This window comes from Rhopalosiphum maidis, chromosome 4 (genome assembly GCF_003676215.2).
Source record: "Rhopalosiphum maidis isolate BTI-1 chromosome 4, ASM367621v3, whole genome shotgun sequence".
Classification (NCBI taxonomy): Eukaryota; Metazoa; Arthropoda; class Insecta; order Hemiptera; family Aphididae; genus Rhopalosiphum; species Rhopalosiphum maidis.
The window spans coordinates 10,016,346-10,088,434 of record NC_040880.1 but is presented as its reverse complement, the minus strand read 5'-3'; the positions used below and the strand labels follow the sequence as shown (position 1 = coordinate 10,088,434).

Genomic DNA, 72,089 nt, shown 5'->3' with positions numbered 1-72,089 from the left:
TTCTATTCATGCATTATATTTCAGAAAAATGTTAAAATATGCATAATAATTTGAAGTGTTCCAAGTATGCAAAAATATGTCAAATTTTATTTTGCATACTAACACATAAGATTAAGATTTAAATGTGTGTCTTACCTAGCTACATTTTAGTTTAATATATAAAAATATGCAAATGCATACAATTCCAGGCCCTAATTTATAATAAATCATACATTTTTAGTATAAAGGTATATCGTAAGTATATATTATAATATTTTAAATTAAGCGTTGTAGTATTTATAAAGATTAAAGAATAATTATTAATATTATTATGACAAATAATAATACGTATTGTACTACAAAATATTTGAATTACATGTTTGCAGTGTTTTATTGTTGAAATGGTTCCAATTTTTTAATACTGCGGTAAATTATCAAGGAAATTACTATTGTAAAATTTTGAAATGTTTTTATATAACATGTAATAAAAATAATTCTTTGAATTATGAATAATGATTTTGGAAAACTGTTAATCAAATTTATTTTATATATTTGGATTTTTAAGGCTATAATATTTATGATAATCTACTATAAATATTTCGTTTAACCACAGCTTATATTTGAGTTACATAAAGTTTCTATTTTCTAATAAATACCTGATAACGATCATTACGTCTTAATATTAGGTATCGAATATAAATCATGAATAAATCTAATAAAAATAGTTTTAATCATAAAAATATAATATTCGTTGCCTCATTGGGTCCCAACGAAATTTCTCGTACACAATTTGTGTCCCATTGATAAAAGTGGGGTACACGAATGTCACGAATTGTCGAATTGTATCCCAACTGTGTTATGAAGTTTTACACAAGTTGTGTGCTGATAAATTCAAAACGATATTTTACACAAGAATAAAATACGCATAACATGTTTAAAAATGGTATAATTTAAATTTTTGTTTAATATGTAATATTATTAAAATTATTTGTGTAGTTATTTTTAATTTTAATTTATATTAGTTAGACAAACTTTTGTGTAACCCGAAAAAAATCTGAAGGACACAACTCGTTTGCAGCCCTAAATAGTGTATTATGAAAAAATTGTATATTTAAATTGAATATCTAATAATAATGTGTGTATAGGTATCTACTACATGGCATTAAGTCCACCTTCAATAATATCAATTTTGAATATGTAAACTATAAATAAACAAATATAATAATTATACATAGTAAATAAATGTGGAGTGACTATAGAACATCGTATTCAGGGGTGGTCACAGATCAAACGGATGTGATATAACCCTACACCCCGTGGCCCATGACCTTTTTTCAATATTTATAATATTATTTAATATAGTGAATAGTGATTCACTAAGCGCATGCTCACTTCTATTTTTAATTAATATTGAATTTATTGAAATTTAGATTTTTAGAATTTTTAAGTGTAAATACCTAAAAACTATATTTTCAAATAGGTACTTAGATTTGATAACCATTTAAAGAGTATCATATGGTGATGATTTTTTTTAAATTTTTATTTACTCAGTCATCATTCGAACTACTGGTTTTTAGTATTTGAGTTATTTAACGTTAACCACTAAAGATAAAAGATCTATCGTCCATGATAATGGGTTTGAGAGAATATATAAATAATGGAAAGTTCTTGTTCCTTTAAATATTCAAATGAATACAATTTATTTCATTATATTATGTTTTGTTATTGATTTTAAACTTCTATCGATAATAGTAGTAGGTATACACGACAGGTACTATATTAGTTGTATACCAGTAATGTATGCTAAACGTAAATATTATGTAATAAAAAAATATTTTTTAACTATATTGAATGATTTTTTCATTCAATGTTATTATTTATTTTTTTATCTAATTGATTTATTATTATACAATTATTGTATGCATTATGTATATTGTATAGATTCAAGATTTAACTAATCAAGTGATATTAAAAAAAGTTAATAAATAAAAAATGTATTTTAATACCTATGTAAATATATTATTTTGCGTATGCGTTTTCCGAAATTGTCAATATATTACATCAATAGTTAGTAAAGGTTAGGTCAAATAGGCTGAATTTATTTAACTACGTTTCAATTACTGCTTTTAAAATTGTATTTAAAAAAAAAAACTTATTTGTAGGAAAATATGAAATAATAATTAGGTACTACAATCATAATACATTATAGACAAATAATGCTCAATGTTCATCATAATACAATATGTTAGCTTTTATTTTATTATTATTATTAAGATTTTATTAAATGCATATGCAATATACTAAATATAATGTATATACTTTTCTTGTTAAAATCACAAATTTTTTTAGTCATGTTGTTTATTTTTATGTTTCTATTAATATTATAGTCAAAATTTAAAAATATCAATTATAAACCATTTAATTTTAAACAATTACATACATTTATTGCTGAATATCATAGTTAAATATTAATTATTTTTAATAATTTATTACAATTTTCATGGTTTATTAGTTGAATAATTAGTGTATATTTTTACCGACTATGTAATCACAAAACTTAATACATTATAAATACTTAATATTCAATTATTTTTTAGTACAAGTATTTTTTAAATGAACCATTAAATATGTAATTATGCAGATTAAGTAAAATTTATTAATATTATGTTCACATTACACGCGTATTGCATATTTAGTACCCAACCTATATATGATTAGAAATTAAATAAAGACGATTTTAATTTCAAAATATTTCTAAGACCTAATTAATATGTAATTGTAATTATTTCTTTAAACGTGTTTACTGTTAAAGTTTATTATGTATTTGTTTAAGTAACTCGTGAATTAATTTTCCATTTTATAAATTCTAAAAATATTTAATTATTCTTATTTGCAAATAATAATTTTACTGGTTACGGAAAAAGGACACAGATGATATAAGATAATAAATTTAAACCAATAATCAATTTTTTTTAAATTGATACGAGCACTTTCGAAAAATAAATTTGTGCGCAGAATCAAAACAATATGGAGGTAAAATTAGGCTTCGCCAGTTTCAGCATTTTAGTTTAACACCATTTTTATGTTATATATTAAATGCAGTGTCTACACATAAATATATATATATAAAAATTGTAAAGATCTTATAAACTTATTGGGAGGATATATAGTTCCAAAACCATCTCCTTTGATAACCTGTTTGAGCAAGTTATTAGTTTATTATTAGGTATATTTAAGTAATTTTCAAATATTGTGCTTTTAAAAATATTTGTTATATTGATATTTTAGATTTTTTAAATATTTATAGTTAATATATAATATAAATACACACCAACCGTAATTTATAACAGAATTTTAACCTTTTATAACTTTTTTTTTTTTAACCAAGTGGATTTCTTTTATGTCTAATGTACGTAACATTCGTCAGTAATCCCTATCGGTAGAATATTAAAAATGATAAATGGCTATAGGTGTATAAATCTTTTGGAGTGGAATTCAACATATAAATTTGTTTAAAGAACATTTTCATTTTTATTAAATTTAAAAAAAATAATAAAACTATATTTTATTTGATATTTTTCCTAATATGCATGCAGTATATTATTATTTTATTCATATAATGACTCGTTAAATATTTAAATCACATAATTCAAATTATATAAAATTAATATGTTAAATTTCAAATACTTTTAGAAAATTTCTTTAAGTTTGATTTTTCTATTTTACTACTTTTAAATGGTATTTAACATATTGTTTAAAATAAAAAATAATGTATTTTACTTTTATTATTATAGTATATCATTAGATTCCATCCTGTTAGGATTTGAACTAGATATGTTGGCGCCTTTTTGTTTGCCAAGTTGTTCATGTTTTTGTTTTATATCCGACCTTGCTAGAATAAAATAATATATATTATACGTTTCATTGTTAGTTACTGTTTATCACATTCACATTCGTAATTTTTTCAACTCTAAGTTTGTTATATTTTTCTGAGTTGTATCGACCAATCCCTTCTATCATCCTACTTATTGTTTGCTAATTATTTCATAATAGTTGGCTTATAAGTTTTTTAATAAATTAGGTTTTTAGTATTATTTTACTGATTTTTTTTTTAGTATCCCAAATGAAGCTGAATACTTCAAATATCTTCGAGTATCTATATTTTATTAATATTATTTAAAAGATGTATGTATTCATATAATATTATAATGTATAGAATTTAATTAAAATATATAAAGGTATACTTAGTGTGAATGTGTAATAGACTTTAAATTATAATTAAATGGTATAGGTATTTGTAATAATAGTTATTTAGTATTTTTAAATTTGTCATTAATTAAAGGTGAATTATTAATGGGAATAGTTTTGTTTTCTCTATTAAGAATATTTATGTGATTAGTATTAAACTAGATATAAGCCCTTCTCGCTCATAAAATATCTATATATATTATATACGTGTAAGCACATAAAACAATTATAAAAGTAAATTTGGATACAAATTGGAGATGGGCTCTTTTCAAAATTCTCAATTAAATTAGCTATTGTATTTTTATAAATTAAACATTTATTATATGAGTACATATGTTATTGACATGTTATTATTAGTGATTGATCGTTGATTACCCTATCAACTCGTTCTATCTACAACTGATTGGATATTTCAGCTAGTTTTTGTATTTAAAAATTATCATTTAATAATTTTCACTGCAGTTTCCAGATTTCTTTAAACATAAGGAAAAACTACCATTATTAGCGAAAAAGTTATAAAGCATATTATTATATGGTAACACATTTTTGCAATGTATTTTGATGGTTTTTTAAATATTCTAAAAAATAATAATTCTAACTATTTTGCCGATTAGCTAATTGATAATATATTTTTTTAAATGCTTTTTTTTTATTACAAATTTTGACTCGCTAGGCATATGTTGTTAATTTTTAAGGTTTTAATTATATTTGATTTCTTTTGAATATTTAATTAAGAATTAATAACTTTAATAATAATTATTATTATACTTAAAACTGCACACTGCTTCGATTTGTAACGTAATTATTATAGATTTTAGTGATTACTCGATAATAACCATTTTGAAAATAAAAAGTGTCTGTTCCATGTTTCGAACTAAAATACATTCTTATATTATAAATGTTTTAGTATGTATTTATACATGTCAAATATTTTATTGAACGAAACTTATTATTTCGAAATCTATTAGTTTTTATAATATTTTTTTATACTATTTCCAGTCAAAATTAAACTATTTTTTTTCAATTTTTCTATTTTTTTTTCAATGACAACATACATTTTTAATTTCATTTTTCGAAGAAAAATATTTTTGGAGTATTTCAATAAATAAAAATCGAAATTCGGATAAGTGGCTTATGAGATAAGTATTTTAAGTTTTCAGTTTTGGTTAACGGATAGATGAGCTACAGAGATACCCCACAAAAGATTGGTCTACTATAGTATTTAAACCATTCTTTCAAACTTCGATTTTTATGTATTAAAATACTACAAAAAATATTCTGTTTCAGTATATGAAATTATATTGGTAACAGATATGTTGTCATTCAAAAAAGTAAAATATTTAAAAATTATAACGATACAAAGAGTAATAAATAATCTTTTTTTTTATCAAAAACGTCAATAGATTTTGGAATAATGAGTGTTGTTCGATAAAACAATCATCTAGTAAAATGATACTTATATTATATTTATAGAATATATATCAAAGAGAGTCATATAAGAGTTTTTGCACAAATATAGGAAATCTTTAGACAAAATTAAAAATAAAAACCTTTTTCTTTAACACGATGTCATATTTTATATAATATTGCTATACCTTTATAGACTCTTAGTACCTATACTTACACTTATACCTATATGTATTATACAATATTATTATGTGAAGCCCGTAGCGCCGACGGCGTTCCTATATACGTACATTTAAAGCTTTCTCAGGGGGGAAGAAGGGGGGCACCAGTTCGATTGGCCTAGAAAAATGCACCCTCCCCTCAACCAACAAACAACCGCACCCATTCCGACACTCAAACGCCGATGCGCCCATGGTGCAGCGGTCCCTGCGCGTTTCTGCGATCGAAGCGAAGCCCTTGTCCCGGCAAGCCATTTAATACACCGCCTACGACATTGGTTTGCTGCCGACTGGGGAAATACAGCGCCGCAATCGTTGGTCCCACTGCGTGACCGTCCGGCGGATCCTGCGTGATCCGGCTTTCCTTTGCGTCGAGACCGCAACACTACTGCAGTCCCTGAGACACGGTGGACACGCGACGAGTCTAGTATACATTTCCGGCAACGGTGACCGAGGTATTCCTTTACTTATATCTATACTTGCAGAAAGGTACGTTAATCTGATTCGTGTTATTACTATTATTATTATAATTTATAATCTTAAACCGTGAGCCGTGACTATATTATATTATATAGAAATTCTGTCGATAAAATGATTATTTTGGTTTTCATTTCACTTTGAGCTGTGTATTCTTTTGAATTATCGCTTATCGATCTCATCGCGAATGTTCTTTATTTTTGTCTTACTCACATTTCTGATGAGTGATTGATTATTACTGATTAGTTATTATGTATAGCTATACGCTTTGTTGTCATTTCAATCTTCGGACTCTGTTTCGTTTAACTCTTATCCCGAATATATTATTTTTAGTTAGCAACTTTTTCAAACTTTACAAGTATAATTTAGGTTTAGTTGCAACGTTATCGTTAATATTGTTTTACATAATCTTTCAAATGTTATTAATTATTTTTAGAAGTTAATAATTTCGATTTTTGGTAATATATTATAAAATATTTAATTTAGTAGGCAACAAATAGGTATATTAGCTAATTATATATTTACTTAGGCGACTACAAAATGCCCCAAGATTAAATTAATAACAGATAATACCTAATCAAAAGTAAATTTTAAAATTTTTTGACTTTACCTATAGTTATTAATTTGCTTACTCTATTATAACAAACTGCCAATATAAAAGGTATTAATATTTTAGTCGTATTTAAATATCCAATGTTGGCATACTTAGAAATACTTAGTATAGATGTTTAAAGAAACAAATTAGGTATATACACTGAGCACCTTTTTAAAATAAACTACTAAAATATTGAAATTACAAAAATATTAAGTGTGAAAACTTTCTAACCATTATACAAAATACCTAGCTACTATATAAGTATATTCATAATCATAATAAGTTAAAACAATATATATTTAAGTAAACTATAAATAACTTTTTTTAATTTTTAAATAATAATATAATTTTATCATCAACATTTTTTTTTTTTAAATTAAATGAAATTATATGGGTAGTGAATACTAATTATTCTGTAATATCGTATAAATATTAGGTATGATCTAAATAGATTATTTGTCTGAATTTTACATAATATCGGCCTACTTTTCGTTTTTTTTTGTACTGCCTGTACTATATAGTATAATATATATTGGTATTAAAGACCTAAAAGCCCATAAATTAATTACAGTTAGAGATAATATAATTAATGAAAATTACGTACTTGAAAACATTATTTTTTAACTTAATTTGTTTCATCAATAATTGTAAAGAAGTAAATTATTTACATAAATATAATTTGAAATTTAAAAAACTTAGATTTGAGTTAATGATAGAGAAAATTAGCAACTTTTCATTTTAATTCCAATAATATTTAATAAATATAATGCTTCGAAGTTAAAATGTTTACTTGATTTAATTCTTAAAATATTTATTGTGTTTTTCTCGCTGTTGATACTTTACTTTCCCAGTCGTTTTATACCTACATCATTACAACTATACATTTATCTTTTGTCATATTTCTTTGTTCTCTATTATATATATTCAGTGCGTAGAATTAAACATGAAAAGATACTGTTCTGTTGTAATAATGATATGTTCATATCAATGTCAAAAATGCAATAGTAAAATATATGCCTTACATGTTCAATTGAAAATTGAAAAGAACATTGTTTTATGTATTGAGGTGAATTATGTTTAAATATGTAGCTTAGAATACAATTTTATCAATAAATTATGTTTAACGGAAATTTATAAAACATTTCTTATTATAATCCAAGTCCAAAGTAAAGCCGGTTTACTTTTATCGAGAAATTCATTCCATTGTAATCTAAAATCTTCCTCAATAAATAATACATTTTTAACAATGATAGTGAAATATTATTAACATTGGAGATACTTGTGGTATTATTTTATTTTAATTTAATATATTTTATACATGTTTAGTTTTTATGATTAGCATAATTACTTAACTTGGTTAGTTAGGCTTAGGTAAATATAACAGAATAATTAGAATTGTAATTAATGTTTGAGATAGGTTACACAACTTTAACCATGGATACATATTTAATGTTAAAATTAATTACCATTTTTATTGTATAATTAATTTATGATAAAATATAAGCTTTAAGTTAACCTCATAAAGTAATATACAACCGAAAACAAATGATTTATACATAACTTTATAACTATATAGATGGTGTCCCGCGAGGATTTATTATAATATAAAGTGATGTAATAATGAAAATTATATTATTTTGCTATTTAAAATTAATATCCACTAATTTTAACGAGATATTTTGTTCCTATAGTTTACTGCAGACTTTACCGTACAAGATGTTTTTATGTATTACAGGAATATTTATTTATTTATTTATTTTATATTCTATCACTAAAGCATAATATGTAATTAATAGTTAAGTTTCCTAGGATCAATATTAAATAAATTATTATATCTAATCACCTAATAATTATTTATTATCAAGAAATTTAAAATAAATATAAATTTAATGAAAATTATAAATTTTCTATAGGTATTGTTATCAATAGTAAAACTTATTAATAAATAAATATATTAAATTGCTTGTATTTATATAATTTTTTTTAAATATTTATAACAGTGGCTAGAGTAACATATTTTATTATCTACTTATTTTTCATTCTGTAATTGAGATATCAAGGTGAGTAATGTTATGTTATGTTTATATCCTTATTTTTTTTGATATAAGAATTGTTGCATTAAATTTTATTCTTTTTTTTATCAATATCCATATTTGCATAGAGATACGTATTGGGTCCATTTTATCTAGATGATATAATTAGGGCCCATTTAGTAATAGTAATGGGTCACATGCGTCATGCATATCATTTATTTCTATAGCACTAATAAAGTTATCTACTTATTTCTTACTTTACATCGTAATGACTACGACATAAATTTAAAATTACTACTTTCTGAAAGTAAAAACCACTGTTTACTTGTAAGTCATTTTCTATTAAAGAAGATAATATACACAATCTACATTTTTATTGAAATTAAAAAAAAAAAAATTTAAATAAATATAAATAGGTTTTAATTTTAAAACAGTGATAATTATAACGGCAAACGCAAATTATTGTGTATACTATACCTATTACTACCTATAATATCTATCAGCCAGCGAGTGAGTGTATCTATATAGTGTATGTAATTATATTAATGTACTATATCTGTTTTTGATGAACACTCTACACACGTTTATATAGGTTTATAAATGTCTACTTAGAGTTATTCACCAAAATTGAAAAGATTTACTTTCAAAATTATTACTAATAAAGATCGTAGTTTTTCTATATACGTATTTTTTTAAATATTTTCTAAGGATACTATAGCTGATATTTATTATACTTATTAATTGGAATTGTTAAAAATAATATACGCTATTGAATTTAAGTGAAAGAGGTATCTGATAGAGGGCCCAGGTCTTTAATTTTAAGAGAAATTACTGGACTTTTCCCAGTCTTTCGGCGAATCAATATGCGCCTGTTTGAAGAAGTTATTATATAGTATGATTAGTATGTAAAACATATTTTATTATTTTAACTAGTATTAAATTAACCATACAGTGTATAACAGTATAACATGGAATAAAAGAAACCTCGATACAAAAAAAAGGAAATTTTGATATTCTACTTTTTTATTACTTCCACAGATTATTTTCTATTTTATTAAAATCAATAACAACTAATAAGTTGGATAGGTCACTACCTAGTAAAATTACTAGTAACTTGAGAAATTGGCTTATTTACCTACATAAACAGTAAATGTGATAAATATGTATTATATTATAAATAATTTAGTCACTAATATAGATATTATTTAGCGGTTTATTCATTAAACTAGTATATCACATAAAAACTAATTTATATCTCCAATATTGTAATTTATAATTAACATTGTTGTTTCTTACGTCAAGTATGGTAGCATATAACATGAATAATAATTAATCAGATATCCAATTTAATGAAAATTATTTATGCGCTCAAATAGAAATATATAGGATAGTAAGGTATATACGTATAAATATATTATTAATATACCTGGTTTTTTTTTATATCAATAATGATAAAATTAAAACAGTTTAATTTAACATACTAGATTGAATTATTAAACAGACTTGATTAATTGCAATTATAGATTAAAATTCCAGCCACAGATAGATACGGTTAAGAACATTATTTGTGTTCTTACTTTGGTTTTTTTATACAAAACGGAATATTAGCATTTTTAAATTATAACATTTTACATACTCATATAACTTACATGGAAATTTAAGTATCGTAAGAAAAAATAAAACATATAACTTTCTTAAATTTCAGTATGATAATTGGTTAATTCACTCTTAGTTATTTGTAAATATATATTACATTTTCAATCACGGATAGGTAAGACTTCTTAAAATTGTTAGTATAATTAAAAATTATAATAATACTATATATAAAAAAAAAAAATCGGCATTTAAAAGTTAACATTCCATAAGCTATAATAGTTTAATACGAAAACAATTTGTTTTAATGACTATTTTACAATAAACATACAGAAATGATTTTAAATTAGAAGTACAACAATTTTGTTGTATGTATGGCAAATGCTATATTATAATTTATAGTTATAAATTAGTAATATGGCCCGAATTTTCACTATTTTATCACTTATTTATCTAAATTAACATAATATAAAAACAAAATACTAAATTTAAACATAGATTAAAGATATTAAAAAATAATTTAAAGCAAATATTATGAAACGATATTTCTTGATATAATATTTTTAACTTCCTAATTTACACTAAAAGCTCGTACAATATATACATGTACCTACGTATATGCATCAACAATTAATAAAATTATCTGCAAATATAAAAATATTCTTTAAAAATTTAAAAACATCGAAAAATTCGAAATAAAAGTTTTACCTTTAAAGTATTTACTATATGAAATAAATTATATACTTGAAATGCATCGTCTTGGATCATCCAAAAAATAATGCATTTTGCATTAAAATGCTGAATCAAATTATTCAATTACTTAATGTACCTATGTAAAAACTAAAGAGCTTGAATTAGTTGAACTGCTGAAAACAAAATATACTTAGTAGTACTAAGTATATTTGGTATAAATATGTGGTTGATATATGTTGGATCAACTATTATTGTATAAATAATATGTACATGTAAATATTAAAAAATTATAGTGAAATTTAAAAAACGTAATTATTGGTATAGCTTAAAATTCAGTTAAAACTTATAACTTATAAGTTTAATAGTCTTACTAAATACTTATATTATGGCATATTGAAATTTAAGTATGTTAAATATTTGATATTTAATTTTAAGACTCTTTATTTTTAACGACAAACCGAACCTGAGCAGATTTTTTTTTTTAGTTTACTAAGCTCAAAATGAAACGAACCATATTTAGCTATATTGGTTATTGTTATTATATAGTTTTTATTGTTCGTACCTAATTTAAGATTTAAAAAAAACAATTGTTTTTAAGTTATTTTAGTGATAAAATTTATGTAGAAAATTGTTCACAAGAAAATAATATAGGAATCGTAAAAATGTATATTATTATACACTAGCATCATATCATTATTTGAATATATATATATATTAACTACAAAAAAGTCAACTATATTAAAATTAATGTTTTTATAATACCTAACTTACAATTTTAGAAAATCATAAATATAAATTTAGTAGTTTGAAGAAGAAATCTGTATTTTTATTTGAAGTATTTTTAATATGTTTTTATTATTTTATTAAAATATACGTGTCTGTATAAATTAATTATGGTGGTAGTATAATATTATATTTTTGAATGTTCAGTTAGATATTTTATACGTCTAGTTATGTATAGAGACTAATTAAAGAAATTAAATTTAAATTGCTTAAGACAAATAAAAATAAAAACTAGATATTTAAATAATAATAATTATTATTAATAAACATTGATATAAAAATTGTTTAGGAAGTCGTGGGCTTTTTGGGTGAAAATATTTACGTTGGACCTATACAATTGTTTAGCATTATAGTTATCAATTCATATAGGACACAAAAAATATGTCGTTAATCACAATTTTATTAACGTTACTTTTTTATCTGTTGCAGGCATAATTTAGCATATCTAATGAAACATTGAACGCGTAGTAATTAAAAAATGGGTAACCCATCAGATCACGTCGAAACTCCACTTACCGGTGGATATCTGCTGATTGTATTAGCCGAACCCAGGAGTGCTGAACACAAATTAGCTATATTGAAAAAACTCACAAAAGGTAAAACGAAAAATAAATAATAAAAAAATATATACATAAATAAATATACTCTAGACAGGTTAATAATATGGGTTTATTTCGAGAGATAAAATCATGTTGGGGTGGTGTATGTCTGGGTATCATATCTATTTTAAAAAGTTCCGTCACCAATACTCTTGAATGACATCAGTTAAAATTAAAATAAACAGGATTATACGTACGCTGAAGTTAAAAAATCGATGAAATAAAACTAACATTAAAAATGATGCCGAAAACGTATGTATATAAAATAAATAATCCTATACAGTATACATTATTTACTATTCAAAACAAATAATAAGTAATAATAATAATATACTTACAATATATAATAATTAACTCACAGAAATTATCGCTTAATCTTTACAAATCTTTACAAATTCTTTGCGTTTATTCAAATATTTGTGTCATAAAATTGTTTAATTCAAAATTATAGTTTGTAGTACTTTGACAGGAGATTTTTATTATTATTCAGTCTGAAGTAAAAATATGACTACTCAGGTCTTGTAGGTATTTTAATAGAACTGTAACATGTGTTTCAATGTTGCCGCAATCTGTTTAAATATAAACTGAATCCGCTCACGACCCCTTCATTTGGTAGTAATTTTAAACGAGAATATGTATAGTAGAGGACAAAATGTGCATGTCAAATGAAGACGTTGTGTGTTAAAATAAAATCTTATAATTATAATATATATGTTATATACGATACACTATATATGTTGTCATACAATTAACATGCTGTGCCTATATAATACGTTTATTGTAGGTACATATAAATATAACATATATATGATGAAATATTAAATTTTCAAAATTATATTGATTTATGTTTTTTTTTTTTTTATAAAAGGAGATATATTTTTATTTACATTCATATAGGTAGGTTAATATTAATACCATGCGTTTTCTCAATAATTTCGTTAAAACATTAAAATAGTGTTTAGAAAAGTAATAATAAAGGTAACGAAGTGGCCATTAATAAGTATTTTTTAGTTTAAAATATTATAATTTATGCGATAACTAAAGTATTTTAAAGACAATTATTTAATATTTACTTATTTTATTATATTTAAAGTAAAAGTTTCATTATGTATCAGCACATTTGTAGCACAGTAGATAATGAAATAAAAAATCTTATCTATACCATATTATTAAAACTTTTTCCAGTGTATATACAATATAGTGTATAGTGTTTATTTACAATAAAATAAAAGTAAAAACAGTAAATAATGCAAACCGACTTTTATAATGTTATATTACAATTCACTATTCATAAGTAATTACATATTATGTATAACTGTATAAGGCGAGCAAAGCTAGATAATTGAATAGCCATATTCTAATCCTGTCCAAAGTTTGCTGTGTTTTATTTTATTTTTAAAATTGTATATTTATTATATAACTTATTTTAACTAAATACAAACACTAAATTATGAACTTATGCATATTACAATATAATTGTATATAGTGTATTCATAGCTAAAATAAACTTAGTAAAAGAGTTTCTATTTTTATTATACTATACAGTACATATTATAGTGTGTATATATATTATAACATAGAAGCAACAAAAAATAACAAAAATAATCAATACCTACTATTTGATATAGGTAAAAATTAGACGTTTAATACATAACAAAACGTATTTATATTCAACTAACACCTTGGAAACGTTGACGTCACGAAGAAATGTTCAAATGACAAATTATTGTTTTATATTCTTTAACTTTCAAGAAATAAATTACAATATATTATTGTAATATTATGTCCATATTTATTTTTTTATATTTAATATTTTAGATTGTATTGATTTTCTTACATCTGCGTAGTTTATCAGACTTATCTAACATGCACCTTTATCTTTAAGCGTATGGTAGATCCTTTTATTTTTTAAACATATGAGTAAACCTATTTTTATTTACCTATTTTTTTTCTTGATAGAATTAATTATTGTTGACTGTTTGTTATTTGCAGTCGACTGTAAACTTATAATTCTAGAAAGGATGTTTTTATGGGCATTATTAAAATTGCGTGCACAATTCGAGTAAAATATCCTCCAAATGTAATCTATTGTTAAAAAAGTAGTTAAAAAAAAGTAATAATAAAATGATAAAAAAAATTCATTTCATTTTTTCATTCTAAAACATTATTATTGTTTATTAATAAATATATTACTCAATAAAACAAATTAAAATTAATTTTGTGATAAAAGTTAAAAGTTATTTTATTAAAACTCAGGAAATTTAAAAATGGTGTTTAAACCTTTGATGTTTTGTGTCCTATATAATACAAATAAGTATTGATCTCAAAGGAAGGAGGATTTACGACAATTTGATTCGTTGTGGTACCTAACTAACAATATTATTTTAGTTAAAATCTATAATTAATCTATAATATGTGAAAAATTAACGTAATCAACATTTTAAAATAGTAAAGTTAAATTAATTCGTAAATGTCTAACTGGAGCTAGAAATATTGACAATTGTTAAATATTTATTATTATAAAATTAAACAACACTGATCTTTAGCAGTAATTTGTATTTTTTTTTATATAGTAATTTTATATTATTCATTAAAACGTTTGAACTTTTTAATTGTTGTGAAACAGTTTGAGGTTTGAAATTTGTGTACAAGCTGTTACTTGTAATGTATTATTATATATATTACTATCGATAAAAATTGTTAAAACATGAATTCATAAATTCTTTATATGAGTTTATACAATTTTCAAAACGTTTTATAAATTTTTTATAAAGTCGAACTTAAATGCGTTTTTAAAATGCAATAATGTATTACTGCTTTCAAAATTCTTAGTGTAAAATATAAATAAATAGTAGTACGCCCAATGTCTATACTTCTTTTTTGTTATTTATTTATGTTTTGAATTAAATTTTCTATTTTAAGAATTTATTAGTTGGAAATTTTAAATTATCTTGGTTTATGAATTAAAAATTTTTCAATGTAGATATTTTCTTAAAAAATCAGTGTGTTTTTTTAAGTATAATTATCTATATAATATTTAAAATATTTTATTAAGATTAAAATTCGTGTTATAGGATAATACGATTGGTGTTAATACATTTAACTAATTTTCCCATCTTTATAATAATTGTATATTTGTATATATTTTAATTTTATTATTAAATTAGTTGCGGATGACTTGAAAATATTATACTACGTGTATATATGTATACAAAGTGTGCACCAGCTTGGCAAGAACACCCTAATTAATTTCTTTATTTAAATTATGACCTTAGAAGTTTTTAAGTATATACTTTTTTAGACTATATTTTCAAGTTCTTGACATTTTAGGCCATTTAAAGATTTTACTGAATGCAAACAACTTTTTTTCAAATATAAATATATTTTAATATTCTGAATATATCGAAATGGATCTAGGACAATTCGCCATGGCCATATCAATGTGGTTGTTTCGCCATAGACATGGACATTAAATATTTTCCAATAATATAATAGTAAAGGTTAAGAAATAATACATTTTTAGTATTTTCATCATATTCATAATTTTCAAATAATATAATTATAAAAGTAATCAATAACCATGGTAGTATAATATAAACTATACCTTTTAAATATGAAATTTAGTCTCTACTGTCATATTGTTGTACTAGATATTATAACTGTAGTCATTTATCTCTGTATGAATTCATGATTTACAAAAAGTTCTATTACGGCAAGATTAAAATTGTATTGTATTATTAAAATTAATATTATCATAAACAAACATAAAACCATTAAACACAAATATTTCACGACCACGAGTCGACATTACTTGAGGTTTCGTTATGTTACCTATTGACTTACTAATATACTGTGAGTTGTGTCGCAAGATGAGAACTGATTAAAACGTTATTGCCACAATATTGTAACTGCGATCATCGTCGATGGATCATAGACTATGAGTAGGCATAGGTTTAAAACCTAAAATTCAATAATATCAATAATAATATAACATAACATTATACAAGGTGAATTTTAAGTTATTTGAGTTTAGGTGTATACAATTTTTGACCGCGGAAAAATGTCGTCCCTATGATGAAACGGCTCATGATAAAATGCCCTTCCGGCGTAATGGTTACAACTGTTTGTCCCATTTGGTATCTTAATTATTAAGCTTTATGTATCTTTTATGGATAATAGACTAACTATGGTAATAAGTTTAAAGACGTGGTGATTTTAAAGTTAAACTAATCAATATTAATATTTTAGCATTTTATAGTTTGTAAAATGTAAATATTTGCTAAGAAATAAGAACGCTACTAATAAAAGATGAATACATTTTATACCGATATAATATATATATTAAGTATTTACAAAACTTTTTCTGTTAGATTCATCGAGTATTGTTTTTATCTATCGATAGTCAATCCAAAGTAATTGATTACAAATTTGGTTTTGGTCAAGCATTCTATCGGATAAGAAAAAATACAATTTCTTTGATTCGCCAATCAATCACTAATGACATGAAACATTAAAATGCAATTATTTTACTGCTAGTTTAATAACGGTGGAGATCATTTTTTTTTTTAATTGTTTTTACACAAGAATATTTTGTAAATAACTATACTATGCATCAATATTTAATATATAATTTATTTACCATAGTGACATAGTGTTCTTTATCCAATTAATTTTTGTTCATAACGTGCAGAATTTATTTATAACGAATTGTATTACCTAATTTAAAATCGATAAAATATATCCAGTTAAGATACTTATAAATTCCGTGGTGACAATGTAGATGGTAGTTTATTATCTAACCTAAAATGTTTGGTAGTCAATGGAGTGAAATTAATTCTATTTTGAATATTTAAACTTAAAGATTAATGTACTATAATATGTTTTGGCATAATTTCATAATTTTTAGAAAAAGTTTTAAACCAAAACTTGCCGAATTTTATTTTATTTTAATTATACATTATTCATTACAGTACGAAGATAAATAAAAATTATATACCAGTAAAAGCTCCATGATAATAATAAAAGTTAAAGAAAAACCATCAAATAATTTTAATTGCTTCGAATTTCTTGTTTTTTTTTTTTTGTTGAATATGAAATATATGTATAAATTTTAGATATAACAGCAAAAATAATCGAGATATCGAAAAATTCAAGACATTAAGTTTTTATCTAATTTTATATAAAAATAAAATATTTAATAGATAATTTTTTTTAAAAAAATTGACATAAAAGTTTTTTTTTATTATTTCTGCCTTTCAACATTTCTTCTATATTGGATGATACAGAAAAAGTGTTATCTTTCATACATGTAGTAGTTTTAGCAAAATGTCTTAATGTCTTAAATTGTGTTTAGCTTGTCAATTATTGTAACCACAGTAACTTTCTCCTAATTATGTGGTTTGTCATCACTCTTGCTTGGATTTTCGATGGTTTTTGAAAAAAATTGTTATCTCTCCATGTTCTTACTGTAATAAAAATAATACTAATGTACTTTAAACAATGAAAAACGTTATTTAGTGTAATGATAGCTTCAAGGATATTTCAATGTAGTTTGAGATAAAGAAAATTTCTTAATAACTATGTTTGCCATAACAAGAATATTTTATTCTAAAATATATTTGTAAACTATACTATGTCATAAAAATGACGAATTTTAAATAATTAACTGAACAAGTTATAAATTGAGTTAGAATTTTCTATAAACTTAAGAGCCTTGATATGTAAGCTCTCCTTGTTTCTTCTTTCGTACATTGCGCTTGCGCGTACCAATTAATTTACATTCAGCAGAACCAACCTTGTGTTATTAGCTTAAATATTACAAGTAGTCAGTAATTTTACCTATAATTGAATTTAAAATTAAGAACATTATTTGCGTTCTTACTTTGACTTTTTTACAGTCAAGTATTAGAATTTTTAAAATATAACATTTACAATTGTATATACTCTTAGCTTGCGTACAAATTTAAATACCGTAAATGCTTACACATAGACAATGTTCTTAACTTGAAGTTTCGTATCAATTTCCTCATGAATATTAATTAAAGTTAACAACACAAAGTTGATTCTGTTGAACGTAAATTTGTCATGTTACGTAAAAACACAAATATTGTGCTGACATTTTCTTGACGAAATTGTATATCAGTTATAAACGCGAAAGCATAAATATTAAACATACCTAAACAATTTTATTTTTTTTAACCATTTTTAGAATATTGATGATTTTTATACGGCTTCTGTGCACAATATATTGAAATATTAGATTGGTTAATAAATACCAATTTAAGTAAAATGTTTATCTTATATTTATATAACGTGTCTTACCCAATACAAAAAGATAAAACTAGCATAAATTTCGACTTGAATACAAATATAACTAAACACATAGGTAGTTTTAAATAGTATCAAAATAACATTTGTATAAACTCAATAATATAGGTAATAATATTTAGCATAATATATAATCATTTATTCATAAATTATTATCATCCATACTGTACCATTAAATATTTCTCAAAAATAGTTTCTATTAATTTAATTATAAGAAATACAAATTGAATGCAATTATATTTTAAATTTTAAATAAAAACACATTTATTGTACTAAATATGTATTAATCTTTATAATAATTAAGTTAGTCTAACTAGTAACTACCTATACAATAAACATAAATAAAATAGTTTTAATTTATATGACGTACCTAAATGAATTTATGTAATAATCAACCATTAGACCGTTTTGTTAGCTGATTTTTATTTCATAATTCGGTCAATTATTTGGCTAGGGGGGGTATTTATACAATAATTTCAACGGTGTAATATTTTTTATTTATTTCAAGTCAATAATATAAGTACCTACTTTAAGTTTTGTAAAATATTTATTTTTATTTTTAAATGTCAGCTGTGATTTCACGTTTGTTAAAAAAAAAATAAAAATTTCTCATTCCTTTGTATAAGCAGCAAATGTGTATAAGATTAACCGAGTCTAACAAATAATAAAAAGAAACTATACTGTAATGACCATCTAATTTATGTTAAGGCATCATCTTGTCTTAACAATATTATCACATATTATGTATCACGCGTTTTAAAATAACTATAGGTTGTTTAAATTGGTACGTTTCTGTAATAGACCGATATCCTAAATACCTATTATTACCATATTATGGTCACATTATTACATAATGACTGCTTATAGAACCTTGCGTGTAGTAGTACTTTATATAGGTACCCCGATTTGTATATAACAGTTTCGTGATAAAAGCCAATTATTTTATAAATACTGTTTTCGTAAATGTTATATATTATAATAAGGACCATTAAATTGCAACAGAGTGAAAATCTTCTAATTCTAAGCATTAATAAATTCAACAATTTTGCGAGAAAAATTTTTCTGTTAGTTTTTTCTGAGTGGAGATAGAGTAGGTCAGGTATTGATTGGGCTGCAGGACTCAGCGATGACGTTGCCGAAGAGCCGGGCGTGGCTTATCTGACTACAACCCTCCCACCCACCAAACACACACATACACAAACACACACACACTCACACACTATAGGTTTAACGGTATCAGCTGGTGTCCATTAGCATTACGCAATATCCGTACAAATGTCAGGTCAAGTGATCGACGAGTACTTAAAAAAAGATAGAGCAAAGATGAAAAATAAAAATCAAGCCCTTTTAGGTTTTTCATTTTACTACACAGTTATGTCCTTTGTGAATATTATGTACACATTATGACACTATGTGATACATTCCACAACTTGCACTTCGTAGACACTATAATGACAGACATAAGTACAGTCGGTCATAGAAGCTGAGCTCGTTAAACTTGTCGGCTATCCATTTACTTAACCCATACATATAGGTGCATAAAAAAATTTAATGATGAACATTTTTATTATATTTTAAATGTTATAAGTATGTAATATTTTAACGTGAATTTTACGAACTATGCTTTAAGTATATTATAAACTAATTAGTCAATACCCATTACCTACTAACTGTATAGCTATAGCTGTATAGGTACTGGTGTTAGTCTTAAATTTCCTTAATACTGTTTTGTTTTTATAGTGAAATGTTTAATTATTTTTATATAGTTAATAGTTTACTATATGTCTAAGTGGGTGCCTAGTCATCATAATTTTTAGTAGAAAGTATTGGTAAGACAATAGATTTTTACATAAATTATCATAAATTATTATTTATATTTAAATATAACTAAATATTATAGTTATTTTGTTATGTTAGTAATTGAAATTATGAAAACATTTATTATAAAAATAAATTAATAGCAATAGCCCTTGATCAATATTAATTATTAAATAAGGAAATGTGCAAAAAGTTATGGATTATTTATGATACATTTTTATTTTAATTACATATAATAAGTTATCCAACATTAAATTAAATCTGTTTATATTTAAATAACATAATGATGTAAGTAATATCTTACTAGAAAAAGGAAATAATTTTAATTTTTAATTAATTGATTTGTTTATTTTTATATAATTTAAGAAATTATTTTCTTTTTCAAGACTATAATATGAACTCTTAATGCTATTTAAAAAAAATGATCTATTGTATGAAACGTTTTACGTCAGCAGTTAAAATGTATTACTTTTAAATTTAAAAAAATATTTTAATACATTTAGTTTATAAAATGTTTGGGTGTTGGTGATTTTATTATCTATATATTTTATTTTATCCTTAAAAAACCTTCATGTATTAGAGTTATTAAAATTAGATTTTAATTTGAATCTTTGAATATATTATAAAATACATAGTGCAATGGAAATATACTATGAAAATTTGGTTTGGCTTAAAATATCTAATACATTAATTTCGTTGAAATATTGATTGTTTTTTCATCCGACTTAACTATAAGCTAATTAAAACAACAGTCAATCGATATAATCCGATGTATTGTGCTTATACAAGTTGATACTGCTTATTCTTTTAATTATAAAACGCATCGATTTATATGTAAAGAAGCTATAGAAACTATTTTTAGACAAAATGATTGATTGATTGACAACTAACAATGGTTTCTTGTTCCAAATATAAATTTGTTCTGTGTAAAACAAACACGACAGACTTATCTATAAGTAAAACTTAAATAAATCTAAATATTATAAGGTAAATATTTTTAAAAAAGTTTTAAATTTTTTTCACGTTTATTCTTATTTAATTTTAATCTAATTAACCTTGTCATTGATAAATAATTTAAAAAATGTAGTAAAATATGACATACAATCATACAGCAATAAATGTAGATAAGCATTATAGACGTACAAAAACATCACCTCAATCAGATAAATCAATGTGACCTTAAAAATATTTTTAATGCTTAAATGCTATAAAAATGTCAAAATATACTATAAAAGAAATATGTGAAAAAAATACGCAGACATATAAAATACAATTGCAATAGCAGTAATGATAAAAACAAAATAAATTGACGTACTAAGAAATTTTAAAAATTAAATCAATTATATGATTTAAAAAAAAAAATCAAAATAATAAAATCTGTAGTTATCTTATAAGTCTCCAAAAAATAACAAAATATGCAAAATATGCAAAATGAAAATAGAAAATTATTTTTTAACTCCTATAGATGAAACTGATTTCTTCTCACTTATCTATATTTTGGACTTACTAGAAAAATATGATAAATACTACAATATTCTAAATATATAGTAATAATGGTTAGTTTTAAATAGTATATCTATGTAACTATTCTAACCATCAAATTAAGTACTTCAAATTAGTGGTTTTTAGTATTTTCAAGTATTATGATTTAACAGTTAAAATATAAAATTATATATAAAATTTATTTTAATTTTTTTTCATCCTTTTATTATTAAAAATAGATATTATATCCCCGTTGAAATTAAAATTATAACAATTATTGTAGGCGGTAATATCAAATGAAATACTCTACATATACACTAAAACACGTTTCACTTATAATCTATTATTTATCAAAAATTACATGGTAAATATTGTTGTGATATTCAATAAAATAATCATGTATTGGTTAATATTTTAGGGCTTTCGTGTTGGAATTATGAAGAGAGTGGTGTTGAAATAGTTACTGAACTCAATGCTATTGTTAATCAAAATATCGAAGGCGAAGAAGGCAAAAACGGTATATTTATGACTTTATTTTATTTTTATAAAACAATTTTAAATAATAGTTTTGTGAAATATATTTTAGGTGAACAACTTTTTCAATATGTAAGTGATAATTTAGTGGCAGAAATTCTTATTAACCCTCAACATAGTACATTAGTACAATGCGTAAGAAACTTATTGGCAAGTTTTACTAAGTATAGATGCATCATTCATGCAGGATATTCGTTTACAGAAAATGGATCATGGATCCTTCAGGTTAGTTAATTTTATTTAATTAAGTATATATTACAATTTAAAGGAATTATTATTATTATTAGTTTTTATTTTCTTATATTATTTTAATACTATTATGTGCAAAGGTACTATACATTATTGCGAACAAAATGTATATATTTATTTTATATTAAACTGATAAAATATTGAATAATATTTATGATTAAAAACTATAGTTTCAATGATTAAGTTTATTTAAATATGTTTTTGTAATTATAGGATGGTTCGTTTTCTGTCACCGACTTCTTAGATGCATATAAAACGGCTGAAGCTCAGCGCACAATTAGGCTTCATGAAAACAATATTCGTATTGATCTTCATTGTTCTGCAGACGCTGATTGGAATCAAGTTAGTCGAGTTAAGGGCACGCGTTTTTTATTAAATCCGCCAGAAAAAATAGTTGACAATGAATCAATTGAATCAACCGTAAGATGGCTTTGTGATAAAATTGAAGTAGTTGAACTTGATACACTACTGGAAGGGTCACAAGTTGTTGGAAATATCAGATTTAGTAGACCTACGCTTTATGTGTTTCCTGCTGGTCAAGGTGATTCCGCTCTATTTGGCATCAATGGATTCAACATGTTAATCGATGGAGGAGCGGGAAGAAATTCTTGTTTTTGGGGTTTCGCAAGACATTTAGATCGGTTAGATGCAGTACTATTAACAAGACTCAACAGTAGTAATTTAGAGGGAGTTGCATCATTTCTAAAACGAAAAACTATGTCCTCATTGTATCCACAAATAGGACATTTTTTCTGTAACTTCAAGGTAAGAAATCTAAAATGGTGAATTATTTTATATTCACATAAATACTATCAACTTTTGTGAAAAGTGAAATATAAAAAATTATGAATAATGTATTTAAATTAAATATTTAAGTTTAATAAATTAATAGAATGCGCAGAAGTAGGCATTGTAAATGTTCAGTTTCAATTAATTGCAATTAACACAACGCTTTATCTAAAAATGAGCTAAAAAATATTTTATACAATTGTTTGTGTAAAATCAATGTTTTATGTAAACAATAATTACTTTAAATTTATAAATCCAATGTTTATTAATTAAAATTTAGATGTAAAATCTTTACTTAATAAAGATACTTTACTCTCATAAATTACTAGATTTTAAAAATCTCAGAAAATTGTATTATTTGTTGGTAAATCGTCATTTTATTATTTAGAGTACCTATATTTTTAATAAAATAATTTAGAATAAAAAAGCTATAAAAAGAAATTAATTTTCTTTCCCATCATTAAGAAATAATATGACAATAAATATTCACTTTTGTATTTTATATTTACAATATATCTTTATTTTCAGACAAGAAAACAAATATCATCTCCAAACATAGATGATAAACAAGATGTTCTATCAATTAGTTTAATAGATACAGCACAAAGCATAATAACTGATCTTAAACAATTGCAACTTCGTCCGCATTTATGTTATCGAAATATAAATTTAGAGCCAATCAATTTATATCATAAAGTTGGTCATGGAAAATTAGATATGTATGTATTAAATCCTTCTAAAGATAGTAAAGAGGTAAAAGACTTTTTGACAAAATGGAATGAAGGTGATCAAAAATTATTCAATCCTACAAAAGATTTACAGTTTCCATTGCCTAACGTTATATCTGTTTGTACACTGTTAGTATGGCAACCAGCAAATCCAAACACTACAATCACTAGAATTTTGTTTCCAGGAAGTAGTCCTCAAAATAAGATATTTGAATCTTTAGAAAGAGTCAGGCATCTTGAATTTTTAAAGCATCCATCATGTTCTCTTAAATCAATGAGCTCAGCTACATCAGTAACAGTCAAATCTCAAACAACTAAGAAGACAGTTCTTGAAAAAATGATTCCAGGTGAAACTAAAACCATTAAGACAACGGAAAATTTAGAAGTATCAACATCAGCCTCAAATTCTGTTATACAAACAGCTATAATACCAACAGTACCCAAAGAAGGAACTCCAAGACCAAAGTTTCCTGTTGAGGCAGAAAAACCAAAACCAAATGTGAAGACAGTTATAAAAGAAACAACAAACACGAAATCAAAAGTTGAACATAAATATAGTTCAATTAGCGCAAAAGTAAATTCAAACAAGGTTGTTCAAAAAAGTACAACTACTAGAAAAACATTAAAATTATCATCTAAATCTCCTCCTACTGATAAATCATCCCCCACTACTCCAATTGAAAATCAAGATAAAGCTCCTAAGACAGTTAAACAAGTTATTAAACCAAAATCAACAACTAATACAACAAAATCTCCTTTAAGCACTCCTACTAAAAGTAAAAAAGAGGAAGCAAATCGTAAAGTTTTGGTTTCTTCAAGAACGAATTCTGGTTTAAAACGAACTCCAATAACTAAAAAAGAAACGAAACCAGCCAATCCAATAAGTACCGAAATTGGAGGAGTTTCTTTGAAAAAAGATTCAAATATAGTTTATAAATCAAGTTTGATCAGTTGTGATAAAGATAAAAGCGGTGAAGAAGAAGACATTTTAATAGTAGAGAAAGTAGCAATTACACCAGAAAAACTTTTGACTCCTGATGGAAAAAAAATCATTGCAAATGAATTGGATGGGATTTTAACAACAGCTAAAGATATAGTAATTAAAGAAAAATGTATAGAAAAATTATCTGATTCTGGAGCCACTACAGCCCCCACCATGCCAGAAGATGAAAAAACAACTGAATCAAAAAAAGAAAATGAAATTAATGAATCAGACAAAAAAATCGAAGAGGATAGAAAAGCTAAAGATGCATTAAAAACACCAGATGAGGTGGCCGATTTACCATTCCATGAAGAAGCAGATGAACATAAAAAAAAAGTTACTGAAAAAGAATTTGATACAGAAATTGAAACACAAGAAATTGTACAAGTGGAAAACGCCGAATATGTACTGGTATCATTAGATTCATCTCCAGAAGCATTAAAACGACAAGTGTTAGATACAGTTAATTTGTTGGATGCAGAACTTGATGAAGATTCTGATAAAGAAGATGAAAATGTAGAAACAAAGCAAAGTAAAAAACATACTGATATTGATGAAAAAACTAAATTAATAGAACATTTATTAGAGTCATCCAAAGATTTATGTGAAATCACTGACAAACTTGATGAATTAAAAAAACAAAACAAACACGAGGCCACCAATCACCAAATTCATGATCATTTACAAACTTATTATCACGAAAATAACGAAAAAACTACATTAACTACAAAAGTTTCAATTGGATCTGAGTCTATCACAAATGAACAAAAATGTATTCCAGAAAAATCTAGTGATAAACAAGATTCAAAGGCGTCTAGTAAAGCAAGTTCAGTTTGCGATGATCCTGTTAAATCTCCAGTTCATGAAACTATAAAGTCCATTACTAAGGTTACTAGTAGATCAGGATCCATTACAGAAGAACAAGAGAGTATTCCAGACAAAATCAATGAGAAACAACATTCTAAAGTATCTAGTAATGAGGATTCAGTTAGTGATGAACCAGTCAAATCTCCGATTCATGAAACTACTACGTCATCTACGAAAACTCCAAGTAGATCTGAATCTATTACAAATGAAAAAGAAAGTATTCCAGACAAACTCAATGAGAAACAAGATTCGAAGGCATCTAGTAAAGCGGGTTCAGTTTGTGATGAGCCTGTTAAATCTCCAGTTCATGAAACTACTACATCATCTACTAAAGCTCCAAGTAGATCAGAATCTATTACTATCGAACAAGAAATTATTCCAGAAAAATCCAGTGATAAACAAGATTCAAAGGCACCCAGTAAAGCGGGTTCAATTTGCGATGAGCCTGTTAAATCTCCAGTTCATGAAACTACTACGTCATCTACGAAAGCTCCAAGTAGATCTGAATCTATTACAAATGAAAAAGAAAGTATTCCAGACAAACTCAATGAAAAACAAGATTCGAAGGCATCTAGTAAAGCGGGTTCAGTTTGTGATGAACCAGTTGAATCTCCAGTTCATGAAACCATAAATTCCATTACTAAGGTTACTAGTAGATCAGGATCCATTACAGAAGAACAAGAGAGTATTCCAGACAAAATCAATGAGAAACAACATTCTAAAGTATCTAGTAATGCGGGTTCAGTTAGTGATGAACCAATCAAATCTCCGATTCATGAAACTACTACGTCATCTACGAAAACTCCAAGTAGATCTGAATCTATTACAAATGAAAAAGAAAGTATTCCAGACAAACTCAATGAGAAACAAGATTCGAAGGCATCTAGTAAAGCGGGTTCAGTTTGTGATGAACCAGTTGAATCTCCAGTTCATGAAACCATAAATTCCATTACTAAGGTTACTAGTAGATCAGGATCCATTACAGAAGAACAAGAGAGTATTCCAGACAAACTCAATGAGAAGCAAGATTCTAAAGCATCTAGTAAAGCAGGTTCAGTTTGTGATGAACCAGTCAAATCTCCGATTCATGAAACTACTACGTCATCTACGAAAACTCCAAGTAGATCTGAATCTATTACTATCGAACAAGAAATTATTCCAGACAAACTCAATGAGAAACAAGATTCTAAAGCATCTAGTAAAGCGGGTTCAGTTTGTGATGAACCAGTCAAATCTCCGATTCATGAAACTACTACGTCATCTACGAAAACTCCAAGTAGATCTGAATCTATTACAAATGAAAAAGAAAGTATTCCAGACAAACTCAATGAGAAGCAAGATTCTAAAGCATCTAGTAAAGCAGGTTCAGTTTGTGATGAGCCTGTTAAATCTCCAGTTCATGAATCTACTACATCATCTACTAAAGCTCCAAGTAGATCAGAATCTATTACTATCGAACAAGAAATTATTCCAGAAAAATCCAGAGATAAACAAGATTCAAAGGCACCCAGTAAAGCAGGTTCAGTTTGCGATGAGCCTGTTAAATCTCCAGTTCATGAATCTACCACATCATCTACTAAAGCTCCAAGTAGATCAGAATCTATTACTATCGAACAAGAAAGTATTCCAGACAAACTCAGTAAGAAACAAGATTCGAATTCATCTAGTAAAGCAGGTTCAGTTTGTGACGAGCCTGTCAAATCTCCGATTCATGAAACTACTACGTCATCTACGAAAACTCCAAGTAGATCTGAATCTATTACAAATGAAAAAGAAAGTATTCCAGACAAACTCAATGAGAAGCAAGATTCTAAAGCATCTAGTAAAGCAGGTTCAGTTTGTGATGAGCCTGTTAAATCTCCAGTTCATGAAACTACTACATCATCTACTAAAGCTCCAAGTAGATCAGAATCTATTACAAATGAAAAAGAAAGTATTCCAGACAAACTCAATGAGAAGCAAGATTCTAAAGCATCTAGTAAAGCAGGTTCAGTTTGTGATGAGCCTGTTAAATCTCCAGTTCATGAATCTACTACATCATCTACTAAAGCTCCAAGTAGATCAGAATCTATTACTATCGAACAAGAAATTATTCCAGAAAAATCCAGAGATAAACAAGATTCAAAGGCACCCAGTAAAGCAGGTTCAGTTTGCGATGAGCCTGTTAAATCTCCAGTTCATGAATCTACTACATCATCCACTAAAGCTCCAAGTAGATCAGAATCTATTACTATCGAACAAGAAATTATTCCAGAAAAATCCAGAGATAAACAAGATTCAAAGGCACCCAGTAAAGCAGGTTCAGTTTGCGATGAGCCTGTTAAATCTCCAGTTCATGAAACTACTACAACATCTACTAAAGCTCCAAGTAGATCGGAATCTATTACTATCGAACAAGAAATTATTCCAGAAAAATCCAGTGATAAACAAGATTTAAAGGCATCCAGTAAAGCAGGTTCAGTTTGTGATGAACCAATTGAATCTCCAGTTCATGAAATCATAACATCCATTACTAAGGTTACTAGTAGATCTGGATCCATTACTATCGAACAAGAAATTATTCCAGACAAACTCAATGAGAAACAAGATTCTAAAGCATCTAGTAAAGCGGGTTCAGTTTGTGATGAACCAGTCAAATCTCCTATCCATGAAACTACTACGTCATCTACGAAAACTCCAAGTAGATCTGAATCTATTACAAATGAAAAAGAAAGTATTCCAGACAAACTCAATGAGAAGCAAGATTCTAAAGCATCTAGTAAAGCAGGTTCAGTTTGTGATGAGCCTGTTAAATCTCCAGTTCATGAAACTACTACATCATCTACTAAAGCTCCAAGTAGATCAGAATCTATTACTATCGAACAAGAAATTATTCCAGAAAAATCCAGTGATAAACAAGATTCAAAGGCATCCAGTAAAGCAGGTTCAGTGTGTGATGAGCCTGTTAAATCTCCAGTTCATGAAACTACTACGTCATCTACTAAAGCTCCAAGTAGATCAGAATCTATTACTATCGAACAAGAAATTATTCCAGATAAGCTCAGTAAGAAACAAGATTCGAATTCATCTAGTAAAGCAGGTTCAGTTTGCGATGAGCCTGTTAAATCTCCAGTTCATGAAACTACTACGTCATCTACGAAAGCTCCAAGTAGATCTGAATCTATTACAAATGAAAAAGAAAGTATTCCAGACAAACTCAATGAGAAACAAGATTCGAAGGCATCTAGTAAAGCGGGTTCAGTTTGTGATGAACCAATTGAATCTCCAGTTCATGAAATCATAACGTCCATATCTAAGGTTACTAGTAGATCTGGATCCATTACAGAAGAACAAGAAAGTATTCCAGAAAAATCCAGTGATAAACAAGATTTAAAGACATCCAGTAAAGCAGGTTCAGTGTGTGATGAGTCTGTTAAATCTCCAGTTCATGAAACTACTACGTCATCTTCTAAAGCTCCAAGTAGATCAGAATCTATTACTATCGAACAAGAAAATATTCCAGACAAACTCAATGAGAAACTAGATTCTAAAACATCTAGTAAAGCGGGTTCAGTTTGTGATGAGCTTGTAAAATCTCCAATTCATGAAACTATTACGTCCACTTCTTATGTTACTAGTATATCTGGTTCTATTACTGTAGAACGAGAGACAATTCCAGAAAAACCTATCGATAAACATGATTCAAGAGAATCTTATAAAGCAGCTTCAGTTTGTGATGACGTAGTAAAATCTCAGGTTCATGAATCAATTAAAGTTATTAGTGGATCTGATTCGATTACTGATGAACACGAGTGTAATGCTTCTAACGAAGTAACTGGCTCTGTTAGCGACGAACCAGTAATATCTTCAGTTCATAAAAGATTATCATCTAGTGGTACTACTACAAGTACATTCAATTTAGGTACGTCTTCAAATAAAGTTGATTCCTCAAATGAAGAAATCACATATGTTTCTGTAAAAGACAATCATGAACCTAATACATTTAACAATGGTGTTTTTACTTCTATTGAACCAATAGATATACATTTTCTAGAAAAAAATAGTAAGAAAGAAGTTATTGCTTGTAGTACCAATTCAAAAGACGAATTACTCAAATCTGTATCATGTAATAACAATTGTTCTACTGTAGATAATATTAGTTCGGACATATCCTTCAAAGAACAAGAATCAGTTTCTAAATTATTAATAAGTAAAAATATTCCGATTTGCCTAGATACGGAAAGTACACCAATATCTGACACGGACAAGTATGATGTTGAAACCTGTAGTAGTAAAGATTCATTTAGTCAGGATAAAAATGAATCTGCAACAGTGTCATCAAGTAGTATTAGTTCAATTTGTCAAGAAGTAAATACTCAATCTTCAAAACTTTCTAGTAGGAAAAGTTCTGTTATCGATGAATCAATTGATAAACCTTTAAAATTACAAATTGGGGAAAAGAGTTCCAGTCTTCAAGAAACAAATATTTATGAACCTAACATTGATGATAATAATACTAAAATATTCATTAAATCTGGATCTTTGTGTGATGAATTGCTAAATATGTCGTTTAATAAAGCAACAGAAAATGTTATTTCAAATAAAACATATGAGCAAGCAGTTTCTTCAACATCTATTGCTGAATATACTGAATCTAAAATGGAAGATAAAGTGGAATCTGTGTGTGAAGAACCAATCAAGACTCATAATGATGATATTCTTATAAAAGAAAATTCAATTCCAAGTACACCTAATTCAATTCTCTTAAAAACTGAAGAAGAAAAATGTCAGCCGTCAAGTACGAGTTCTCTATTCGATGAAACACAGAAATTACAAATTGAAAATAACGAAATCATTTTGTCACCTTCTGACAACAATAAAAATAACTCTAATGTAATTGAAAAAAAAGTGAAAGAATCAAAATCTTTAGGTAGAATAGGTTCTTTGTGTGAAGAAATCGCTAAATTTTTAACTGATGATGATAAAAAAATGTCCACTAATATTACATCTGAATCGCCGTGTAGTATTCCGTTAAAAACTAATATTGAAGAATTAAAAGTTAAAACTGAATCATTTTTACATCTTGATAAAAATACTAATGCTTTAAATATGGTTGATAAATCTTTACAACCTAACGATGAAGTTAAAGTTAATGAAAAACGTGATAACATAAATGAGAAAAATGAAAAAAATACAGATCATAGTCTTCCTGCTGAAAATATCACTATTTCTAATATTAAATCCCCAGATATTTCAACATTATTGATTGAAGAAAATAATAAGACTGGTATAATGAATGTTGCTCAAATAGTAGGTAAAAATATCAATGACCATCTTACCAAACATACGGATATTTCTGATAATGAATCCAAAATTTTAAAAACTGTCATTCCAATTTCTAGTATCACTTCTGAAGAATGTATTAGTAAATCATCAAATGTTTTAATTGAAGATGTAGTGAAAGTATCTGATGAGAAAAATATCATAAATAATTCATCATTAACACACATTTGTGTAAACCAACCATTAGGTGTTACTCTGAATAGCGAAGATTTGGGTGTTACTAAAGAGATAGTGATGCAATTAAAAAGAGATGTACACGAAGCATTGCATCAATGTAGTAGTGATGACGAGCGACCATTTACTCCACATAGCGAGTCTAGCATGTCTAGATCGGCAATGAATATTGATGATGATGATGATGATAATGAATACAATAAAATTGAAACTGATGATGATATGGCTGGGTCTCCTATGTCAACTGGACCATCCCCTATACAAATGCAACTCGATAATAGACAAGTGGAAATTAATATGGATTTTAATAAAGCTATTCAGGAACATAGGATTACTAGAGGAGAAGATTTGACAACTACCGAAACAAATGGTAACCTTGTTACAGAAATTAAAACAACTGAACATGATAATATTAATCAAAACCAAGGTACTTCATCCGATACGGTCCAAAGTTGGGGTAAACCATTAGGTCTACCTCCAGTGCAAAGCATTAATAATAACGGTTTTGATCCAATTCGTGAGTGGGGAAAGCCATTAGGTCTTCCATCTCCAACACAACCGGTCCTTGAACTTGGAGAAACTCAAAATATGAGCAGTAAGACTACACCCAAGAAGAGCGTGAAAAAGATTATAGACAACAAACCAATAATTAATGTCATGGGTAAGAATGTAACAATAATTTTTTTTTTTTTTTAATATTATATAATATTTATGTAATTTACGGGATATAGAAAAAGTTAAATAAAAATTATATTTTAATAGTATATTGTTTTTTCAGATAAAGACGCACAGAATCGAATCCGACGATCGGAGTCACCGAGTAAACTCAGGAGTCGATCATCTAGTCGTATGTCGAGAATTAATCCCGTTTACTTGGATCTTATTTATGTCCCACATCATGGAAATTCAAAATATGTATCTGCTGACTTTTTTAAGCGCGTACGCGCTAGAAATTACGTTTTTAGCGGTACTGACCCTAGTAAAGAAGTCTTAAATGCCTTAATCGAAGGCAAACAGGCTTGGGAGGATCAAGATTTAGGTTAGTATAATATAATTGTTAGAAATTAGTTCATAATTATAATGGAGTATATTATAATAGAAGTCACCATAATACCGACTTATGATACTGATACACTGGGTCAATGGGTGGCAGAAAATGAGGAATTGCTGACCAAGTTGAAGATTGATTTAAGTCCTAGCGCCAGCCGATGCACGATCAAATTACAAGATCATAATACCAGCTGCTCCGCGTATAGACTAGAATTTTAATTAAATAATTATAGATATATACTAATGCGAGTAATGAAATAGTCTTCGTCCATCATATTATTAGAAATATATTGTTAAGTGTGATAACTGATAACTGTCTGTCCATTTTACTTCTTAATGAAATGTATGGCTGCTTTATATTATATTATTAGTGTAAACAAGTACAACAAGTATATTCGCTTCCGTTCTGATTTTTTATTTTTTTGCAGAGCGTGCGAATAAACAATGCACATTAAATTACAAGACTGGACAATCCATCCTGGGTAGTTCTACTTTTTCATTCTGTTTCATATGAAAATTTTTTAATAAATTTCAAGCTACTTTTTATTCATTCACATTTTTTTAGTACTAACATCAGGCGCTTCTATTTCACTTTAACCAACTTTATTATTGTTCAATAATTACTTTTTTTCTTAAAATATTAACAGTAAGATACGCAACGCATAATATATGCTTTATAAGTTTTCACTTGAATATGTGTATTGTGTAATGTAAAAGATAATGAAAATAGCAGATATTTTATCATAATATAGTTTTTACAAATTCACTTTGGGAATTGGAACTTAAACATGTCGAAAACGTTATGTGATGAACATTTTTAATAATACATTTTTACGAACTGACTGTACGACAGGGTAATCGGAGAGACCGTTTAAAATCGGATAATAAATTGCTGAATAACCTTTATACCTAATATGTTTTAGTTATTTAATTTTTAATCCCACAAACAATTGTTTAAATGTTCGATACATTTTTATAATAGGTACTATTTTTAAGAATCCTTTATTAAAGTTGATTCAAACATTGAGTCGTGTTAATACTTTACTTTAAGCCTGATGTAGGTATTAATTCATCATCAATATTTTATTCCGAATTATTGTTATTATAGGCTAAACCGGCTAATATGTTTGACTGTTATCATTTTCTATGAGTATCTTCCATTTTATTAGATAGGTTCGAAAAATAAAGCAACTGAAAAGCTTTTTCATGTTTATCAGAATTAATATTATCATTATCATTTATCATATTTTTTTTAATTGTAGAACATCGCGGAAAATGTGATATTTTCCCATGCGTATACATAAGAATAATATTAATGGGTAGCTACTGCGTTTTGCATTCCGATTTCTTCGGGGGTAAAGATGGATAAAAATTTAATGGCGCACCTCAATGAAAAACCTGTTAACGACAATAACATTAAATTATAGATGAGAAACCACTACTATAACCAGTGATAGACATTAATTTGATTACTGTTCATCGAGCTTATGATTTAATTTTGGGTACTATCGTGAATTAGAATCGCTATATAGGTTAGGTTATATAATGTAATATGTACAACAATAACGGATTAATGCGAGTTTCTGTCCAAAACACTCCTACTTCGTTACGTCCAATTTCTCCATCCTTTCTTTCACGTAATACTTTAAACATAATTTTTACCCCTATTATATTTTATTTATTAGGTAGGTACCGTGTTGTTATGATTATCAGTGGTTATGAGTTATGCCATATCATAACTTACAAGCATTACAATATGTTGTGTATGAATAAATATGTATTCCAATCTACGCGTGTCATAAGTGAATTAAACACTAGAAAATTATATCTCTAATCTCATTAGATCCTATCTAACAAGCATTGTCTACATTTATTTGTGGCTTTGTGTGTCTTATAAAAAGACATAATTTAACTCATACCTATATAATATTTATTATCCACATTCATAGCTCGTCGACCTACTTCGAAGGCTTGGTATGATTATTATTTAGGATTCGTGAAAGCTTTTTACGAGTCATTTTTTAAATGGTGCTATGTTCCGTCAAGGATAAAGTTACTTTGATGACTTAAGAAAAAACGTGATTTATGTATTTTAGTTTTTAAAAATGTTAGTATCATTATACATTAATCTTTTATACGAATAGTAGTTAATTGTATTGAATAATCATAACAATGATATTAATTCATTGAAGTGCGTTTTACAGATGAACTTGTCGCATTAGGTTTATTACTGTGTAGATTAAGTTTATAGTTTATTTTTTAATTATATTTTATATTTTTATCTTTAGTGATTTAAAAAAATACATATTTATTATTATTATTATTTTAAAAATTATACGCAGTCTGCACGATCTTCTAACATAATACCTATACGAATCGATTTTTGCATTTGCATATTAAAAACAATATTTTGTTGTATTATTAATAAGTCTAATTTATCTGTTATATCATATATTATTATATACCTATCGTGTATTACTTAGCTATTTACAAGTTTATAAATGTTATCTAAGCGTTAAATAAAATAAATTTACACAATTTAAAGAAAATACTTGATTACATTTTGCAAGTACTTAGATAAAATAGCTTGTGATGATACAGCATTTTTTTTTTTATTCATATTGTTTTATTTATTTAATTTTACATTTTTTCTTTTATATGTGAAATTTATCAATGCTATTTAAAAAAAATGCTTATGTTATTCTTACATCGGCCTTACAGATATTTTTCTTTTTTTTTTACTAATTTATTATTATATACAATTTGTATTATTATTATCATTATTAATATATTATTATTATTATTATTATTATTATTATTATTACTTTTATTCGTGTTTAAATATAAATTACTTAACCTTCCAGCTCTTAAAATACGCAAATGATATTATTGTATAAGGGTAGTTAATTAGAATCTGTAATTTAATAATTAAATGTTTGATTTTAGAACCACTGATTTTTTTTTTGTTTTTTTTTTCAAGTTTTATAAAAAAAAATTATTCTTCCTAATCAATATCTTAATAAATAAATTAAAATGTTCTTATGTAATAGGTACCTAATATTTGACTTAAATTAGTGTCATACTAATTACTAGAAACAGTTAGTGTGTATTATACTATTATAAGTATTATATACATATAAAGTAGGTAAAGAATAAAGATCAAAAGAAAATAATTACTTTCAAATTCCATTTATTGAAATTTTATTCCATTAAATAATTATTTAAAATATTCCTTAATAATTTTTTTTCTTTATTGGCAGTCTGATGATTTGTACTTGAAAATATTCTATATAGGAGAGTTGGACAACAAACCATTTAAATATCTCTGTAATAAATAATAATAAGATGATATAAGTACCTAATATTAACTATTATTTCATAAATATAAAGAGCGTTTTCTGAATACCGTATATTTAAAAAAAAAAACGTTCCAATTGTTTTGAAAATATTAAAATATTGTTTATTTAACTATATTAACTAATTAATGATCCAACAAGGCGTTAACTGTGACAATCTTAATGTCAACATGGATTTACTCCTTCTTGGACGTCAGCTTCGTAAATTTTTAACTACAGTTATTTGATTGTTTTGTCCATATATAAAATAAAGGTCTAAAATTAATAATTATAGTCAATCATAATGACTATTTTGTTTTCTGTGGTTACAGAAACCAATGGCAACAATATGTAAATAAAAAAAAAAAATAGTTTTTGTGAGTTAACTTTATTAATTAACTATATTAACTATATTCAAAATTTATACTCGTGTTGGAAAGTAAAATATAAGTACCAAATAAATAATAACCTAGTTATTTTATCATAATCCCTAATGAATCTATTGATCAACATTTTATGAAGATCGATCGAAAATTGTGTTCATAAGGGTCGTCCGTTTTAAGCTTTTGGTTTAGGTCTAGTAAATATGTTTATTAATTAGAACTAATTCTGGACGATGTTACCCATGACAAATTAAATAATACCAGTGAGTTTACCCTGTCTTAAACTCTGTTAAAATATATGTAAGATACACATTATAATTTTATAATGTTATGATTATTTGGATGAATTTGACCAAATATAAAATGCAGGTTTAAAGTTTTATACGATTAAAATAACTACTTTTTTACAAACGGCAACCATATGTATAGAGACAAAGAAATATTTGTTTTCGAGAATCAAAAAATCCTCGTGTGAGCCCCTTTAAAATTCAAAATTTAAAAATTGATTTTGAGGTTCACATCCTCAATTCTCAGATATAGAATTATATACCAAATTTTAGAACCACGAGTAAGATAGATTTGGCTGTGAATCACTTGTCATGCAAACATTGTCTTTTATTCATATAGATAGATAATCGAAGTAATAATTTTATAACTTATATATTATATTAATTTAGAGCTTTTTATTCCATTATTATATTAGCAGAAAATATTTATAGGTATAGGAGATAGGATATAGGTACAATGTTTACTTATATCATGCAAGTATAGTACCATATATACGCTAATATTTTTTTTTTTTTTGAGAAAATAAATCGTTATAATTACGTTTATTAAGTAGTACAACACAAAATTAAATCATTAGATCATGTGATGAACTCGGATAGTAAGATGTACCATTGATCAATTTTTGATAATTTTATCCATGCATAATATCGTAAAATAATAATCGCTATCTATAGAGTACAAGAACCTCGACAGTCAGCTTTTTTATCAATAGTATATATACTTATAATAATTAATAGTTCTATCTAACTTCGTCATCCGAGAGATAATTACAAAAATACAAACACGAAGAAATTAACAATTTTAATTTTAATCCAGATGTTATTTATTATATATTTTAATACTAATTACCATTGTACCATAAACGATACATTCGTTTTTTTCAATCCATTGTTTGCTTATTGAAAAATATAATATAATTATAGTAGATAATAGGTATATACCAAACTAAGTATATGTCAATGTACAGTTTAAGTTAATTTTTTTTAAACGAAAGCAAAATGTGCAGGGTCAACTGGAGCATGATAATCGTTGAGGTTGCTCATTCGACTGGTGAACCGGTTGTCCTTTTTGAATAGATGCGTCAAAGGTTTGTGTATAGGTTGCTTAGCTTTATCGTACTCATATCGGTTAACCGGCACAGACATACCGTTTGTATTGTACAATGGATACTTGGCACATAGCTGCAAATATGAACACCAATAATTATATTTTTTAATCAACTATATGTCGATATAAGTAGAATTCAAATTTTTAGTTAAGATAAAAATCTTAACAAATTCAATTTTTTTAGCATGATTAACTCTTAATTGTCAGTATTGTTACTCATTCATAGAATACTGCTGCCTCTTGATTAAATGAACAAAATCAAAAATCAATGTAAAGATATAACAACTATTAAGTTATTTAAATATTATTGTATATATATTTATTATTTACAATATTCTAATAAAAGATTGATCTATAAATTTAGATTTTTTAGAAAATAACTGAGTGGTTTTAACAATTTCTAAAAAACATATTTTGTGTCTACATACTTCTTCGTCCAATTGTTCTCCTATTTCTTTTGGTTTGAACCCTTTTATTTGAAATGTACTGTTGTACGTTGTTTCAAATTGACCATTATGATCATAAAATGTCTTTGCTTTAACTGCTAAGTCATTCATTACTTTTTCAGTCATTGTTTTCCACAAATGTTCTTCGAATTCTTTCCTTTTTCTCTCTTAAAATAAACAATTCATGATATTGATTTTGTATGTACATTACATTGTTAATTGATTATTCTGTTTAAAAGATTTTTATTGTTAAATCTATACTTTTAAATATTTTCACACTTTTTATAATTTTTTTCTGTAATTTGAACAAAATATACTTAAATACCCTGTTATAATATGATTATAAAGTAACAATATGAGAATATAAAAATTAGGACAAGATTTTACGATTAACGAATAATTTCATTAGTTCATAAAATAATTGGTATACCTATCGAGATAACTTATTTTAATTTCATGTATAACACATATTATTTCTTAAAACAACTTATATACTAGTAACTAGTTATTATGTACAGAACAAAAAAAGTTTATAGGTATAAGTATATAAACAATTGTCAAACAATTGTCTAGATTTCCAGGTTTATGTCTTCATTTTAGAAACATAAATATTTTTTTATTACATATTTTTTAAAATGTTAAATTCCCGTTATCTACTTATCTCAGTAGCGTAGCCAAGGAGGAAACCATCAGCAAAATGCGGTTTATAGCCCTTCCCGAAATTTAGGAAAACATAAAAATGATTTCGATATTCTGTGAACATATTACGTAAGGCGTAATCATATTTATTAAAACTTAAAATTGTATGGAGGTTGCCGTAAGTATTATATACATGCGCCATGCGGCATAAGCACACCAAACTTATAAGGGATCTTACCTAAATCTCCCTATATATAACAAATTATTAGTCACCCTTCCACAAGCAAAATCCTAGTACATCTTAATAAAAAAAAATATCAATACACATTTTGTGTTAAAATATAATAGTAGGTTCTGGATATGTCTGAAAAAAAAATGGATACTTGTTTGTTATCAGTCCGGCAAGCTCGAATATTGTGTCATCTCGTCACCGGCTGATCGTCTGTCGACTGTCATACCTATTTTATACCTATATTATTATACCTTCCATATTTACCATATACATAACCTACCTTTGTTAAACTTTACCTTTATTAGTAATTAATATTTTACAAGTAAACATGATTTTTTTTTTAAATTCTGAGCGGAACGATAAATGTATTGATTTTATTATGTTTTATTTTTGTATACTATACAATAAATTTTCGATAAATTGCTTCGATTTTCAAAATTGGAGGTGGTTTTGGATATAAATTTAGCTTATATTTTAGGGAAAAAAACTTAAAAATTCTCAGTTCTTATTTTATAGTTGGAAAAAACAAAAAATAAAGGAAAAATGGAAATTTCACACAGATCTAAATTTTGAAAAAAAAATTATTTTGATTTTTTGATGTAAATTGAAAACGATATCATAGAAACTAATGTCCATCGAATGTTTATATTATTGTTTATATTTAAAATTAAATTTACAATATATTTTGACGATTTCAAGCTATTTATAGACATAAGAAATTGTAAAAAAATATTACATATATATGTTAATTAAAAATTATTTATTAGGTAGAAATGCTTGAAAATTTAATACAATGAAACTTCTCATAAATTGTTTATTTTTCAATTAAATATATAGAAAATCTATAATTACAATATTTTTTTATAAACATTTAAAGTTAAAGTTTTGAAACAATTCATAGAAATCTGAAATTGTTAAAATTAGTAAATTATTTTGTTATTAGAAATTTATAAACATTTTTATTTTTATACGTAAGATTTAAAAATGTAATACAAGATATTCTTTATTCATTTTTCCACTTTTATGTGGAAAAAAAATTCTACTGAAAACCTTAATACATTTTTATGAGTATTTCATGTTCTAATGTTTACAACATTTGATATTCACCGTAAAATAATTATTTCCCCTCAAAAAAGGGTATTGGTATTTCATCATGTGTAAAAAAAATAACAATGAATAGATATTTGTTATTTTTACCAAATATTTATATTATCCATTATATAATATATTATTTATTATATTATTTTATTAGGTATATATATATAATCAAATTCTCAAATTGTTTAACTCTTTGAGTTATTTATGTACGTAAAGAATTTAAACTTTTTTATTTTATAAATGCCGATAAAAAATTATTCGTCAGGTCAAAATCCTTGAAAATTTATATAAGATACCACAAAAATTATATTATGTGGGGGGCCCAAGTGAGACGCCGATCAAACGTTAACCCTAAATACTTAACTGAATGGGAGTATGAGATAGGGATATTAGCTAAGGAGACTTCAGGACAGGGAGGAAGACGAAGAGTGAAGGTAGTGTGTAGAGATTTTGTTTGGTTTACTTTAACTCACTATTTATCCGTACCAGTTAGACATTAGGCAGAGGCTATTTTAAAGATTTAGGGTAAGAGTAACTGGGTCATCGTTTATTGATATAATTGCCTTATTGCCCGCAAATTCGGTTATATTTGTGTTTGGCATATATATATAATTGAACAAAGAATTCCACCCTGTGGGCTGTGAGACTCCTGCATTAAGATTTGCAATGCTTGAAAATGAAGAACCAAACCTGACTTTGATTATCAATGAGGTATGGTTTAATCAGCAAATAATATGTTAATGGAAGAATCATTTTAATTTATACAGTAGCCCCTCATGCCAGACTCAGTCGAACTTTGTGACACGTCAAGAAACACGCAGGAAGGATATTTTTCTTTATTTAAAAAAAATATATGGTATCAACTAATCTATGCTCTGGTGTATTTAGAGCGAGAGACGCGAAAACCAAATTGAGTGTTAGATAGTAAATAATATTAATTTACGAATATAAAATTCATAAAATAACTTACCTAAAGGTTAGAACTTAAAAACAAAAATACAATTTTAAAATATTTTTATGGTGAAATTAATAAACAAAAATGCAAATATAATAAATTAATATTTTTAATTTTGAAATAGGTAATCAATAATTATGATCCTTATTGATCCTTAAGTCCTTGTTGCATTGTCAATGGGTTTCCGAGAATTTGTCTGGAGCTGACTGTCATTACTCATTACTAATTATTATAATTTAAATTATCAATACCTATATTATAGTATATATTTTAAAAGTAAACCACGGTGCATTAGAGTATTAGACACACAAAATATAATATGAAAATTGAAAAGTTAAAATAATTAAAAATAATATTTGTCAAATCGATGCACAATACAATACCCGGTGTTATGAGTTCATGCTAGTTATGCAGGAATATTAAACATTTTTGTGCCACCGAGATTTTAAATTTCTATCGGCCCATTCGTTGGTGGAGATTTGATTAAATTTTAGGGTAGATTAAAATTTTATTATATATTATAAGCTACAAAAACTTTAACCCTAATATTCAATAATTTGGGGGTTTTTGAAAATGTTTGCTCCTACATTTTTTGGCTACTAGCCCAAATTTTCGCGGCCCATCGAGATTTTCGCTGTAGCTTGCCGTTTCAATCCGGGCCTGGTACCTATTAATGGTATTATACAGCGATAATACAATTAATAGAATTGCAACACAGCCTCTAGCCTTAGGTCTAGTCCAAGTCGGTTCGACGGCAGGCTTTACACACATCATTAAATTGTGGTGGTTTTTACTTTTTATCATAATATATATATATATATATATATATATATATATATACATATACTATAATATACATTATACACGTAATAATAACCTTTATCGTTAAGCGGTTTTTCATCGACGGTTTTAGGCGGCTGGTAAGTCTCGTGCGTGGTCGATTGCCGAGCACCATCACTATTGTCGCCTGGCATCTCGAACGCCTGTCGCCAGCTGCTGTTCTTGTGAGGTCTGAGGACCTTTCGCTCGCCAACGGACATCATTATTTTACGGGTAGATATTTACTTATATAATATTGTCACAAGCTTAAACCGAAATCAAAATGATCAAAGACAACGGATCGAAACAGTACAGCAATGTATACTTGTATATGTACTATTATGTTTTATAATACCATCTATACGGTAAATGATTTCAGATTTACTCATTATTCCCACAATTGGATTAAAAACAATCGAAATCCTCGCGTCGGTCGCCACGGGTACCGCGCGCCAACGCCGCCACCGGTATCGATCACGCGCCTTCCCCGGTTTAAGAACCACTGACGTGCCGCAAATACCGTCGCGCACCGAAATGAGGTTAGGATTAATAAACGTCCGTAAAACATACGACCCACCACTACCAGTCGCCACTCATCACATCTCTGCGCTCACTAGTCAGTAATCACTGCCATCGACAACAACATAACATCACCGCGATCAACGCCGCATCATAATAATATTATATACCTATATAATATACAGTTGCTGTTACTACTATTAAATATTAATAATTAAGTATTTTATCGATCATCGTCGGTGCAACTGTCGTGTAATCATCGCTGAACCGCCGTGACGTTATTCAGTATTTACATTTTAGGCACGAAAGTTTTTTAAAAAAACGTGTGTGCGCTCGCGTGCTGTTTGTGTGTGCAAAAGAGTGCGATGACGATCTTTTCCCGGATTTCCCGTTGATCACGTCTCGAAAGATAGTTGCCGGCTTGCCAGGTACCCCTTTTTCTGTATTACAAGTCCCATAATCCGGCCCATCCTTTGAAGCGTGTCCGTAGGTCAATGGTCTTGGTGGGGGTAAGGGTAGTTAATTCAAAATTATTTTATTTTCCGTGTGCAAACAATCAGCTTTAGATGACCCGAGCAAGTACTGAGTAGTGCACACACTCGAGGACATTCAGTTCTACCACCAAGGGGTGTACGAAATGTAAGGGTTTATCTTGGTGTGTCAAACCAATCGCTATATTGAATGTCCAACTCATCAGTCCGTATCCTAAAACAGTTAATTCCCAGACAAACGGCTTCTTTGTATTTTTATTATTTTTTTATTGGGTATTCAAATCTGATTCAACTTTCTAAACATATGTTTTTTATCTCTAATAAAAATTGTTTCATTGATTAATAATATTGACTACAGTTCGATCTATAGGAATAACATCCAGGGTTCAAATATTCAATTATTGTTCGCCTAAGAAGGAAACTAAATTTTTTTATTATATGTGGGTGTATTATTAGTTGTTACTGATAGTACCATCATATGATTCAATTGATACAGCAGAGGCTTGTGTTAAGAATGACTCAACACAAATTTATTTTAATGTCAAATTAACAAAAATTTCAAATGATCAAAATTTAGTAGGTATAAACAAAATAGTTAGAACCTTTTGGGATATATTTCAATGTTATTTAACTCTAACTAACAACTTTTAATTTGTTTGTTTCAATTTTAATTATTTGTTTTGTATTATTTTAATCATCGTAATAGGTAATATCTGTTAAAAAAACTATGGTTTTTTTTTTATTTTTAGAATAATTGTTCATTGTCTACATTACAAAAATGGAAATCGAACAGTTAGTTTACGAAACACTCTTGCAGGCAAGTAGTCAACATCCTGATATGTTGAAACCTGCAGAGCAAAAACTTAAAGAATGGGAAGTGGAACCAGGATTTTATTCAGTGTTATTTGTAAGATATGATTTTTCTATGACTAATATAAATTAAACTTAATTTTATTCCTAAGAATCTGCCTACCATAAACATAATTGTTGATTTCAGAGAATATTTTCTAATCAATCATTGGATTTAAATGTTCGTTGGATGTCAATTCTATGTTTTAAACAAGGTGTAGAAAAATATTGGAGAAAAAACATTCAACAGTATGTACCTATCATCAACATTAAATTTATCAATTAATTAAATCACGATCTTTTATAGTGGTATTTCCGAAGAAGAAAAAGTTACTCTAAGAAAAATGTTATTAACAAATTTATCAGAACCTGTTCCACGACTTGCAACTCAAGTTAGTGTAATCATTGGCAGAGTAGCGAGGTAATTTTTTTTTTCTCGAATACTTAATAATAAAATTCAAAGAAGAAAATGCATTTTACTTTGTAAACCAATAATTATTTAAAGCTATATATCTTTTAGCAATATATGTTTTTTTTTTTTTATATGATAATACTGAATTTAACAAAAATTAATTATTCCCATTTCTTAATAGTTTTCTAAGTGGATCAACCTATGTGAAAAAAATGTAAACAATCAGCCATTTTAGCAAATGTTTTATCCATTTTTGGATACATTAAGTTTGTGTTTTTGATGAAATTAGTTTTAATGATAATAATGTGAAATCTTCACTATTTTATGTAGTTAAAAAGCAATATATATTATAGCTCTTTTTAATAATTGTTTATTAAAGTATATGAGATTAAACTATTAATCAACTTATCTACATCACTACTAAAATGTATATGAAATTTAATAAGCCATTCAATTCTTATGAATTTTGACTATACTAAATAACTTCTTATAAGTTTTAAAATAAAAATATTTTACATTTTTGAAATTTATTTTTAATTTGTTTAATTTTCCAAACCTCATATGTTTTATTGATTGTATAATTTGTTTTTCCAAATTTTTAGATTAGATTGGCCATATGATTGGGAAGATTTAATGCCAGAATTAATAGAACGTATTAAATATGATCCACAAAATCGTGCATTATTATCTATGCATCATGTGGTCAAATCATTAGCTGGCAAACGATTGTATGATAGTATAAGACTTTTCAAGATGCTTCCAGCCAACTCTTCCCAAATTTTTATAGTCATTGGGAACAAAGAACAGATGCTTTCATTAAAGAGGTAAGTACTTAAAATTTAAAATTTAATCTAATATAATAACATATTTCTTTTACATACAGATGGAACAAGGCAATATATCACCTTCAGTAGCTAAACTTTTGGAAGATGCATTTTATACTCAAAAGATTTTGTCTAATTTTGTGTTATATGGTTTTAAATCTCCTTATCCAAATGATGTCAAACAGTTCATTTTGGCTATTTTCAATAAAGTTCGACCTATTATTGCCTGTCGTAAGTTAATCAATATTGTTGTACAATTCAACTGAAATTTTAAATAATTTTATTTTTAGGTGCTTACTATCCTGATTTAGTTGAAAAATTTGTATGTCGTATGTTTAAAATGCTAATGGCCATCTTAGAAGATCATCCAGCTGAATATCTGGATTTCATTCAACCTACGGTTGAGTTGGCTTATTTCTACGGTTTTACTGCTGATGGAAACGCTGTTGTTTTTGAGAGATTCTTAATTCAACTTTTTAACTTAACAAAATTAATATTAATTTGTCCTCAGTATAAATTACCACGTACTAATGGTCCTATTTGTCAAATGGATGGTAAGATATTTTATTTTCAAAATATTAAATATACTAATATGATGTGTGAACAGATTGCATTTATCAAACATTAAAAATGTCAACTGTAAAAACTATTAATTGCTTTAATTTTTTTTAACTTAATAACTTTTATTTAATATTGTGGAATTTATTTTGGAAAACAGTGTGATATATATATATATATATATATATAAATTGTTTTAGAAAATGCAAAAAGAATATCAGCTTCAGCAGTTCAACATAAAGCTTCTGTATTCAAATCTGATCGATTAATGATAATGTGTCAACAATTAATATATAAATATTTTTTACTTACACCAGCTGAATTAGAAATATGGGATAGTGATCCTGAAATGTTTGGTAATTGGTTAACTATAATTTATAGTTATTTATTAAAGTTAATTAATTGAGTATACCATTTTTAATTAAAATCTAATTATTTATTATTATAGCTACTGATGAAGTAGGAGAATATTGGAAGTATAATTTAAAAGTAAATTCTGTTTGAAAATGTCTATAATGATTAAACAAATATAATTAATACAAATTAATTTTATTTTTTAGGCATGTACAGAATCACTATTTATGTCATTGTTCCACGAATTCAGAGAACTATTGACTCCTAGACTTGCAGCAACCATTGAGTCAAATAGGGAGTTTGTTGACCCTAATAATTTAGAAGCAGTTTTAAAAAAAGATGCCATTTATAATGCATTTGGACTTACTGCATTTGAGATGTTTGATATTGTAAGTATAACATCATTGGAAAATATTTATCAGTGTATGATCGTTTAGACAATTTTTTAACAAGTTCATAAGATTAGGATTTTATATAATACTACTTGTATAGAATTATTTTACCAATATTTTCTAAACATTGAGAAAGATAAGTATATTCTAATTTAAACCTAGTTAAATAGTTGCTTTTTATGTTAGTTAAAAGTATACTTAATTAAATAATAATTTAATATTTTTAAATAACTACTTACCATTTTTTTTATTTATTATTATTTTTGTCAAAAACAAAATCAGAGTTATAAGTATAATATGATGTGGCATTTAGTTTTTAACACCACTTTCATTAAATCTACCATAAAAATATATTTTTGTGTTAAATGTTAAAATAAACAAAATTTAAAAAGTGGGCAAGTATCACTGTTGTATAATAGATATTGAGTGAATCATTGTAATGGATATGTTAAATTTGAATTTGATGGGTCTGTCAACTTGTTTCACTTAAGTATGTTTTATGATATGTTTTCTGGTTTAGCTATAAAGTAATTTATTTTACTATTAGTTCTACAGTTGATTCAATTTTTAACAAAAACATTGGTTTTATCATTATATTGTTAATATTTTATTGTTTTAATAATAATAAATATAATTTATAACATATTATATTATTGATATTAACTTTTACAACACCACTTTACCTTTAGAATATGCAATGCTATTAAAATTTAAACTTCAAATATTCTAGAAAAATTAATTTGACTTTCTGATAAAAATTTTTTTGTAAAGGTTGAAAACTTATGAAGAACTTTATTTTCAAATCTTAGGTATGAAATTTAACTACAAAATAATTAACACATTTTTTGTAATTTTGACTAAATTCTAACATCAAACGTTTATATAAATGCTTTGTAGATGTACAGAAAGTACTGAGCATTTTTAGTTGGTACTTTGGAGTACCAACTAGGTCCAATTTATTACCAGAAACCATCCCCAAAGCATAAAATTGAAGAACTATTACTGTTCCTAAAGATGTAAGTCCACCACTAGCCAGACTAGGAAACTAAAATTGTGTTTAAAAAGGATGCTGCTGATAAAAAAAAAAAAATAAAAAACCAATGTATATAAATCTTTGCATTTTCATAATTTTTTGTTAGAATTGAAATTTGGTATATTGTCTATTAGTGTTTATATAAGTATATAATAATAATGTTACGGCTAGTTTAAATCATTTAAAATAAGTGTTATTCTAAAGGTATGTTCACATAAAAACATATTTGTTTATGTAAGACTTATAGTGTAAGTGATTTAGTATTCAGACACATTTTGTTGAATTTATTATGCATGGTGTAAGTCCCATAATATTTCATCTGTTTTCTACTATTCCAAGTCCAGTTATTATTTGCATTTGAGTTATAGAATTATATAGCTAAAGTTAACATTTATTGAAAAAATTAATATTTTTAATTTAATCATAACTAATATGTGGGTATTTTTTTCACAATATTATAGTAAGCATCAACACTAAATTCCAAGAATTGCATAGAATTAATATAAATTTACTTGTCTATCAGATTTATTTTCGCTTATTGAATGTTTACTAGCATTGCTGATGCGAGCTAATGCATATTCTCCTGTGTACATATCTTAGGATTAATTGTTCTAAAATATTTTTAAGTGAAGTTGACCAAAAAAAATTAAACTTCTTGATTTTGTTTAATTGTATTTACTAGATAAATTTTGATGATTGGTTTAATACGACATTGCGCCAAGAGTTAATGGAAACTCATGGTCATTCACGTGTATTGAAGAGACGTGTGGCTTGGTTGATTGGTCAATGGCTTACAGTCAGACTAAACCCTGAACACAGACCTGAACTATACAATATTCTTATTGGACTTTTAAATCCTGAACAAGACATGGCCGTTCGTTTAGCTGCCACATCTACTTTACGTTGTGCTATCGATGATTTTGATTTTAGCTCTGAGCATTTTATTGAATACTTGGAACCAATGGCATTCTCGTTATATAAGCTTTTAGTTAGTGTCCGAGAATGTGACACAAAGGTATTAACATATTTTTATTATAGTATTGAAGCTTGAAATACATTTTATTCATTCTGTGTTATGCTAATATTTTAGTTAAATGTGCTACACGTCATGTCGTTTATGGTGGAACGATTAGGTCCCATGGTAGAACCTTATTTTGACTCTTTACTTCAATACTTGCCAAAATTATGGACAGATTCAGATGACCATCACATGCTACGTTGTGCAATTATTTCCACATTAACACAAATTGTACGAGTAAGTAATAATATATTGATTTACTATATACCTAAATTGACTAAATTTAGAAATATTAAACCAAAAATTGGTTAAGTTAAGTTAAGTTAAATCACAGAAGTTTTCTTTCTCATCAATGTAGTGTTATGCATCATTATTAATTGTTCATTTTTTTAAATATATATTATAGGCCATCCGAACAAAAAGTGCTGAATTAACTCCATTCCTAGTTCCTATTATTCGATATAGCGTAGACATTAAAGAAAAAGCATACATTTATTTACAAGAAGATGGTCTTGAACTGTTATTATCTTACATTGAATCATGTGCAACATACAATGACGATATGTTAAGTTTAATTAATTATCTTCTTCCTTTACTAGGTAAGCATGAAGTGAAATATTTTTTTATTTCAATTGAATTTATTATTTTTGGCTTTTTTAAATGACAGATTATTCGACTGAACATCTTAAAACTGGCCTAATGATACTTGAAGCTTATGTTCTAATTGCACCAGATAGGGTCATATCGGCAAGTATTAATTTTTGTAATCTAAGAATTTTTATAAATATATAAATAAAAAAATATTAAACAATAAATACCAAATATTTTAAATATAGTAATTTAGAAAAAAATAAGTTTTTATTAATATTTATTTGATTATATTATCTTTTTCATTATTGTTTATTATCAATAATTATAAATTATGATAGATAAACAAATAATGTTGATTTAGCTTACATTCAAAATTTTTTTCCAGGAATACGGTACTCAGTTATTTAGCTTAACTACATCTTTAATGAATGATTTAAAAGATGAAGGTATTGTTTGTATATTATCATTATATGAAACAATTATAAAAGTAAATTTACCACAAACTATTGAGTTAATGATGGCAGTTTTAGGACAAAACTTAAAGTAAGAATAATTAAGTAATTTATAAAGGTGTATTGAAAATAGAAAAAAATGTACATTAATACATTATTAAAAAGAAAACCATTTTAATTTATAAATGTACTTTATTTTCAGGTGCTTATGTTCTGGTGAAATAGGTTTGGCTGTAAATAGTTGCCGGTTATCATTGATATCTAGAGTTATATTAAATGATTCAAGTATTTTTATTAAAGTAATTCATTTTTAATTTTGATTTTATTTAAAATGTATTTTAAATGGTCAATTGTTAATAGGTTGTAGAACATTTATGTATGACCGAAAATGGAAATTTAATGAATTTTGATAATGTACTAAATAGAATAATTGAAGTTTGGTTAGAACGAATGAATCAAATTGTACAAAATGATAGAAGAAAATTATTAGGTCTTGCTTTAGCATCACTTTTAACTTGTCAAAAAAAGTGAGTTATTTGTTTATTAGAATATATTGTCTATAATGTTGTTAATGTATTGTTTATTATATTTTAGACCAATTTTAGAATTATTTAAAGAAATCATAACCGTGTGTGTAGAAACTTTAAATGACATAATGAGGAAGACTGATGATGGACTTTATGCAGAGTGAGTAAATTAATAATTTTGTAATTTTCACTACACGCAAATATAATGAACAAGACTTGTTCCTATAAAATAAAATTAATATTAGGTTATTCATTCATCTATTTTATTAGCTCTATTTGTTTGTTTAAATAGTTCCATGTTAATGACTGACGATTGCTCCAACGTAAGCTCTCGAGCAAATTCCGAGTGCGAATATCAATATGAAACTGAACACAATGAACGTCAAAGATGCCTATCGCTCAAAGACCCTGTTCACTGCATACCATTCCATAAATACCTACAATCTCAAGTTAGTAAACATTATCTGAGGAGCAATTATCTGTTTGAATGTACTGTAGTATTTAAAAGATGACCCACCATGACCCACCCCTAACACTCATTTACACTTTCCGTTTGATTATTGAAATAGATTATTGTTCCATTTACTAATTATGTTTTCAATTGCTTTATAGTTGTTGGCTTTACAAAATCAAATTGGAGAACAGCAATTCCAAAGTGTTCTCATATCCAAGGTCGACAGTGATATACTTGAACAACTTTACTTGTACATGTAATATGCGGCAGTAGATAAATGATATGTTCTCCGTTCTTCCAGTCTGCTTAAATTGACTTTTTTTTACTTAATAACTATATTATATTATGTTATATAATATCTAACATAACTGTGGGATTTGAAATGGCTTTGAAATATTTGAAACAAACATTATTGTTTAATTGTTTATCTTCAAAAATATTATTTGTAAAAGATTTTTTTTACTCGTAGCCAATGTCCGATCGGCGGTACATGGATATCATGTTACATGGTCACAATGGATATTTCAGTATCTGATTACTTGGTGAAGCAAGCATATCACATATACCAACTATTTTACACTTTTGGTATGTTTGCCATTTACCCAATGAGAATAATATATACTAGTCATTAATGAAAAGTATGGAAGTTGATTAATTATAATTATTATGCTATTGGTGGCAACAACAAACTAAACTTTTAAAGTCTGCTTGTTACAGTTTGCATATATTCTTTTTGTTTATCAATATTTATTCACTGTAAATGGTTTCATCGATAACGTGTAGTTGAACCAGTATAAATATCACCTTAGTAAAAATTACATTTGCTTAGTTTCTAATATTACTATTACTGTTATTATATCAGTTACCAATACGTTATTCTGTTCAACAGCGTCCGTTGGACAGAACAAAATGCTAGACATTATCTGATTAATTTATATACGTGATAACATTTTGTCTTGTGTGTTTAATTATTTTTAGTTTTAAGTGGGCAATTAATTGCTGTTAAAAATGTTATTTAAGTATTTATACTTTTTATTATTATAAAAATAATTAATAGCGCATGTATGTATAAGAATATTGTAATAATTAATAATTATACTGTTAATAGTTTTATTTTTACGTTTTCTCAGTTTTTGACAAGCGATAAAACAATTTGTATAGACTCGTGAAATTTACAATTTTTATTAACTATACAACACATTTTAAATAACTTATGAGGCATACCATCAATTTAAAAACATATTATATAATATTTAATAAAATTATAAATGTATATCATTAGTATATTTTATATTATAGTAAACACATTATTATGACTTGTATATGTTGTGTACTTGGCAAGTGTTATTTCCTACTCATCATACACCTTCAAATCATCTCATTGAGTACGATAATAATTTATCAGTTCAAAGTACAAGGTCACTAAAACTCAAGACAATGAAATGTATTGTTTTTAACAGATGCAAAATATTCTATAATTCAACAATGTAAATTATGTTAGAAAAATCTAGTGAATATTATCTACTGTATATTAAAATGAAACAATTATAACAGAAAAAAATAGATGGGTACAGAAAACGAGATAAATTTAAACTTGGTACACCTAACTCAGTTAGTTATGAATTTTTTTTTTCGTGATAATGAGAAATTTAATTTCTGTAAGAATTATGTGTTTCAATCCTGCCAAATTTCACAGCCTTGACTCGTGAGCTGGAGTCCAGGGATAATAAAATTTGTTATGCCACTAAAAAAAACCTATTTACATTGGTTCTTATAATCCAATTGAACTTGAAATAATAATACTGAGTTTAATTAACATAATATACTAGATAAACACTTTTAGTTATATAATAATATTATTTTATTAATATCAAAAGTCAAAAAATCACAACAGTTAATATGAAAAAAAAAACTATTATAGGATGGAAATATTTCTTTTAAATAATTTCAAAATGAAATTGATACTTATACAATTTGCCAAGTTTCAAGGATAAAAATCATTAAATATTTTTTTTTTTTTTTACATTTTTATGAATGCTTCCTGGCTATGTTCTATTGAAGCTGAAGAAAACTCGGTGGGCGAACAACTATTATGTAGTAATTATCAGTTTGTCACTCCTACAGAGTCAACCATATATACGCCTGACATGTAGTCAAATCATGCTCCTGCAGGCAAGTCGACCACTGAGCTGGCTTCTTAACTTAAATTAAGTTAATATTCATATTTTGAGTTACTTCATTAGGAACTATTTTAAGCGTTGCGAGAGGATCAAAGATCATTCTTGGGTAAAATATTAATAAAAACAAATAATCTGAATAAAACACCTTTACGATTTATTGAAATACTTATTTTGAAACATAAAGTTTATCATGAGGTTACAATGTTTAAGTTTTACAGTAAAAAAAAAAAAAAATACATAAATATATTTTATCTTATGATAATCTGAATGTTAAACATTAATTAGGAATGAATGTGGGTTCCATATAAGTAAATACAACATTCGTAATATTTTCCAAAAAAATTAGTTTGATCCCATTTCTAATTTCACCAAACAATTGATCTTATAAAAAGTGGTCATTTTTATAATTTTATAAAATGCCATTTATCAACTGCAACAGAAATAGTAACACAAATGTAAAACTAAATTCAATGATATCAAGCTGCAAAACTACAATTTAAAAGTAATGCCATTGGACTTAATGCAGAACCATACAATATCAACTGTAAAAACCATCGAGACATAAAACAATATTAATTAAACTATTCTAATAGACAAAGGACCAAGACTTATACGAACTAAGTCGTGAATATTTACTAATTGGTTTAATGTATTTTATTTTAATAATCCAAGTTCAACTTTTACATTTGCAAAATAAATGTTATCAACAAGGAATTTGTCTATTATCATTAAAAATTAAGCCCGAGTGAAGTGAGCAAATACTTTTACAATAAGTGTCTATAATCCATTTAAAGAATTTAACAATGCTAGGCACAACACCATAAATGTTTTTATGTGTCATTTAGTTTAACCTTGGTATCACATTTAATTAATGACGAATATTTATATGTATGATTTAAACCCAATGTCACTACTTTTTTTTTTTTTTTAGATAAAAATCAAAGTGAATTGTCAAGAATAATATGAGATTAACTTTTATTATTATAAAAATTGAATTAATTATAATTTACCTTCAGGTAATAATGGACTAGCCTCGGAAAGTGGCAAACTCTCTGATAATATTGCTTGAGCCTTTTCACTGTCAATAGTAGAAGCATTATTCAATGTCGTGTTCACACTAAAATCAATTATTATAGTCAACAATAGTTATAATGGAAATAAAAATTGTTTGTATAGACATTTCCTTACCAAGACAAGCCATCAGTGTTTTCTTTTTGTATTAATGTTTTCCAATATTCATGAGTATCGCTAACTATTTTCAAAGCAAATTCAGCATCTTTGGGTTCACCGTTAAATGCAAATTTGTTCTCAGGTTTGCCATCCGGAATTTTGTAGATCTTTAGCCATTCAACAGTGGCTTTTAATAGACCAGGAAAATGTTTTTCAACATCTTTTATGTCTAGATTTTAATATTACAAAAATTACTAAAATTAGATCATAAAAACAATAAATAATAGAAAAAAGAAATAAGGTGGCAAGTGAGCTAAGGTAATTTAAAATTGTAATATCAGTATTCATTAAATATAACTAGTATACAAAATATACCTAAATAAGTTTTCTATTGATGATTAAAATATATTAGTCATTAAGTATAATTACCGTTCACCTCGGGGGCAATTGGATCTTCTACATTAATAACTAGTATCTTCCAATCTGTTTCACCTGAAAATGAATCATATTTATCATATTATATTTTTAAATTAGATTCAGTCATTATTAATAAAAAATTAAAGCAATTATTAAATAATTTAAAAGTAATAAATTAGTTGAATATCAATGATTTTAGTAATAAGTAATAACAAATTTAAAGATAAAATGTATATTATATATGGCATTGTACAATATCATTACTTTTAAAAATATACAATAAATTCTTGATTATTGTTATGTTGTAATTAATATAGTTAAAAAATTAAGTATGTCAAAAGTTAATATTATGAGAAATTCTTTAGCAGTATCCTGTAAGAAATGCAGTCATTTTTATTAGATATATAGAAAATTTAATATTATATATTATATACTATGGCTGACATTTATAATGATGTATTATTAAATAATAATTACATATGATAGAGGAAGACCATCATCAACTCTCAGATGATTTATACATCATTAAATATGAATACAAAATATTTGTGTTTAAATGTTTTATAATACTTGCCCTCATCAATCAATGCAACAGTTCCCAACACCTTTACTTTCAGTACTTCTCCTCGTTTTGCTACCTTAATAATTAATAAACATTTTAAGCATTAGAATTTAGAATTTTAGAAATGATAAAGAATTAAGTATTGAAGCATACTTTATATCCAATTTCAAGTACATCTAAGGGATCATTATCTCCTTTGCATCCAGTATGTTCATCGAGTAATTCAGGATTTTCCCAAGTTTGAGGTAATGCACCATAATTCCATATATAACCTTTGTGTGGGAACACATTTGGTACAAAACGTAATTTTCCTTTTTTAGTGTCTTGAATTATTGGGTTAAGGCAAGATTTGGTGTTGATCTAAAAAACTTTTGTTTAATAAAAAATGTTTAGTCTGATTAATAGAAAATCTAACCTCCATTTTTGCATTTGTCCATCTAGGTATTTCCACCACCATATTGAAAACTTTGCCGGTGTTATCGGCTAGCAATGGAATATCATGGAATGGTGAAATTATACCATTTTCATTTTCTGTAATAAAAATTAATCTTGTGAAGTTATGAACTTTCAATACAGTCCCAATATAATGGGAAATTTTGGTATATATTTATAAAAAATTAGGTATCTCCTAATATATTATATTATATGATATAGATAATTTAATGGTTTAACGTTTATACATTTTGCCATTAATTTCGAACCCAAGAACTTTCGATACATATTTGTTCTTGGTTATTATTTTAAAAATAAATTATTAATATTTTTTTTTATATATATATATAACTATAGGACTTCAAGATTAGTTTGAAAATAGTTTAACAGTTTATTCTTGGTAACAGAGTTTAGGATCGTTTTTTTATTATAGAAGTTATAATAGGCATTGTGCAGTGGTTCCCGTTGCCTTTTGGTATTTTAAAAATTTAAAAATATTAATTTATAATATATAAATGTTATAGAAATTTAGGTAAACTGTGTAACATAATCTAGGTAGTAAGTACCTATTTAAAGAAATCTATAGTTAATTTTTTAAATTTACAAAATGGTGAAAAATTCATTTGAATAAAACCACTTTTAAGCATACGTCTCAAATAAACAATTATATAATATTAATAATAATATACATATTTAATATATGAACACACGATTTCATATATATTTTAATATATTATTATGTATATAAAATACAAACTTCAGGTGGTTATATTTTATAAGTAAGTAATAACAGCGTCAAAGGTCACAATAAAAAAATGACCTTGAATTATTAACGATAAAAAAGAAAATGCACAAATGTGCTAAACATCTAACAAGGCATATAACAGGTAATAAAACACTCAAAAATCAAAATACGAATGTGCACAAGTAAATTATCTTACGTTATTACGTAATTTCAAAGTAAACTTACTTATGTATAATTTGTAGTCAGCCGTATTAGGCGAACCTCTTTCTTCGATCTGGTACGTCATTTTGCTGTATTCTTTGCTTATTGAGTGACGAACCGAAGTCGAAGTACAAAGTGGACTGATTTTTCGGAAACCGCAATGTTGGCGGAATACGGAGTGCCGGATAATCTTTTGGACTGCTATTCCGAAAATCATCTTTCCCGAATATTATCAGCGATTCTGCGGCAATAATTGTTCGTAAAAAAAACGTTGTTTCGACCAGCGTGTGTCTATTCTCCTTGGTTGCCTGTTTGCCGCCAAAACAATACGTTGAATATCAAAAATATACAGCGAAACCGGTTAAAAAAGTATTTAAACTTACTAGTTACTACTTAGATCTTAGATAGTATAATAACTAATATTATTATTTATTCGTAGTAGGACATAAAAAGTGTTCGTGCTGACTTATAGTAAGTTTTTCAAAAGTACTCAGAAATTCAGAAATTCAGAATACAGCGTTAATACTTTTGGGGAACGATACTCTAATAAAATGTAGGTATTTCACATAGGTATTATTATATTGTTATTCGGAATACTACCCAAGTGGCAAGTGGCCAAGTCTGTGGACACTGTATGATATGTATTTGCGTACTACGTGTATAATAAAATAGAATGAATACATTTAAACATCACACGTGGTTTACAATGTAATAGGTAGGTATGTGACGATGACGATTATAGTTGGACAGTGCCTTTACAATGTACCTATGTGGCTATGTCTGACCAAATATTTTATCATTGAATAATAATAAAACACATTTTTTAAACAGATAAATCTATTTTTTTCTAAAACATGAAACCAGATCAATACCAAATATTTAAAAACAGAACAGCTTAACATTACGCAGTCAAATAACTCGAAATTTAATACTCGAATTTTTGTCTTGATATGCTAACATTTTCAGAAAAATTATTCGCTAAATAATTTATTGTACAAAAGGGTGTTTTCTCATTTTTAAAAAAATAGAAAATTGTATTTTTATGAAGTACAAAAGAATCTCAAGAATTCGAAAATACCTATGGTCTTTAAATATATTTTAAAAACTAATTTGAAATTCCAAAAAACAGATTTTGAATAACTACATTATCGAAGAAAAAAAATGCATAATCATATTTACTCAATATATCATCCTGCTCAATTATTGAAATGTAGGTACTTGTGACATGTACTAACAAACTCATAATCGTTTTCCGAATTATATAGATATCATTGAACTTAAATTTAACACATTTCACATCTTGTGTAGTAGGTACAAAGCTGTAACCACTTGTATGCCTTTTTTAAAAAAAAAAAATCTGTAAATACTTACATTAGGAATTTCTTATATCATAACTATGTATATTTAATTGACAGGGAGCAATAAATAAGGTTTGGTGAATTGCGTCCGATAAAATAAAAATGGTGATATAATAATTTTAGTAATAAGATATTGTTTATAAATTATTGAACCTAAGCCATAAAGCCACTTTCTCGTGTCCGGATCACCACAATTTATTTAAATGTATTATAACTTATAATATTTCCTCTCTCCACCATTGAAAATTACTGGGCACGCCACTGATCTGAACAAATATTAATCAAATTGATTAAAATAATGTATAAGTTTCAGAAAAAATTAAATTTGTTACATATAAAAAGATAATTTCAAGTTATTACTACAGTTTATTTTGTTACATAGAAAATAGTTTTCTGTGTTAAAGCATAATCAAAGTACAAAAAATAATACAAATTTTATTTTATTATATACAAATTAAATTGTAATTTATTCATATTTGATCTTTCAATCAATTTTAACACAACAAATACAATACAGTAAGTACATTCAATACAATAACAGTCTAATATACTTATATTATATTTGTCAACTATATATGTGTTACAAGGGAAAGTGTTTTTGTTCAAATAATTTACTATATAGCTACTTTTATTAGCTATTAGTAATAATGAGAGCATATGTCTTTCCGTATTTACAAAGTTTAACAATATTAGTATTTAGGTTCTTGTGTACAAAGGTAAATTCTATACAGTATTCACATTATTTTGTGCTAATAAAATATACATTTAATGATAACAGATTACTGATCTTATAATCTACACCAATCAGTGGCAGAAAACCTAATGGAATTCCTACTGATAGAATATGAAATTCGGTTAAAAAATTGAAGATAATGAGTAAAATAAGTCAAAAAATATACAATCATATATTCTTACACAATGAAATAGAATAAAATGTATTTAACAACTTAAAGTGTACCACTAAATGTGGACTGTGAGTCGGGTACATATATTTATCATATTAATTGATATAATAAAAATAAATACACGTTTAGAAGTAGTAACATTAATAGATATTTTTCTAATAAGTAAAAACCAGCTACTAGCCCAATTATAGAGAATACCCCAAACATATCTCAGACTATAACCTTTATATAATGTCCCTAAACCAGTATAATTATCTCATACACAATCTTTAAACATGTGGGTGGTGACTTTTTGTGCTTGTTGAAGTCTCACTGGTACTTGTTCCTGGAGCCACAGGATCTTCATTAGTGGGTATATCACTAGTGGACTTGCGTTGTTCAGACCACATTTCAGCATACAAACCATTTCTTATTATGAGATCATCATGCCTACAGGACAACATTGCAATTGCATTTTTAATAGATATGTCAATAATTTAATTTAAAAAAACATTAAATTTAAAGAAAATGAAAAAAAAATGATATATTAATTTACCTTCCTCTTTCATATATTTCTCCGTCTTTTAGTACAAGTATTTCGTCAGCATGTATAACTGTTGACAGCCTATGTGCAACAATTATTGTGGTGCGATTAGCACAGACTTGATCCAGTGCCGCCTTAAACATTTTTAAATTTAATTAATATCAAAGTTCTTAAAAACATAATATTATCTTTCATGAGATATTAGTATTTACTTGAATCTGTCTTTCTGTTTTAGTATCCAATGCACTTGTGGCTTCATCCAGCAATACAATGGCAGGTGCTTTAAGTAATGTTCTAGCGATAGCAACTCTTTGTTTTTCTCCTCCACTAAGTTTTAAGCCTCTTTCACCAACCTGGAAAATTATCATTAGATTTGGTTATATTAAAATAAAAACTTGATTCTAGGTTAAATAAATAAAACACACTTGTGTATTGTATTGATCCGGGAATTTCATAATTCTTTCATGTATTTCGGCTGCCATTGCAGAATGCATAATTTCTGAGTCATTAGATTCAACTTTTCCATAACTTATGTTAAATCTAATACAAAATATTAGTTAAATATTTGTATTTATTTATAATTTTTTTATTCATACTTAATACTGTTGTTAAACAAAACGGTGTCTTGAGGAACAACACCGATAGCTTTTCTAAGTGAAGTCTGTGTAACCTGTTGTATATTCTGGTCATCGATAATAATTGATCCTGAATCTACATCGAAAAATCTAAACAACAATCTCACGATAGTTGATTTTCCACTACCCGATGGACCAACTAATGCCAATGTTTTGCCCGGTGGAACCACAAATGAAACATTTTGTAAGACTATTCTTTCAGGTTGATAAGAAAATGTTACATTACGGAATTCCACTTGTCCATTTATCAACACCAAGTCTTTAGCATCAGGTGCATCTCTAACATCTGGTGTTATATTCATCAAATCAAACATATTTTCCATGTCAATAAAGTTCTTTTGAATTGCTCTGTTTAAAATGATTTAATATTCATGTACTATGTAAATTATTTTAATATTTTAGTTGAATTTAAGAAGAAGTCACTCTTGTGTGTTTTGTCTACATCCAATGAATGCACAACAGCGAATTTGAGTTAGCAGATTTAATTTTCTGTTAATAAATTGTATATATAACTTAAGTAAGCAAGAAGTTTTTCAAGAAGAAATTTAAAAACTCAAATATTGTAAAATAAAAAACTATCAAACAAACACAGAAAGTGTTCTTACCTTCAAGTTAGGTAAAAAGTTTATTGATTATAATATTAAAGTTAACATAAAAAAGTATTCTGCTTAACTCATTTGCTATTGTATATCCTTAGGACGGAGACAGAACCTTTAGGTGAGACATCATTTTAATACCTGTAAAATGTCCCAAAATAATTTAGTGGTCCATACAATTGAATAATGTATACAGTGAATAGAACATAATCACCTACTGTTAATTCTTTAAGATCAACAACAAAATGTACACTGAGCAATGATCCAGCTAACAATCCTATACACACAATCACATTTTGAACAGTATTGAGAATAGCCAATGATACTTGTGTTTTAAATTCTTCATTCTATAGATTTTAAATGAATATATGATGAATTCACTAAACTTAAGTGTTGTAAAAAAAAAAAACTTTTTTTATTTTACTTGGTATTCCATTATTGCATCTTTATAGGCTTGGACTTCATATTCTTCAGCACCATAGTATTTAACTGTTTCAAAATTCAACATAGAATCAACACTACGAGCTTCCATATTGTTATCTGCTATATTCATTCGGCGTTGAAATTTTGTTCTCCATTCTGTTATGATGATTGTCAAGGCTAAAAATTCCAAAACCCCAAAAAATAAAAATATAATGATATATGCATTACCTAACACATAATAAATATTTTTATTATTTTTAGTAGGACTAATGCTATAAGTTCTAAGTAAGTATTGGAATTAATTTAACATTTCATATTATAAATAATTATTAATAACAATAATAACAATAACTTTATATTATAGTAAATCTAGCAAATTTGAGCTATACAATTAGTGGCGAAATCAGATATTTCATGAGTATTTAATCTTTTATGTAAATTTACATGGAGAAGTAAATAAAAAAACTAAACCAAGACCTAAAGATAAAAAAATGTATACCCCTTATTAAATTACCATGTAAATAAAATGTTCTATAATTCTATACATTGTGACAGTAATAACACAGCTTCTAACCCATATAATACACCCAATATATACAGCTGCATCCCAAACAACAAATAAAAAAACTACATATTACAAATACATCAAAACAAATCTTTTAATATTAATATAGTACTAAAAACTCTTTTTGTTCTAGTGAAATAAACAGCTTCATAATAATATGGATTATCCTACCTGGATAACATGTAAATTTAAATATCTCAAATTGACTTATTTTATTACTGAGATATTTCTCAGTAGATAGTATTATTTAAATATCACTAAAATTATTGCACGCAATAATATTTTTACCTATATACAAAACCATTGTGATGAAAACCACAGTTCCCATCATCCAATTGAAATATGATAGGAAAAATATAACAGCTACAATGATGTCAATTATAGTAGGTCCAATACTGAAAAGTAAAAATGACAACAAACTATTGGTAGAGTCTGTTCCACGGTCCATAATTCTTAGAACTTCACCAGTTTTACGGCTCAAATGCCATTTCAAACTCAAGTTATGCAAATGACGGAATAGTGATACCTAATTATATTTAAAAATATATTCATTACTTAGATAAATATATATTTATCTTATACGGTGGAGTGTCGATTATCTGCACGTTAATTATTTGGCCCGTTAATTATCCGCACTACAAAATTTTTGTGTACAAATTTATTTATAGTTTAATTTAATTTAGTTGTATCGTTTATTATTTTCTTTTATTGTGTACATATTATGAAATGCGAGATTATTTTATTATTTACTATGGCTCACTCCAATGTAGATAATATGTTTGAACATAATCTTAAATTTAGCAAAAAAAATTGATTATTATTTCAAATAAATACATTACATACATTTTTTATGTTATATATAAACATTATATTTAGTATTCTATCTAGTAAATTTGTTTTTAACTTTATTTTAAAATTTCTATGGTTGTTTGATTATCCTCACAAATTGATTATTTGTACCCCCTTCGGTCCCAATTAGTGCGGATAATTGACACTCTACTGTATATAAATGAAAACTCACTTCGACTTCTCGTTTAGTATATTGTTGTACTCTAATCCATAGGTAACTTCTGAAATTATTCAAGAAACCCATTCCAAGACCTCCTTGTAAAAACTTGATACCAATGTAGGTAAAAATTAAATCCCATCGAAAAACAAGAGGAACAGCAGTCAAACTGTCGACTAAGAATGAAATCAAAAATATTAATTTATGTCGTTTAAATTTATTAAAGGAATATTAAAAGATTAAAATGTAATACCAATTTTTGCACTGTAAAGCGGAACATATACATTGGCTACTCTTCCGGCAATAACCAACAAAATACAAGCAACTACTCTTAGTTGTAATGCTATACTTTTTTTTGGCCATATAAAAGGTGCTATCATTTTGACTTTTCGAATCATATTGTTCCATGTTGACGTTTCTTCCACTCGATCAGACTAAAAAATTATCATTATTCAATATTATTTCTGTAAAAATATAAAGTATTGACGAAAATACAGTGACTAAAAAGGGTCTTGAATGATACATTTGTAAATCACATTAAATAATACAGTATATACACAAAACTAGCAAAAATAAAAATATATCTAAGTATTTTAAACACTAAACAGTACAAATAAATATTGTATAACGAATAAAAGTGAAGTAGATACCATTATAATTAATAATTAATTTCTTTTTGTTTTTAAAAGCCATAGACACTTCACATAGATAAGACATAATAACCAACATTGAAAAACTAATTATTTGTAAATATTTAGAAAAATATTTAATTATTATTTTAAATGAAAAAAATATTAAGTGGAAGACTATCCAGTGTTAGAATCAAGAACTCAAAATTTACAAATCAAGATCCAAAAAATCACCAATATCAACTGAGTTGTCTCTTGTCTGGCATTTTTTTTTTTTTTTTTTTATAAAATAGCCGATTATATTTTGGAACATACCATCTAGGATTTTTAATTTTGTTATTGCTACTCTCATTGGTGAGTAAAAAAATCCCAAGTTTAAATTTTACCACAATCAAAATAGACAATTTTTAAATTATCTATGTTAAAGATTTGTTTATAAAAATCAATTATGCCTTTCAAATAGATTAAACAATACAAAATTTTGAAATTTTTAGTATTCATATTCTTAATGATTATTTAGAATCTTCTTTAATATTATAATGAAAAACTCATGTTTTAAAAATCATAATACCATGTATCTTTAAATATATAATTGAATTACATTTTAAAAACTTACATCTAAAAATAAATCTGTTGAGTTGTGTAAACTAAAGTAATCTCTTGCAGTCATTATTCCAGGTGCTTTTACACCTATGATTAATAATAAGAAGCTTAAAATATAATTTCCAACAAAAAAACCGAATTCAATTTGACCGTTTAAACTGAAAATAAATAATTATTATAATATGAATATAATTAAGTAAAAATATATAGTCAAAATTATTAACTCACTTATTTAATTTATTCCACCAATCATCTCTTTTTATGGTAATAAAAGCCAGATTTTCAGCAATGAATATTAATATCCAGAATATGAGCAAGATTAAACCATGTCCACGTGCCGGCATTGATGGTAAGAGACTTTTTCTTTCCATTAGTACAAGTTTTGCTGATAATGGAAATACAAGAATCATAACGAGCATATACACTGCCTAAATAATTAATGTTATATTAAGACATGTAACATAGTTAAGCCAGGTGCGTTCCACCTATTTAATTTTTTAACATGTACTTACTTGATAACCGTAAACAACACCTTTTTGATTAATGTGAATGTCAATAAAAAACTTAGCCACTGCTAATAGGGGAAGAAGAAATGTAATGATCATCTGAACATAGTATAGCCTGGATTGAGGAATTGCAGCCTGCGATAGAGGCGTGCTGTATTTTCTGTACATCGAGCATTGAGCCGTGCCAAATAATATCATGTACACAGCCAATGTGCCAGCAACTGTGGTATCCACAAAACATTCTGATGACTTGTTGACCCATTGATCAATCAATGAACCGTTTGGACAAAACATTTTCAACCGACTTGAATTCATAAATTATCATAAAAGTACAATTAGACATGAGTAATTACATATAAAATAGTTTACAATAAGTGTTTGCATAATATTGTCTCAGTGATAAAATGTATATGCATATAACATGAAAGTTAAATATAATTTGTTATATAAGTATCTATAAAAAAAAAAAAAAAGTACTTGATAAATTTAAATTGGAGAACATTAGAAACCCCTTTAGAAACAAATTACATGCACCGAAGAATACAATTTACAATTATAAATAGCATGTGGTCGTCCCAAACATAAAATTAGGTTTATTTATTTAGGGGGTTGGATTGATTTATTGCAAATAATTGTGTAAATAAAACCGTCATCCGAGTGTTTAACAAACGTGAATTATCGGCATTGAAATTGGACGGATCGCGAAGAGGTCTGTTACTATTTTGACGGATAAAAAAAATAATCGTTAAAATGAAACTCACTCAAATTTGCTGATGTTTCATGGGCACCTACTTATATTATAATTAAAAACTAAAAGAACATTATGTACATAAATTCTTTTATTTTATGAATCATCATTATTTATTATCATAATAATACCGTTATCGTTATTTATTATCAAATGATATCATTATCATTATTTTTGTTTGTACAATTTTAAAGCGCGGCAGCTGGCCGTGACCAGTGTGACGCTTTTAGCGAGTTGGATTGATATCAATCCACTTTGGGTTTTAGGTTTTTTAACTGAGGTGACTGTAGACATTAGTATTTTAGTATTATCTACAGCGGCTGCAGTTTGCTGTGATCACAATTACAGTTATATTTAGATATACACCTATACGTCATCTTAAATCGTGGGTATGATTAAAAGTCACTGTCAAACAAGGGCGGATCCAGCATGTATTTACGGTCGGGGCACTTTATTGGAAAAATTATATAATATAGATATAGCCCCCCACCAAAAAAAAAAAACAATATAATAAAAATGTATGTTTTTTAATATTATTTTTTCCAACGGGAGTGGCACTTGCCCCAGGTGCCCCCCCCCCCTGAATCCGCCCTTGCTGTCAAAGCTGTGTCAAGGTGGGTTTTGGGCGTTGTGGTCATTGATACTAAACTGTTTATTCAGTTTATTGTATTTATTGGCCTTAATGCACTTACCTACTCGTGTACGCAGGTCGGTCACTGTCATGTCGTCATTTACTCGGACGCTCAGTGCTATAACTTGTAACTCACAACCATAGGTAGACCAGTGATGCCCAACCTATTTTGTTCGGCATACCACTTTGGTAATCAATCATAGCCCCCCCAAAATGATTAGCATATATCCCTTTCTACCTTTATATATCTCATGTACACAGCACATGCATGGAAATTAAATTTTTTTTTACTATTTATATTGATCTATTGATTCGGTCCATGATGTATGGAAATAATTGGAAGCAAACAAATGTACACAATATACGTATATATAGTATATCTATTTTTATATGGCCTGGTGGAATTTCAAAATGGCCTGCTCGATACTTTACACACCCGAAATGACGTCCCTGAAGAGGACGTTATACCCGCACGTGTTGTCTCTGTCTTACTAACGCCAACATAACAAATTTGCGTTCAGTAGAACACATTGTGTGATGTTAGCTTTAATATTACAGTAAATTTACCTATCACCAAATTTAAAGGTAATAATATTATCTATTAGACATAGACAATGATGTCATGTGTTTTTATTGATATTATCATTTTAAAGTGAGTTATGAACATTTTTAACTTGTAATATTTTACATACACATAGCTACAACTAAAACTTTAAAACGATAATAGCAATAAAAGCATATGATATTGTCTAGATAATATTCTTATCTTTAAATTTGATGATAGGTAAATTTACTCTAATATTAAAGCTAACATCACAAAATGTGTTCTACTGAACGCAAATTGTTATAACGTAGGTACGTTAGTAAGACAGTGACAACACGTGCAGGTATAACGTACTCTTAATAGACCATATTATTATTATGTCTAATGTTAAAAGTAATTTTTCTTTTATACATTAACATAGTTTCGACATCGTGTAACCTAATACATATATAACTCTTTATGGCTTAAATCAATGGTGGTTTTAGAGGGGGGCAAAAATAGGGAAAAATGTATTTACAATTTTACATATTATGTTATATTATGCAAAATATTATAGTCTTTCGAGACTTGTCAAAAACTGTCCGTCTGCTTCTAGTTTAACTTAGGCCACTCGGCCAACGAAAACTGGTCGCGTTCGTGAATCTCTCCCAATCCACTTAAATATTATCTACCAGCAACGAGCGCTTTATTGTCGAACGTCTCAACACTAACGTGGTTACTGATTAGATGAGATCAGCGATCAGACTTCTCTTGTGGAAATGGTTAAACCTACTAAACCTAAAACCTTATTTGAATTGAGTATGTATATAGTCTTCTAGTACCTATAGACCAAGGATGGCAAATTATTTGAACTCTACGTGTCAAAAATTACCTTTTTTTTCGAGTGTACCATGAAAAATATGATATATTCAAATATTCAATATTGTAAGAAAAAAGTTATCATAATTTTTTTGTATAATATTAATAAATTAATATTAAAAATGATAGTTTAGGTACATAATAATATAATTACATTATTTTGTTAATAATTATTTTTTTAATGTGATTTTTTATTTGTTTAATACTTAATGCCAATTCGTTGATATTTGGTTTATAAAAATATTTTAATATTTTGCGTGCATACTCGGACACGTGTGCCATGAATTTGCCATCCCTACTATGTATAGACATTATTGATAAATGATAATAATATATTATTATTTATTGTTATAGATACGTAACATCTTCTCTACATCATAATATAAAATAATAATTTACGTTGTGTTCTATGATTTTTAGATTTAGGATTTAAAAAAAAAAATATTAAAATTAAAATACTTGCATAGCGCCCGGTAAAGTATGTATAATATAATTTATTACAAAATACAAATACATACTTTAAAGGACCTCAATATACGTTATTTACAAATTGATTATCTTATAAATTATATATGGTTGAGCTTATTATTAAAATATGACCCCTTCAACATAATTTAGTGACTTTGGGGATTGGTCCATTAAAATTTATCGAATCAGTTAATATTAATATTGATCAATGTATTATGAAACAGACTAGGATAGTATGTAATAATTGTAATAGGTACAGCAAATTCCCGTTACAACGAATACCAATACAACGAAAGTCATAGAAGTCCCCTGTCGAAAATCAGGGCTTATAAAGAGCTTATTCGAATTTTCGTTACAACGAAATTTCCGTTATAACGAAAAAAAATTCGGTTCCCTGGAGTTCGCTGTAACGGGATTTTACTGTATTACAATCAATTTATTAGATATAGCCATATACCTATAGGTAGTAAATTAGTAACACATTAAGTCAACTGGACTTGATGAGTTAACTTAACAGTTAATTTTTAAGAAACAAATATTTTACGCGAAACAACTTTAGTTACACCATTTTTAAATTAATAATGGGACTAACTATTTTTTATCCGTGTTTAATACGGCGTATTGTGTTATTATTTTTTTATTTAATATATTAAATTATGTTATTATTGTTACAACCTATCTTGCTTAGTAATTTTATTATTTATTCTGAAATATTTAAAACATTATTAATTCTTTCAGTCGACTATTATTATCAATTTTTTTTTTACACATTTTATAACGTAATTTTTACGAATTGCAATAAATGTATTATGGTTATTTCGATTGTAAAGATAATCCGTGGAACTAAATCACATTGACGCGAGGTTTAACATTTCACAAAAGTATATTGGTAGATAAATAATAGTATTATTTTAACATTCAGTTTTACACATATTTCAATGTTACAGTAATTAAAAAAGGTTTTATCTACTTATCTTCTTTCCATATTATTCGATTGATAACTTTTTTTTATGAAAAATAAAATTATTACGCCCATGAAAAAACATTAAATGACGGGATTGTGAAAAATATTAGTAAGTTTATAGATATTATATACTATTGCCGATTGTAATATTTAGGTATATCATGCATAATATTCATGATAATATGTAATTATATGAACTCAAGTTTGTTAGAACTATATAATTATTGCCAATACAAAACCACGCGTGAATTTAACGATAGAATAATATATCGTTCAAGCTTTATTACCAATGCTGGAACGTATTTAATCCGTATAGTAATCTAACGTATTGACTGGTGAGGGAGAAGACTGTCAATTTTTTTTTTAAAAGTAACAACATCACGGTACACGGATAGTACCTAATTATACACACCAATTATTTTAATCTCTATACATTATAATAAAAAAATTGTATAATTTGTACATTATATAACAGGAGTACGAATAACCTACCTTTATAAACGCGATAAGGTTTAAGGGTCAAGAGATAATCAATTCACCACGGTGAACGGTTAAGTGTTTACGACAAACACATGTAATCTTGCAAGAATTTCTTATAGGAGGGTTTTTCTTATATTTTTTTGGTAGCAGGTAATGTAACATTGTAAATATAGCAGGCAAATTATAAACCATATCAAATTTCTCAATATTTTTTTGATGATTTATTTATAGTTAGTTAGGTTTAATCTCGCTTACCTTACGTGCGTGTTTAAGGTGTAGAATATTGTTGCATATTCGTTTGATGACTGATGGAGAGAGATATACAAAGTTAACCAATTGCATAATATTGTTATAATTAGAGATGATATAGAGAATAATCATAATTGCTACTTAAATCTTAAATATTATCTTGGAATATAGATATAGCCCGATAAATAATTAATAAAAACTAAAGACTATAGGTTATTGGTACTTGAAAATAATTTCGAATAATTGTAGGATTTTATAGCGAATATTTTTCATATTATACGAATATAAAATTAGATTATATTAACATAATATTATGTATATATAAAATAATATATAACTATAAAAGATAGTTAAAGATATCATTGTTGAATAATAAATTATTTCAAAAACGAATTACAGTTATAACTTATAAGGCGTTGCTTTTCTTCCACTTCAATATTGTGCTTCAAATTGAATGTTTTTATTGTTCAATGGCGTGAGACGCATCAGTTTATTCAAGGCTAGTGTTGTATCTGTGCCAATCTATCAAGTAATTATTATTTATTTTTATAGTTAATAGGTACTGTTTGGAAGCGAAGAAACTACATTTTTTAATTTGTTGCAATTCTACGTGCCTCGAAAAAATATTTTTGTTTTTCGACGTACTTACTTTGTTATTCACTATGTATAATTAAGTATTATTTATTTTCCTTTTTATGTTAGATCCTAACACAGAGGGTACTGCGTTAACATTACTTAGCCCCCGTCTGGGTAGCATAGTTTATAGAAAATTAAAACGAAATATCATCATGACTAAACCATCTTAAGTCGGGACTTGCCTCGATATACTAACTTCAATAATTAGGTATCTGTATCTATATTAAAATATATTCAGATTACAATTTATATTGTCGTAAAACATATACTATACTTATTGTTCGTGTTAAATGTGTCTCACATTATTTTCATTAAAAAAACCACAGAACAAGTCTATATAAACATTTCGAAATATATTATTCATATACATTTATTAATACGATTTTAATTATTTAAATGCCAGTTGAACACCTTAAAATAAACGATAAATAAGAATGTAATATGATATATATATCTATATTATATTATGTTTATATCATATGTATTTTAATTTATGATATTCTAATCATTATCAGGAGCCAAAGTAGGGTTGCAATACACACCCGCATTACTTGGAATTATAAGGATAATTCTCAGAGTTAATAACCATACCTTTTTTATTGAATAATTTATAAATGTACAACAATATGTGTTATGCATAGATAATGTGTAATCAACGGGTTAATAATATTGTATGATTCGTATATAATAATGTATTGTAAATATAATAGATATTATGTAGATCCATGGACCACGTGCTCATATTCCATTATTGTTATGGATTAGGCTAGCAAGTTAACTGAAATTGTGTATAATATATATTTGTCCAATTATTAAATGTTTTTATAATTTTATAGCATTTAGTAAATATGTCTTTTAAGCACCATGTTTATTAATAACTACGATTGGTTTTGCGTAGGATGAATCATACGATTAAGACTTTGTTAAGTATTAGAGATACATATATTGAATTCTTAAATTTTTTTATCGTAATGTTAGGTAGCAAAACTACTACTAATTTCTAATTTTTAAATCGCAACACTTACGTATGTTAATACCAATAATATATAGAACTATATTTTATCTATAAATGTTAAAATCAACACTATACGTCAGTTTTCTTCTAAGATTAATTAGTATTTAGAGGTGTCATATAAGAATATCTATTGCATGGTATGTATTTTTCATTATACATTTTCAGTCCTTCAAAAACTATTTTACTAATTTATTGTTATCCATTAATACTTAACAATATAATTCTATTAAAATTTTAAAGTTTTTAATTCTTATTTATGTGGCATGGTGCAGTCTTGAAGTTTCCATACCATTAGTCATAGGGGTGGGGGGCTATGTCACGGCAAAAAGCTTATTACGTATAAGAACTGTATGCTTTGATTTTAAATTAACAATTATACTATATTAATAAATTAATTTTTACGTAAGACCGACTTTTAAAATAACTATTTGTAACCATTAAAATGTTTAAAAAGTGAACTGTAAAGCTGTATAATGTATGTGGATGGTATCAATTTAGGTTTGTTTAAAGACTAAAATGAACTATAACAAACGGTAGTTTCAAAAATCACCACGATTAAGCACAAAAAAAAATATTATTTTGTTAATTTATCCATTCATGAAAATTAAGTCTGTTGTATACATAACGTGGGATAATTAACTATATAATGGGAATATTTGACATCAAAATTAACTTGTATAAAATTACTTAAAAGATTTGGTTTAAATAATTTTGTTAAAAACTAGTTTAAAAGTATTGAAATTTTAAGTTTAATAAAAAAGTATAACACAATAAATATTGTATATTATTTACTTCGTAAATCATTAATTTAAATTTAAATGAGAAAATAATAATACAAATATGTATTTGTTTTGTGATCAAAAGTTAATTAAAATATATTAACATCGTATCGAATTTGTGAATTCAAATAGATGAAATATTTTAAACTTTTACAATGAGATTGTTCATATTATTTCTACACACTCTACACTTAAGTTTCATAAAGTTGTAAGTTAAATTCATATTTGTATCCCCTTTACTGCAAAAGTTATTTAACTTACTCACAGGGCAGCTACAGTATTTTACGTTTATATTAATACTATAAACATTCAACGTATAAATATATGTGTAGAGTAGTACTGCAGTAGAGCTATTATAAACGTGTAGATGTACACAATTTCCTTAATTATGGGTAAATATAAATAAATGGGTGAAGTTAATGTTATTGTAAAATAATTTGATAGTTACAGTTAAAAAAATATTATCAATTATTGCTAGAGTGTAATATATTAATTTAATATCCATGATTGTAATTGGTCTTTTGAATAATATTATTTT

General features: G+C 26.3%; 5 protein-coding genes across 9 annotated transcripts; 2 read left to right on the top strand and 3 right to left on the bottom strand.

The window, feature by feature from the left end:
* Positions 1-6,213: 6,213 nt before the first annotated feature.
* LOC113550000 (microtubule-associated protein futsch) lies at positions 6,214-33,902 on the top strand. 3 transcript variants are annotated; one of them, XM_026951570.1, is made up of 9 exons: positions 6,249-6,341; positions 12,456-12,622; positions 22,671-22,769; positions 22,839-23,011; positions 23,249-23,800; positions 24,353-27,005; positions 27,162-32,558; positions 32,676-32,936; positions 32,997-33,902. In XM_026951570.1, the coding sequence occupies exons 2-9, from the start codon at positions 12,505-12,507 to the stop codon at positions 33,164-33,166; spliced, it is 9,423 nt and encodes a 3,140-aa protein (XP_026807371.1). In that variant the 5' UTR covers positions 6,249-6,341; positions 12,456-12,504; the 3' UTR covers positions 33,167-33,902. The 3 variants fall into 3 exon arrangements, with proteins under 3 accessions (XP_026807370.1, XP_026807371.1, XP_026807369.1); XM_026951569.1 differs by having other exon boundaries at positions 6,214-6,307; positions 24,353-32,558; XM_026951568.1 differs by having other exon boundaries at positions 24,353-32,558.
* Positions 33,903-37,814: 3,912 nt separating this feature from the next.
* Positions 37,815-42,723, bottom strand: LOC113549248. Its single transcript, XM_026950457.1, has 3 exons — positions 42,308-42,723; positions 38,489-38,673; positions 37,815-38,134 (listed from the first exon to the last, which is right to left on the bottom strand). Exons 1-3 carry the CDS (start codon positions 42,471-42,473, stop codon positions 37,937-37,939), a joined length of 549 nt encoding a protein of 182 aa, XP_026806258.1. The 5' UTR covers positions 42,474-42,723; the 3' UTR covers positions 37,815-37,936.
* A 1,314-nt stretch (positions 42,724-44,037) lies between these two features.
* On the top strand, positions 44,038-51,932 carry LOC113549667 (importin-11). Its single transcript, XM_026951071.1, is given in 20 exon segments — positions 44,038-44,166; positions 44,257-44,357; positions 44,416-44,529; positions 45,123-45,262; positions 45,265-45,344; positions 45,404-45,575; positions 45,635-45,898; positions 46,103-46,258; positions 46,351-46,391; positions 46,463-46,645; positions 48,364-48,696; positions 48,772-48,936; positions 49,106-49,298; positions 49,367-49,446; positions 49,676-49,833; positions 49,945-50,041; positions 50,103-50,269; positions 50,337-50,429; positions 50,562-50,718; positions 50,882-51,932. Coding segments are annotated over 20 exon segments (2,925 nt in total). The 3' UTR covers positions 50,984-51,932.
* Positions 51,933-53,034: 1,102 nt separating this feature from the next.
* On the bottom strand, positions 53,035-56,674 carry LOC113560668 (inorganic pyrophosphatase). Its single transcript, XM_026966683.2, has 8 exons — positions 56,455-56,674; positions 55,468-55,583; positions 55,206-55,412; positions 55,065-55,128; positions 54,503-54,565; positions 54,092-54,302; positions 53,914-54,020; positions 53,035-53,333 (listed from the first exon to the last, which is right to left on the bottom strand). The coding sequence occupies exons 1-8, from the start codon at positions 56,645-56,647 to the stop codon at positions 53,305-53,307; spliced, it is 990 nt and encodes a 329-aa protein (XP_026822484.1). The 5' UTR covers positions 56,648-56,674; the 3' UTR covers positions 53,035-53,304.
* Positions 56,675-58,298: 1,624 nt separating this feature from the next.
* On the bottom strand, positions 58,299-65,057 carry LOC113552210 (ATP-binding cassette sub-family B member 6, mitochondrial). 3 transcript variants are annotated; one of them, XM_026954973.1, is made up of 14 exons: positions 64,941-65,057; positions 64,186-64,483; positions 63,902-64,101; positions 63,687-63,831; positions 62,695-62,875; positions 62,457-62,617; positions 61,724-61,961; positions 60,872-61,047; positions 60,589-60,794; positions 59,813-60,199; positions 59,642-59,756; positions 59,429-59,569; positions 59,229-59,350; positions 58,963-59,122 (listed from the first exon to the last, which is right to left on the bottom strand). In XM_026954973.1, exons 2-14 carry the CDS (start codon positions 64,471-64,473, stop codon positions 58,963-58,965), a joined length of 2,520 nt encoding a protein of 839 aa, XP_026810774.1. In that variant the 5' UTR covers positions 64,474-64,483; positions 64,941-65,057. The 3 variants fall into 3 exon arrangements, with proteins under 3 accessions (XP_026810767.1, XP_026810774.1, XP_026810782.1); XM_026954981.1 differs by lacking the exon at positions 64,941-65,057 and adding an exon at positions 64,657-64,915; XM_026954966.1 differs by lacking the exon at positions 64,941-65,057 and having other exon boundaries at positions 58,299-59,122; positions 64,186-64,494.
* Between the last annotated feature and the right edge of the window lie 7,032 nt (positions 65,058-72,089).

Bases quoted from the DNA above. Each gene is read 5' to 3' on its own strand.
- LOC113549248 (XM_026950457.1), bottom strand. From the start codon at position 42,473: ATGATGTCCGTTGGCGAGCGAAAGGTCCTCAGACCTCACAAGAACAGC. The intron at 38,674-42,307 runs GTTATTATTACG...GTTTATTTTAAG, and splicing joins AAAACCGCTTAACGATAAAG to AGAGAAAAAGGAAAGAATTC. The intron at 38,135-38,488 runs GTATGTAGACAC...TCATATTTGCAG, and splicing joins GAGAACAATTGGACGAAGAA to CTATGTGCCAAGTATCCATT.
- LOC113552210 (XM_026954966.1), bottom strand. From the start codon at position 64,494: ATGAATTCAAGTCGGTTGAAAATGTTTTGTCCAAACGGTTCATTGATT. The intron at 64,102-64,185 runs GTAAGTACATGT...TTAATTATTTAG, and splicing joins GTGTTGTTTACGGTTATCAA to GCAGTGTATATGCTCGTTAT. The intron at 60,200-60,588 runs GTATTAAAATGA...CATTTTAAACAG, and splicing joins TATTTTGGGACATTTTACAG to AGCAATTCAAAAGAACTTTA.
- LOC113560668 (XM_026966683.2), bottom strand. From the start codon at position 56,647: ATGATTTTCGGAATAGCAGTCCAAAAGATTATCCGGCACTCCGTATTC. The intron at 54,566-55,064 runs GCAAGTATTATA...ATTCATTTTCAG, and splicing joins TGTTGCATTGATTGATGAGG to GTGAAACAGATTGGAAGATA. The intron at 54,021-54,091 runs GTAAGGAAATGT...AATTGATTTTAG, and splicing joins AACACTGATGGCTTGTCTTG to TGTGAACACGACATTGAATA.
- LOC113550000 (XM_026951569.1), top strand. From the start codon at position 12,505: ATGGGTAACCCATCAGATCACGTCGAAACTCCACTTACCGGTGGATAT. The intron at 12,623-22,670 runs GTAAAACGAAAA...TTAATATTTTAG, and splicing joins ATTGAAAAAACTCACAAAAG to GGCTTTCGTGTTGGAATTAT. The intron at 22,770-22,838 runs GTATATTTATGA...AATATATTTTAG, and splicing joins AGGCGAAGAAGGCAAAAACG to GTGAACAACTTTTTCAATAT.